The sequence below is a fragment of the Lactuca sativa genome, chromosome 3 (assembly GCF_002870075.4).
Source record: "Lactuca sativa cultivar Salinas chromosome 3, Lsat_Salinas_v11, whole genome shotgun sequence".
NCBI lineage: Eukaryota > Viridiplantae > Streptophyta > Magnoliopsida > Asterales > Asteraceae > Lactuca > Lactuca sativa.
The window spans coordinates 105713140-105785228 of NC_056625.2; the positions used below are offsets into that span (position 1 = coordinate 105713140).

At 36.4% G+C, this 72089-nt stretch overlaps 1 protein-coding gene and 1 non-coding gene across 2 annotated transcripts; both read right to left on the bottom strand.

Annotated features, from left to right (window-relative positions):
• Positions 1-832: 832 nt before the first annotated feature.
• Positions 833-1745, bottom strand: LOC111898064 (uncharacterized). Its single transcript, XR_006189827.2, has 3 exons — positions 1430-1745; positions 1202-1330; positions 833-1036 (listed from the first exon to the last, which is right to left on the bottom strand). It is a non-coding gene; the product is annotated as an uncharacterized LOC111898064 (transcript).
• Positions 1746-20312: 18567 nt separating this feature from the next.
• Positions 20313-25209, bottom strand: LOC111897600 (naringenin,2-oxoglutarate 3-dioxygenase). Its single transcript, XM_023893557.3, has 3 exons — positions 24769-25209; positions 20819-21247; positions 20313-20693 (listed from the first exon to the last, which is right to left on the bottom strand). Exons 1-3 carry the CDS (start codon positions 25144-25146, stop codon positions 20406-20408), a joined length of 1095 nt encoding a protein of 364 aa, XP_023749325.1. The 5' UTR covers positions 25147-25209; the 3' UTR covers positions 20313-20405.
• Positions 25210-72089: the final 46880 nt, after the last annotated feature.

A 72089-nucleotide genomic window follows, 5' to 3' on the forward strand; every position in this document is an offset into this window, starting at 1 on the left:
TATACAAATAATCATTCTAATAGTAGACAAATGTAATACATCAAATGTGAAAAAGATGAAAGTCATCAACTAATAATAGTTGAACTACAAGAACTTGTTGCCCACCTTCACAACATCCGAGCTACTTTGCTTGACATTATGCACATAAACAAGACCTACACATGGCAAATCGGTAACTTAACATGCAATACAATAAATAAATATGTTTAAAAATTTTCTATTGTTTTGAACACCTACATGACCAACAAGCTTTTTTATACTCGGTAACTTAACATGCAATACAATAAAAAAATATGTTTAAAAATTTTCTATTGTTTTGAACACCTACATGATCAGCAAGCTTTTTTATACTCGGTAACTTAACATGCAATACAATAAAGAAATATGTTTAAAAAATGCGTATAAATATCAAAAAACAAGATAGGAGCCAATCATTCTATGACACAAGGAAAAATATCTCTAGAGAACTATGAAAAAATATGAAACAAATGAATAAAAGTGCATTGCTATTTCTTTAATACTTACTGCATAGAGTAAGACTTGGCCATCATCCATAGTTTTGAAGGACATTGATGTCTCGCTATGTTGCACATACTAAAAATAAAAAAGAACAAAACTGAGTGACATATGGACTTTTCTAGCTTGCTGAAATAGACATACAAAAGATTTTGTTGTACTAGCTTGCTGAAATAGACATACAAAAGATATTAGGAAAAGACCAAAATGCCCTTGTGTGAAAGTAGCTGGAAAATAAAATTGGTAATTTTTTTAATCGGCCTAACAAGAATTAAGGCAACTGCTATGCAATATCTAACACGACGGAGAAGTTACTTACCAGAATTTCATGATATACAAATGTACGAAGAGCCTCCCCTGTCACAGCCTTAATCTCAGGCCTGAAGTACTTGACTGAATCCAGATAAGAAAGATAAACACGCCGATGGTTTGGCTGCGGACACTTTGCTCCACATTCTTGAACATACATACCAAAAAGACACACTTCTACACCTTCAATTTTCTGAAACAACAGAACCACCTAAAACAACAAAGCCTAGTTTAGGGATTCACATACCAAAACCACAAGATAGTGCCACCGCATATAACTGGGTAGATTTTTTAGAGTATAATATATTGTATAGGAAGAAATGTAGGGAAAGATGCTATAATAAACAAATCAACGAAAGTAGTACGGTTGTAATACCTTAGACTTATACCCAAACTCCACAGGGTAATTTTCCTATTGAAAGATCTCAAGAAATTGTTGCTTGACTTCCAACTTCTTGTCCACAGAAGAGACCACTCTGACAACAAGTGCTTCTGCTCCAGGAACCTGATAATAAAGAAAATGTAAGATACATACTTTATTGTTCATTCACAATGTATGGTATGGAGTTGTCTTTTCTTTTTTTGGGGGGGATTATAACATCACCTCATCATAAGTTTTCCCATAGAACCTTGTGCGCTCTAGTCTCTCATGCTTCAGTTTTCCAAACAACCTGCTCTCTATGTGATCACTGAGTATGGTTCGAGGTAAATCTTTTGCTCCAAGTACAACACTCTGTGGTAGAGGCATCCGCTCTCCTCTTTCAACTTCTTCCATATAAAAATTTGGACAAGTATAGGCAGGGGTTCAAAACTCAGCTTTTCAACTGCACATAGTTGAAACGAGTTCTCACTCATCGAGTGTTATAGAGCTTGATTCTTTTCTACTTTTGCTTTGCTCTGTATAAAATGAGAGATTCAAAAACAAACACAAAACAAAACACACCTCCATAAAGTAAAATGCAGATTCTGACCTGGCCAACCCACTGCCCGAGACCTGTTATTGTTGGATTAATGTCTAAGTCCATAACTATAATTGGTAAGACTTGACCCGACCCGGCATGGTCCATTTGGGTTGCATACCATCATGCACTTGAATGAGAGAAATAAGACACTTATGGTTATTAATATATTATAAGTTCTAGTATATTAATAATAAGAATAATAAGATTATTTAATTAGTATTGATCAAGAATTAATCTAGGATTAATTAAGTGATCAAAAGAAGACTAATTAAATATATGGGTTGATTGTGTAAATCATCCATACTTGTATAGTGGGCTAATGCTCCATGGATAATCAAGTTGGGCTAAAACCCATAGGATGGTCCATGGATGCTCCATGGTGTATTTGTACCCATGGATCCAAGGAAATGGAAAGCCATGACAATTAAGAGTTTACCCTAATTGTGTAACTATATAAGCATCTTATTATTGAGGAAAAATCGGCCACTAGTGTGTGTGAAGAAAGGGCTAGCCGATTTTGAAGAGTGTAGAATTCTCTCAAATCATTCTAAGTGTTTTGATGATTGTGATTCCATTTGAGGTGTCACACTTGGGGCACTAAGCACTCAAGCTTCATGAAGACTTTCTTCATCAAGAGGTATGTATTCTATCTTGTTACATTCATCGTTTTGTATGCTAGATTAGGATAATACCTTGGAAGTTCTTATTTGCATGTATAATAGAGAAAACATAGATCCAAGGTATTTAGGGTTGCATGTACACTTAGGAAGTGTTAGAATGCTCAAAACCCAACAGTGGTATCAGAGCCACGGATTGTTTTCTGTTATATTGATGCAAATATTTTATTTTCAAAGTTGAAAAAAAAAAAGAAAAAAAACATGAAGTTTGTCAAATTTTAAAATAATTACTTGTTCTTGTGAAAAACTAATTATTTGTAAAATTTGAATAATTTGCTTTATGAGTTGAATTAGGTCAAATTTAATAAAAGATAAAATAATATGATTATTTTATTAGTTTTAAAAGTTTGATCTAAAAAGTTTTATTTTTTTTTGAAACCTCCATTAGTTATGGATTTGAAAAGGTTTTAAAAAAAAATTGATTTAAAGTTTTTTTTTGGAGTTACAAAATTTGGTGTTAATGTTTTAAAGGATTCCATAACTTAAGAATAAGTTATGGATCACCAAAAGTTTTTTGTTATCTTGTTTTATGAGTGAATTTAGATTAATGATGAAAATTATGTGATAGTTGGTTTTAATCCAAATTAATCTAAAAGAAGTTCATAAAATGTGTTTATGTAACTTAAAAGTCACATTTATGAATCTTAAAACTCATAAAGTTGGCAATGGTTACAAAATGAAGAGTCTTGTGTCATTGAATAATTTTTTTTTATGACTCCATAACTTGTCCTCAAGTTATGGAAGTTCAAGAGTCACTTCATTAAAGAAAAATATGTAACCATAATTAAATCCATAAGTTATAAAATAAAGAAAAGTTAATTCTTTTATTAGTTTAAAGTCTTCCATAACTTGTCCTCAAGTTATGGAACTTGAAGAGTTTTTGGATTAAAACTACTTTAAACACATAAGTTATGGAATTAATTAGTTTTGAATAGTTTCAAAACTTGCCCTCAAGTTTTGGAATTTGTAAAGTTTTCTCTAATGAATACTTTAATTCCAAGTTAGCCCTTAGAATTTTAAAAGTTAAAATTCAACCCTTATACTTTATAATATTATAAGTTAATAATATATATATATGTATAAGAGTAAAGTCAGTCTTACCGCTAGTACGCCTCATTCACGAAGCCGGTCTATAAGGTGGGTATAAGGTTGTTGCCTATAAAATGGCAACTTAATGGGTGTCCACTCTCACCCACCGCTTGCTTGACTGGTGGAGGGTCGTTAGCCGAACGGGTTTGACAGGACTAGAATTCTCCCTTCATTAAAAGTATTAATGATAATACTAAGTAACTAAACTCTTAATAATACCCAATCTTAGTTACTTAGGAAAAATGTGAATAAGGTGCTAATCCATGAAATTACACTTTACACTTTGTCTAAGTCGTTAGTGGAGCGTGTGTGGTTAACCGGCACACTAACTTGGACTTAACAAGGTAGGTAAAGGGTGACTTAATATTTATCATAGTATCGATGGAGCGTGTGTGGTTAACCGGCACATCGATTGAGGGGTAATTTATTAAGGGTACCAAGTGATTTGCATGGTTACTTCACACCTTGTTTTGTGATCCTCGGCATCCCAGTCACAAAACCTGAAGGGCACACTCGAGATTGAAACATGCCTTTGAAAAGTTCAATGAATCTCAAAGATCTAGGAGTTTCAAAACCAATTAAAACCTAATAATACATTTCGTTTATCTTGGTGGAAATTGGTGAATCGTCATTCACCTACCTTCAAATATTTTATAGCTTGGATTACGGCATACCTCTTCTAAGTTATAAAATAGTTTGTTGGGTCCTAGCCTTAATATTTCATATTGGGTGTCATATTAAGGACTTAAGATCAACTATCTTGAATATCTCCCAAAAGATGTCTGGTTTAGACACTTATGATCTTCCCAAATCTCTTGAAACAAGGTTTCCTAATGAAGATGATGTCCCATGGATATCATACTTCTTTCTCCTCCTCCAATTATTCTCCCTAACCCACAAGTTCTTGAAAAGTTTAAGGTCACTCAAGCCCTATTGGCAAGGCAAGGTCTAGGTGTGAGCACATCTTGGAGATGTAGTCACATATTGACAAGCCGGGAGAGTTGGGTGTCAAAGTCTTGAGAAAGTTGGTGGTTCAATCACTTTCTAAGTCACATAGTGAGTTCCTTTGGGACACCTATGAAACAGACTATGACAAGACCCTTAATGATCTTATCTATTTGTTAAGATCAACTTCCTTAATACTTGATGGACATTGACAATAGTGACACAGGAAATCCAGTAAAGCATTCTCTTCCCAATGGAAAGGGATCGGCCATAGTCAATTCGGTTGACCAAATGGTAAAGAGAAAAGCTAAGTCTGTGATAGTCCTGTGTGTCTTTATCAAAGGGTCCATATGTTTATATTGCCAAAGAAAGGGGCATTGGTTGCGAAGCTGCCAAAATTTACCTAAGGATGTTAAAGTCAATAAGTTTGACTCTACTTCAGGTAAAGTCCACTATCTAACTCTGTTAAGTTTCTATTCTGAGATTCTTGATACATGATGTGACTGGGTCACATGGTGATGTTTTAAGAATGAAAGAAAAGTGAAGAAACTTAAAGAAAGAATATGCTGAATCTGATGGCGTAGATGGATTTCTATCGCGTAGTTTGAAGATCGGATTCTTGAGCTACTTCTTAGGAGTTATGAGATATTGCTTAAGGAATAGATAACAAGTTTTCATATGGATTGTAAGGATAAGTTTTTCCGCAAAGTTTTAAAATAAAAGAAAATTTTTTATTTTATTTATTTTAAAATATCCTTACAATGGCATTTGAGGAAAAATTGTTGCTTATATGATTCCATTAAGAGCAAGAGTGGAAATATGAAATTGATTCTTTCATTTGTGGTAATGTCTAAATTTACCAAATAAGGAAAGATTCTCATCACCCAAGTTTCAAGTGGACCGGAACTTGGAATCATGCAAGTTGTATAGCATGATGAATGAGAACTTTCAAGTTTTGGAAAAATTAAGATTAATTACTTATTCACATGGATGTGTGAGTCAAGTAATGGACTAAGGGATCGAATACATAGTCTTGTTCACTGATTTAGTCCACCACAAAAGTTTGATAAGACTATTCGTCATAGTTTACTAAAGCTCAGTAAATATGATTATACTTACAAGCTTAAGTGTAACTCTGAGACATTGGAAAAAAGGTTCCAAAGTAAGGCAGAGCGAATAAGAAGAATCAAATTAGGCAGAAGGATAAAAGTTTCTCAAATCTGAAAAGATGGGAGAGTACTTTAGTATCAGTTTTGTGATCATCTTAATGATTAAGAAACCATATCAAAATTAGTTCTCTAAGGAAATCTTAGTGCATTCTTATGACTAAGAAGAGGAACTTGAATTGTTGAAATGGTTAAATCAAGAAGATGAGTCATACTTCGTTCCAATACAAGTCTTAGAGTCATACTCCAAGATTGTAACTTGAGTGACATGTCTCAAAAGAAGGTTTAAAACACTTGTCAAATGTAAGAGTAAAAGTTTTCTACTCTTGTACATTTGAAATTGGTAAGTTGTGATGTTTTGGATAAAACAAAGACCAACTTAGGCCAATTGGGTAAAGTGTTTTTCTTGATTAGAATCCGCACTATCTCTTGGATGTTTGACAAGGGAGTCTTATATGTCAAGAGGACAGTGGGAGTCTTAAAGGTCTTGAAAGTCTCAAGAAATAATCAAGAATAAAACCTCAAGTTCTTCACTAGCACACGACTTGAGGTTTATAACCTATCGTGTTGACATATCTGTGCCCATTCCAGTTAAAGTTGGCTTTGCATATGAGTTCTTAGAGTTCTCAGTTTGCTGCATAACAACTTGGAAGCAATGGCAGGCCCTTGAGCTGCCAGGTGGCAAGAAGTTAAGATTGAGTTCAATCCATATGGTTTTGGATTTGTCATTATCTTTGTCTTGTGATTATGGTTTGACAAATTCATATGGGTAGGAACTCATACACCATATAAATCTAAGTGTCATAAGGTTTCTCTCCGATTCATGAAAATGATGGTGAGGAAACGCTTTCACTAAGTAGATTTTACGAAGATATCAATTGTGTCATTTGCATTTTCAAAAGTCGTTAGTGGAGCGCGTGTGGTTAACCGGCACACTAACATGGACTTGTGAGAAATGGCAAATGCCTAAGCAATTGAGACCATGATTACGGTATCCCTTTTCATGGTTCTTGAAATTGCTTAGACACACAGGTGAGCTATCTACGGAAAGGGTGTATGAATCTAAATTTCAGACTGTCCAGCTGATTTCTGAGTACATGTCAAAGCTAGTGGGAGCATAAGTGTTATGCTAATAATCATCATGTTAGTGGGAGCATGATAATTATGATAAGTATTGCAAGTCAGCAATGTTAATTATAGAAAACAAAAGTTTCAATTGGGAAAAAGTTGTTTTGCTATAATTAAGGGAGAGGAAATTATGCTTCATCTCAAATCTATAAGCTTAGATCGTGAGGTTTTAATCATTTAGTCAAGGATATATATGAATTTCATGTTGGAATGGCTCAACATAAGGAAATTCTGTATACGGGTCCATTATTTGCGTTCTAAAATTCGATTATGATTACGGCATCCCTTTTCATAATCTGAATTATGAGAACTTGGCAAATTGAAATGGAAATATTATAGCAAAAGACTGGTTTAGTCTTTATGTGAGACATCGTGAATCGTGTCCCATATGCTTCGGATATAGGATCGATTACATGTGCTATATTCATCCGTTCTAAAATTTTCCAAATGCCTGGGGCATTAAGAAGGGAAAAAGGTTTAGAACTGGATATGACTAAAAGGATTAAACAATTGTCGAGAACAATCTGGTTTACCAAAGATTGGTTGCTCAAGGACAGTTGGAAGTATAGTGATAATTCTGGAAGGACCATATTGACATAATCTGTAAGGAGGCAACTCTTGTTCAGAAGTGATAGTCAAAATGGAATCTGGAAATGTTTCAAACTTAGAATTTTCAATCTGTGTAAGATTAAGGAAACTTAATGCAAGAAGGATATTTCCAAGGAGTTGATCTCCTTTGGAATACTCTGTAATGATTGTTGCCAAGTCTTTATGACTTTGTGCATAATCATTACGAGAGGATCAATGCATATAAGTTTAGAATCTAACAGATTTCAGTAAATGGCATGAATTTGGAATTCTTGCATTTGCAGTAAGGATTTGGGAGTGTGAAAAGAGAATCATTGAAGTTATGTTCAATTGATCTAGTTCACAAAGTAAAGATCATAGACAAACATAGTATGCATACTTGGTGTGTGGCATGACTAGTGTTTAAGAAAACATAGTGTACATGCTTGGAGCATAGGACAACTATTGTTTTAAATTCAAGAATAAAGTTGATAGCTGAAACAGTATACAATGAATAATGTGTAATCATATGGTGATAAATAAAAGGTGTTTTATTTATGTTCAAAGGGTTGATACCATATTAGATTCAATTATTATTGTGTTTCACTTTGCATGTTTTGACTTCCCGAATAAACTAGGTTATTCTTCCGGAATGACTAAGTTATTCAAACCATCCACAGTCGGTCATATTTTGGAAGTAGATATGAATTAAGACTGTCATGATGGGTTGTAGAGGTCTAAGGTGTTGGACAAGGCTACAACAATCATGAGTGCTCATAAGTTCTGAGTATTGGATTCAACCCGCGCTCATTGGAATCACTTCATGGATTTTATCACGAGTGATCATGAGACGATAATATCTTATATTCTTCAAACCTAGAGATATGAGTTGTTACTATGAGTTGATAGTACATTGATTGCACGAAACCGCATTTGGTAACTCTGTGCTATAAAACGTGCCTTTGTGTATGATTCAACAAGTAGTAGAACAAGCCATATGAGTCGAAGTTTATCCGTTCCTTTTACCTTCGGGATAAAAGCGATATCTGTGGGCCCCTCGATGATTTGATGATGACAAATGGAAGTGCTCGGCCGGGCCAGGACTGATTTGATTTGTTCAATTAGTCAGTCGTCATAAATCGGAAATCGGGAAACAACAAATGGACAGAGAGAATGATTATAATCCATGTCTCAATCCATATGATATCTAGAATGGAGGAATATATGATCCCTTATCTAATGGACAAGTCATTGACAAAGGTCAGAGTTCATCGACAAGGTCAGAGTTCGACAGAAGCTTTTGAGAGCTACGATTGCCGGTTGGTTCCTGAAGTCATACGCAATAATAGTTTTAGACTTATCCAAGTGGGAGACTGTTGGATTAATGTCTAAGTCCATAACTATAATTGGTAAGACTTGACCCGACCCGGCATGGTCCATTTGGGTTGCATACCATCATGCACTTGAATGAGAGAAATAAGACACTTATGGTTATTAATATATTATAAGTTCTAGTATATTAATAATAAGAATAATAAGATTATTTAATTAGTATTGATCAAGAATTAATCTAGGATTAATTAAGTGATCAAAAGAAGACTAATTAAATATATGGGTTGATTGTGTAAATCATCCATACTTGTATAGTGGGCTAATGCTCCATGGATAATCAAGTTGGGCTAAAACCCATAGGATGGTCCATGGATGCTCCATGGTGTATTTGTACCCATGGATCCAAGGAAATGGAAAGCCATGACAATTAAGAGTTTACCCTAATTGTGTAACTATATAAGCATCTTATTATTGAGGAAAAATCGGCCACTAGTGTGTGTGAAGAAAGGGCTAGCCGATTTTGAAGAGTGTAGAATTCTCTCAAATCATTCTAAGTGTTTTGATGATTGTGATTCCATTTGAGGTGTCACACTTGGGGCACTAAGCACTCAAGCTTCATGAAGACTTTCTTCATCAAGAGGTATGTATTCTATCTTGTTACATTCATCGTTTTGTATGCTAGATTAGGATAATACCTTGGAAGTTCTTATTTGCATGTATAATAGAGAAAACATAGATCCAAGGTATTTAGGGTTGCATGTACACTTAGGAAGTGTTAGAATGCTCAAAACCCAACAGTTATATGTTCACGAACCTGCTCTGATGTAAACAACTCTATCATTGATACTCCCTTTACTTTTGGCTTCACGGACTTGATTCCAATAGAAGGTTCTGCAGGAAGTGATGTACTTTAAACATATAATATTATAATACATGTCAAGCTTTATATTCATAATAATTAATTAGTTATAAACATATAATAGATTAAATAAAACACCTGAATATATGTTCTACAGTTTCTTGATTGACTTGAGCAAGTGACTCATATACATGATGCCCACTTGAAATTCCAAGAATACCCTTAATTTCTTCAAACCAAGGGGGTTGATAGGCCTCATCCAAACACAATGTTCATTTAGCTTTCTCTAACAATGGTGGTGCCTCCATAAACAAATGCAAATACAACAGTTTGTTATGTTAATGTCACATTTTGGAAATAAATAATGTTTGAACTAAAAAATGCTGACTATTAGGTGGATATACTCACCATATCAAGATCCAAGCATTGCATAAAGACCAACTATATCCTCATGAACAACAATGTTGATGTTGGGATCCACAGACACAATATTACCTCATTCATAGCAAGCCAATGAGTTCATTCAAGCCAACAGGTTACAAATAAAAAATCATAAGTGCATACGAGAAATGTAAAGCATGCAGTTATATATTGTTGATCTAAAGATGTAAAGTGGAATACTTTCTTTACCTCTCATGAAGAGAAGAGCAGCTGTAATTGCAATTCCAGCAGATAAAGTTGGGTGTTCTCTTACAATTGTGAGTTGATCTGTTAAGACACAAAAGTATGAGAGAAAACTAATCCAAGAAATATCAACTTATCAAGCCTCTAAAATATGGCATCACTGTTGATTTTTTATCATGAAATAAATGTTTGGTAGTTGTAAAAAAGAAAAATTCACCTTTGATCTTACTGAACACCAAATCTTCATAACTCCTATACTGTGCTGTGTATTGAACTACATGATCCTGGAAATGAACATGAAAAGTAAGACTTGCCAATGTCTTATAAGAAATTGAGGTGCGATTTTAACTGATAATCACACAGAACAAACTAGAAGGGTAATAAAGTTAACAATCAGATTGCATAAATGAAGGAGAAATAACTAATTTGGCTCCAACTTATGCTGCATGAAACTTATATTCTTAAGAAGAATTGTCAGTGTCTTATGTTAAATTCATATTCTAGGGGGACAATTATGATAATCTAGTTGAGTATATAAGTAGTATGCTGAAAAGAGCTTCTAATGTGCACCATCTTCTTAACCTACCCGAAATATAAGCATGTATACACAAACTTGCATCACGGTTGATCATTTATGTATCAATCTGTCTCTTGTTTACATATGACGAAGGTATGTGATTACATTAAGCTAAGTTTCATACTAAAAACAATAGATTCTCAATGACAAGCAATCATCCCATAGATAAAAAAAAGCCACCTGAAATAGCATGCAAAGAGATACAGATACGCATTAACGCATACGAACAACTAGACTATATATCAAAATACCAAATTTAAATTATCATACTAGTCCTTAATAAAATCCATCATAGAATGCATGCAGATAAACATTCATTGTATATACGGAAGCCCTATCTATAAGGAAAGATGCACAAGAAATGAAACGCACCCAAACATGAGACATAGATATTGATAGAGTACCTTAAGAGTTCGAATATGAGTGGATGAATTCTGCTGCAGCGACCGGGCGGAGCGAACGGCGGAATCGGCAGATTCCCGAACCATACGAGGTAGATCCTTGTAAATGTAGGAATGCCATGGCTTTTCTTGATGTTGATTCTCCGCTGTCTCATCTGTTGTATTGGACGGTGAATTAGCGGCAACGTCGTCGATCATGTTCTCCTTGCTCCTCCGTTTCTCGATCTCCCAATTTGTTTCAGTTGATTCCTTCTTCCACCTTTTGCCCTTTTCTTCTTAGCCTACCCAATCCCATCTTCTCCCCAAATCACTCCAAACCCTAACCCTTAATTCACTAATTCAACAGTGGGATTAATTTTGTATTTACGGGAAGATAAAGAGGAAGAAGATTCATACGAAAGTAAAATAAGCACACCGTTGGGCCCCATTTCATCTGTTTGTATTTGTGGTTCACCATCTTCAGATATGAATCCCATTTCATTTGTTGTTTTCATAGAAACAAATCATTAAAAACATCAAAAAAGATATATGAAATATTAGAAAACCAATCGGATTCTTCTGGAATTAGGGTTTAATATTCTGATCATAGGAAAACAGTCATCAATTTGACCAGATCAAGGTAGCCTTAATTTCGTGCTTCATATTTCATAAACCATATCAGTAAGAAGAAATTGATAATATTCAATTAAAAAAGAAACAAGAACCAAAAAAGTTAAAAACAAAGAATGAAAGGGAGAAGAAGGAGACGGTCCCAAATCTATTAGGTATAAACAGTTCTTTTTTTGTTGATTGGTTTAATTGAGGCAATCCATCAAACACTTGGTATGCATTTTGAATAAAGATAAACCATGAGACAACTATTATCACTTACATACTTCCAACTTACAAGCCACTCCATAAAAAACAATCATGTTAGAAATTAAAAGAAATAGATTGTATGGTTGTAATCAGATTTAACAAGGCTAATATTATATCAAGAACAAAGTCAAACAATCTTGATGTGAATAAATGGAATAAATGTTACCTATCATAAATAATCCCAATGTGGTTCATAGGTTTGACCATTTTCATAATGAAATATTTGCATAGCTTCTCCATTTTCAATAGGCAGAAATGTCCAAGCAGAAATCCTTGATTCAATTCCAGCAACAACTTTATCCTTCAAATCAAAGATCAAACATTACATATATTGTTCAAAATTCTTCATTGATGTTACATATGTTTAGGTTTGATTATGAACAGAATCACAGATGAATCGGTTTACCTGAGCTTTGCTGAGAAACATGTCGGAGCTTGTTCAAACTTCACTTTATATACTCTTACCAGATTCATTATTGGAAACCATGGATTTCTCGAGCTTATCCTTCGTATGATCATCCAAATTCATGTCAAATTGGTTAAATTCAATCTTTTTATCATTGATGTATGAGTTTAACCACAAAACACCCCATCTTCAAGAGTAATCAAGTGATAAATCAAAATTTATGTTCATGGTGAAAAAATTTCTTACCTGCAACAGTCTCCAATTGGGGACCATTGATGCCTGATCCTTGTTTGTCTTGATCCACATTCTCGCTTCCATGCTATAAATCATCTATCTTCTAGACTATGGTCTCGTCAGATTCATCATTTTCTAGGTAAACGATTCCATCTCCTTCTCCTTGCTTCCCTTTACCAACATCCTCACTTACTAGCGGTAAATCCTCTGTGACCTTATCTCCACCCACATCTGGTTCACCGCCCTCATTTATCGCTTTATTCACATCACCTACTACAGAATTCTCCAAAATGTCTTCCACCTTGATCATCGATTCGGAAGAAACAACAGGAGATGTAGTTGAATCACCGTCAATTTTAGCAGATTTTTTGCACCTTATAGGCATCTTCAGAGGAGGCATGTCTGATTTGTATATGACCCAACTTCAATGACTTGTTTGACGAGACAAAGGTTAGGGTTCTTGTAGCTATTAAAGGCGATGAAAGTACCAATCGATTAACACACACAGAGAGAGAGAGAGAGAGAGAGAAAAAGAGAGAGAGAGAGGGGGGGAGAGAGAGATGAAGGAGGCATGTCTGATTTGGTAACTTTTTTGAAGATGACTATTGTTTAGGGCTATCAGTAGCACTATCGTCTCTGCTACCACACTGTAATAAACAAATCGCCTTTGAAGACCCTTCATCATCTTGCACTGCCCTTACTTCCTCCAGTGACAATTTCGAACTCGACAGGGAGAGGCAATGAGTCGCCAAAGAGATTTTTGTTGAAATCGGACCTAGGGCTTGTAAGTACAATAAACAATCACAAGAAACCTTCATCGTCGGCGAGGTGGGTGATTGAAGAGAGATTGTAGATGGAAGAGAAAGTGGAGATGGAAGTGAACGAGAGATGGAGACGGAACCTGACCTAAATCGACATGGCGGGTTTTCAACTTTTCTAATTTTTGGGGAATTCCTTTTCCCGCTACTAAAAATGAAGATGTGCACGTTTCATTAAAAAAAATATAAAACGACATGATTTCACGACGCCCATTTTGTGATAGGTGCCTTCCGTGTTTTTTTTGTAACACTAATTTTAGGGCACGTAAAAATTCGCGTCTTAAATCTTTCACATTTTGGGAGATCTAACATTATTTTTAGGGCACCCACTTTTGCTTATCGTAAAACAGCGTGTGTCATGGTTTGCGCGTCATTAAAGGGTATTTTTCTAGTAGTGTCAAATTCCTCTCTAAAGGATTCCTGCTGGAGATTCTCTCTCAGCACATACTTGAAAGTACATCATAGATAACAACAACTCCTAGGCTAAGGCATCACAAATCAGGCCACTATAGTCCTAAAATATGAAATACCTAGCTTATCTCTAGCATGCATAATATCTCATAACATAAAAGTAAGAGTATTTTGGGAGATCACCGTGCCGGCGCTGGCTGATTGTACACACTGCTCGTTTCCTCTTTCTCTTAAAATTCTCTTACTCATTTTTAGAAAAATCGTCCTTTTGATAACTTTTCTCAAATCCTCAGTTTGAGTCCAGGTTTACCCGAAGGTGCAGCCGAATCCCTTAAACCAAGGCTCTGATACCAAATTGTAACATCGTAAATTTTCAAACAAAATTTTTGATTTCCAATTACCAACATCACATATAATAATTCTCAAAATCTCAAGTGTTGTTGTCATAACATATTTCAAATTAGTTTTCAAAAGTGATTATCAAAATCCAGGATCCTCATTCATGACTCTTTTCTCTTGTGTGCACAATCGAGCCTCCGCCTTCTCGCGATCCTGATAAGAACCTGAAACACATAACACATAACACGGTAAGCACGAAGCTTAGTGAGTTCCCCAAAATACCACATGCATATAAATTAGCCACTCAAGGCTAAATATCTATGATGCCTTTCAGCCAATGTGTCTTGGTGGACCTTCCGACTCCACAACTTTGGTAGACCTTTCGGCCCTACCATGATGACCTTTCGGTCCTGCTCTGTTGACCTTCCGAACCCACTCTGTTGACCTTCCGGCCCAACCATGATGACTTTCCGATCCAAGCCCTATCAACCTTCCGGTCTGAACCAAGCAACTCATAACATAGCATATCACATATATCACATATCACATATAAGCACATAGGACCTTCCGGTCACATGTAATTACCATTTTAGGTAAGGTATAGTGAGAAGACTCACCTCGTATGATGCACAACCTCTAGCAATGCTGCTGCTATACACTGGCATGTAACTCTGTGCCAAAACCCACAATTATCCCAATTAGGAACTAAGTCAAATTCTCCCTCTTTAGGTCTAGAGGTAGCCCACTAACCAGCCCATTAATGACCTAAAACCTATTGGGCCCACCAACACCCAATTCTCAATCTAAATGGCAAGCCCAACATTAGATAACTCCCCAAGCCCACTAAAAGCCCACTTTACTAAACTGGGCCCACTCCCTCAATGGCCTCACCCCAGGCCCAAATATATCCTTGGCCCATAACTTCAGACTATTGATGGCCCAACAGTCCAAAGCATGGCCCAAAACACAAGGTCCAACACAGACAAGTTACGCGGGGCGTACACTTTTGTACGCTAAGCGTACCGACTCGATGGCAAGTACGTTGGGCGTACCTACACGTACGCTCAGCGTAACCTTCCTATTAAGCCCTTTTCCATTAAGTGCTTATTACTTCATTCCAGAGGCTACAAATTCAGATCCAGGTCCTTATTATCCTCTTAATCCTTAAAGTCATAATCTTGGTGCCTTGCAATCCACCAAATAAGCTCGAACTAAAAAGGAAACAACATACTTCCATAACAAGGGCTAGATATCATACCTGAACTCATTAGGACCATCAAGATTGAAATTTTATTGCTTATGGAAGCCTTTCAGCTCTAAAGGTGGCAACCCTAAGCTCAAAAACGAGATTCCAACATAAAGGTCCAAACTTGGGACCAAAACAACTCCAAAACTTCACTACACAAGATCTATGCATTCTTAGGTAAATTTATGAACTTTATACCTCAGAAGAGCTCCAAATGATGACGATATTCCAGATCTATGAGCTCCAAACTCCCAATTTCTTCATTACCAACTTCTTCTTTTGAAAATCCCAAGCTTACATCACTAAAATAACCCTCTTGAAGGCCAAATCACCCAAGGTTGAAGATATGATACGTTCCAGGGCTTCTTTGAGGTTGGGGAACAAACATGGAGGCTAGAGTTTGAACTATAGTGTTCTATAAATAGTGTCACACCTTAAATTTAGGGTTTCTGGACTCTGGACGTACCTCCTGTACGCTGGGCGTACGACAAGGAGCACCCACGACCATTTCCCTTATACGTTGGGCGTACCCACGCGCTTCCATTTCACATGCATGGCCTTCCACGCCAACTTTCTCCTTAAAGGACCATTTATGCCAAAAACTTCCAAGCGTCATATCTTCCTCACTCAATGTCCATTTTCGACGAACTTTATATCTAGGAGATGGTAACGAGAAGCTCTACCCTTCTATCAATTTTATATCCTAGAGCCCACTCGAGCTCAGATCCAAAAATTCACGAGAAGCCCAATCCAACACCTTTTCCGATAATCTTGGGACCTAAAGTACAACCCGGACCCTTTTCTTACGCACGATCCATCTTATCAATATCCAAGAAGGCCTAAACCTTTCTCCTTCAAAATCTCATAACCTTCTCATACTCAGATTACGACCCCCGAGTCTGGAATTGTAAAGCAAATCTGAAACAGGATGTTACACCTGCACCTGTGTTCACCGAAGGATATCAAGAAAGATCCTTAGGAGAAACCAACTTCCCTGAACTTTGAGTTGTGTTTAAAAGAGCCAACAACAATATCAAATACTTCATCCCTATCACCGCAGTGCATCGTCTAACCCGCAGACAACTTGAAGTCACATTGGCTTCAATTTAGAGAACCAAGCATACAACGGATGAAGTGAAGTTCGAGATCACAAGGAGAATTACCTGGCTAGGAGAAGTAAGGAAGTTTTGGTGGTTGCTTATCAAGTTTTTGAAGCTCAACAACTAGTAAGGAAAAGTTGAAGAGGTCACTTAGGGGGGAAAATGTTAAAGCAAAAAAATAGTGACCCTCTTAAACTTAGTCATCCACAATCATTTCTGTCTACCACAATCTATTCCTTCACTACCCAACTCTTTTCTCTACCACAATTACTCCCCTGCTACCGCAATGTAGAAGTGAACCGCAATGAAGACTTAAATTTTGTACTGACTTAGTGTGATAGCATCTGTTTATCCAATGGACCTTATATGGTCATTTTATTCAGTGGCTTATTAATTGTTTATTTTGAATGTAAGTCTTCGAGGCTCTATAAATAGAGTGCTCATGTCTTGTATCAAACACAACTTCTAATCTCACTTCTGAATTCACTTCTAATTCAAATTCTACTTCTACTTTCTTATCTCTTCTCTACTATGATCTTTTGATCCTTCTCTTAGAAATATAAAGATTATCTTCTCATATCTTGCTTACTGATCATCATCGAAGATCCTCTTCACTTTAAACTGATCTAACTTACCAAATTGTGTTGGAATGAAAACCGTGTTTCGTATCAGTTTGGTGTTTACTTGATATAACTTGTAATTTACATTTCAACAATTTACATTTCCACAACTTGGTACGCCATGCGTACTCCCCAGTGTGCCAAACCACTCCATTAAGCACTTAACCGGCTAAGTCCTTCATCCAAACTCCCAAATCTTGTCCCTTAAGATGACTTATCACGTAAAGTTGGCAGCTTTATTTGCATACATGGCTTAATGGGGCTCAAGAGCTCAAAAAGAGCTTAACAAATGTCTTAACACATGCATGGGTCAAGATACACCATAAAGCTTGCATTTTTATGCATAAGGGGACCCTTAAACGTCCAGATTTAAGTGCTAACCTTCTGAAACAACCTTTACTCACAATGACCAACCAAAAGGGACTAAAATAAGCCATAAACGAACCTAAACTAGATCTACACAAGGAGTTGACAAGCTAAGAACTTTACACCTCAAATGACTCGAAATGAAGACACTAAATTTGGATCTTTAAGCTCCACTCCAAGGAATGAGTCTCCAATCTCCTTCTACCACTTCAAAATGCACAAGAACACACCAAAATTCTTCATAAGAGCTCAAAATCTGATGGGTTTTGAGCATAACAACATTCATATGTGTTCATGCAACCCTAATTGCTTTGGATCTAAGTTTTTCTTTAGTTATACATGCAAATAGAAGTTCTAAAGCAATAACCCTAATACTAGCATACAATTTCCTAAATCAATATGAAAACTAGGGTTAGAATGTTACCTTGCTTGCTATCTCGTAATAACAAGTATTCCACGGATGATCTTGACTCTTGAAAGCTTTAGTGCCTCATGTGTTGCACCTCTAATGGAATCATAAACACCAAAAGCAAAGGATGAGTGAGAGATAGGCAGAAAATCGGCTAGGGTTTCTCCTTGTGAAGCAGTGGCCGATTTTAGGAGGTCTAGGGGCCTTTATATAGCTATGGCTGCTAGGGTTTCCAGGTGAAACCCTAATTCCTTGCTTAGGCTCCAAGGTGCCTATGGACATCACTTCTGGAAGGCCTTGACGATTTCTATAGGGTCTCCCTATAGAAATTCGTCCACCCCATTCCAAGGGAGTCCAGTAGCCCATTTTGCAACTATCAGTGATTTGCACACTAGTCCCCCTTACTTTTAATCAGTTCCTTTAATCCCAAAATTAATACCAAAATAATTTCTGATTAAATACGATTTAAATAATATGATTTCTAATTAATATATTATTCTTATAATATATTAATAAATCATTAAATAACCTCTCTCTCCAAAAGTCATCCTGTCAAGTTGCTATGGTGAAGGCAACCCAAAAGGATCATGCTACTATCAGATTAAGTACATACCAATTATAGTTACGGGCTTAGACACCTAATCCAACAAAAGCACCAAACAAAGGCTAAGGGCGAGATTAGGGTTTAGAAGATATGGAGGCTGGTCTAAAATGGCTAAGAGATGAGTTTAAGATGTTTAAATAGGGCACAAACCCTAAAAAATAGAGGTTGTCCCAGACCTGTATATGCCATGCGTACTCCACGTACATCCAACGTACGTGGGTGGAATTTGCGACCATTAGGAGGCTAGTACGCTAAACATACTCATAGAGTACGCTCCGCGTACTAGCAAAGGACCATATTGAAAACAATTTAACATTAGGGACTAAAAGAGGAACTTACCTAAACTTGAATGTTACATATATTTTCCTAACTAATCAATTAATGTCATCTCTATATTTCTTTCTCTCCAAAATTTCTTAACCTTCACCAAATGCTTATTTCATACCCTTAATTTATAATTGTACTCCTACAAACTCTTAATTACACCCTAATATCAATCAAATCAAAAAGGATTTCGACATTTTTTTTCCTTTTTGTTGTCTTTTCTTTATTATTATTATTATTATTATTATTATTTATTTTTCTAAGATATTTTTTTGTATAAATAGTTATTTAGTTTTATACAGTCGTTCGAATAATTGACAAACATTTAATTTATTATTAATATTAATTTTTATTTCAAAGAATAATGAAAATTAGTTAATAATTTACAGGCGTTCTCACCTTGAGGATCAATTTATGTAAATTTAGATAATAAGTAAGTATCATATATTTTTCGTAATTGTTTTACAACTTTCATAATCAATCGACAATACGAATCATTTAGTAAAGGAAACAAAATTATATGAGAAAACTGTAGAGGAAACCATATATATTACTTACTTAGATATCATAATGTTTTGTTGATAGAGAACCTTATATTGTGATCGACTCGATGTTTATGTTTTGTATAATTATGTATAATACTCAAAGTGTCAATGCTTCCGATGATTAGTGAAAATAAACTTTGCTTTATTATTATTATTATTATTATTATTATTATTATTATTATTATTATAAATGTTATTTATTATAATAATAATAATAATAATAATAATAATAATAATAATAATAAGAATAAATCAAATCAAATTAACAAAAGACAAAATAGACTAAAAACGAACAACAAAAAACATAAAATTAGAAGAGAAAAGTACAATTAGTAACTAGGATGATAAATATAGATTTACTCTAAATCAATTAGTCTAATATGTCTAAATTTCATCAATTAACCCAAATTATTTATTATATAATTTATGCCTTCAACTAACTTTTTCTATAATACTACATCATCCATTTTCAATGGTAATATATATTACCATTTAAAATTATTGTCACTGAATAACCTTTTCCAATAATTTTTTTCTTTAATTTTACATAATCTATCATCATATTTAAATGTTTTTAAAATTATTTTCATTTAGTTAGTTATTTTTAAATGCGTATTATATTTTATAGATGTCAAAGGTAACAAACAAACAAAAATATAAATAAAAATATATCAGGCCTTTATTTTATAAACATACACAAAAAAAATTACAAAATAGTTATAAAAAAGATTAAAAATATTATATAATCGTTATAAATTTTTACTTCATAAATAAACCGTCATTGAATATTTGATTGAAATGAGTAAAAATATTTAAAGTAAAATACAAGGGGTAAAAATATTTAAAGTAAAGTAAAATATGATTAGAAAACAAATACTAATAAGTTTTAAAATAAACTTTTATTGAAGATGCTCTAATACGACATATAAAATTCATTACATATGATTGGTGGTAGATGCATAAATCTTAATTTCTAAACAAGTATATTTTTGTCGGATTTCATTTTTTCCAAGTTTTCTTGCTTTTCCTTGGCTAGCTTCTTGAGCCGAGCCAACTCAAGGTCTCCACTCATTTTCTTCTTGTACATGTCAACAAAAGTTATAGGTTCTTCCATTATCGATTTCTCTCCTTCGTTGATCTTCAACGGATAAACAGTCGCCTCTGGAGCAGGGTTTTGGAATGTCGCTATGGATAGCCGACTGGTTGTTGAATTCACAACGGCCCGATGGTCTGCGTTCTTAAACCTACCGTTGCTCAAATACTGCTCCAAAATGAAAGTTGTGTTATTTTCATGTCATATAACATGTATAACTTCTCAACCAAAAATACACGTAAAGGAAATACGAAAAGGAAATCATCGTATAAATCAATACTATCAACACTTACATGTCCATGATCACCAAGATTGACCACGAATGCACCTTCAACAGGTTGGACCGTTATCCAACTCTTGCCACCATCGCGGGTGGCTTGGAGCCCTCCAACTTGATCTTGAAGCAACAATGTGATCGTTCCTGGATCGGTATGTCGCTTAAGGCCCAATGTGAGATCGGGTTGAGGACACTTCGGATAGTAATTCACTACCACTTTTTGGTCCATATCAACACATGCTTTAGTTAGGGCTTCTTTCTCAAGGCCCATTGCCTCTGATAAGATCTCTAATAGTTTGCACGCCAAACCCATTAACACCTCGCTGTATTCCTTAGTGACTGGCCTCCACTCTTCGGGCTTATCGGGCCACCTTGAGTAGTCTCTTGCTTTTATTGGATATGAGAAGTATGTTACAATCTCTCTCCAATCTCGTACCGTTTCTCCCTACATATACATCAAAAGCCCCATATATGTAATATAATTTATGTATCATATATTCGACTATATTTGAAATCTAAAAGATATAAATATAATATCAAGTTATATAAATGTGTGAAGGTCACATTATATATGAGGTGGTGATAGAAATTAAGTAACGATGGTATCTACCATATTAAAATTAAAATCCCAACTAGCTAAAATGAAAAAAGAAATAAAATAAAATAAACATGTTTAAAAGTCCATATATAGATTCAACTCGTTACAATATCCTATATTATAGGATTCAAGACAAAGAGAATCAATTTATTGTTTTAATAAGAGCTTATTATTTGTATCTATGCTTTTTGATACATTCTAAAATAAAAATAATATTAACATGCCGGAAAAATAACTTCCCATGGTATATTGGTATATTGTTGATTTTGTTCGATTCTAGTACTTTTCATTTTATCTATACTAGATGTCATCCAACTTGTTGAACATGTTCACATTTTACCATTGCAACCTGATATTGTAGGTAATAGATAATATATAAACAGTTTCAACAATTTGTATGATATATAGTGTACAAAAAGAATATGATTAAATATGAAAAAAAAAACCTCCTCTAGTACATCTAACTACCTCCTCCATCATCACAACCATTACCGCCGTTGCCACCACCTCCACCTCTACCACACCTTCCCCATCACCACCAACTCTAGCTCCGCCTTTGCCACCGCTACCACCTCTGCCACCATCATCTCCCCCTCCACCTCCGTCGACCGCCACCATCATCGCCACCACCTATGCCACCAATGTTGGTGTTGGTTGCGATAAAGGATGAGGTGGTGGCAGTGGCGGCGGTGGAAGCAGGGGCATATCTAAGCTTGTAGAAGGTAGGTCCTAGGACCTACCTTTTTTTTAATGCAAGAAATATATATAGAAAATATGTAGGAACTATCTCATTTTTGTTAAAAGACCTATCTATTTTTGCTAAAAGACCAACCTATTTCAGTTTTATATACATAAGGAACTATGTGGTTTTTGGATCTCGATTCGCCACTTGGATGGAAGTGGTGGTAGTGATGGGGACAGTGGTGGTGGCCGTGGTGAACGTGATCGTGGCAAAGTTGAGGTGGTAGAGTTGGTCGCAGAGACTGTGTGGTAGAGGTGGTGGCGTCGACGAAGGTGGAGGTGGAGATGGTGGTGACAGAAGTGGTTGGAGGTGGCGAGGGAGGTTTAGTTTTTTGTTCACATTTAGTTATTTTTTTAAGTATATTATATATCATCCAACTTGCAGCAATTATATTGTTGTTCGATTGTATATGATGTCTCAAAAAAAATTAAATTTATACAAAATCAACATTTAATTCTTATAACTCATTTTCACTTAAAAGGGAATAGTGAATCTAAAAACATGTTTATTGGATGATAGTAACTAACTCCCACTTATCAGGAACAAATATCATTATCAACATATGTACTGAATGACGTTAACAAGTCGCTAATGGTATACGAATTTTATAACCAATGGCAAGTGTATTGAATAACATCGTAATCACAATAAGTTTAATACCTAAATCAAAATTATGAAATAAAATTTTAAATTTTATTTGCATATTCGTTAAAAGTATTATTACAACCATCCAATAACTTGAGTTAATAATAATGATAATTTCATAAGATATAACAATTTGATTAATTTTTTAGAATAAGACCTAAAAGAGCTTACAGTTTAAACCATAAGGTTGTGTTTTCTTTTAATTTTACCAATTTTATAAAAATACTCCGTATTTATATATATTGATACAAGATCAATACATAATCAAATCCGGAAGCAAACTAAAGAACTTTTTTCTCAATGTAAATTTTCAACCAAAATTTACTTGTCCATTATATACACATTGATACAAAAGACTGATTAAAAAAATTCCTAAAAATAAGCATATGCACCTATATATTCATAGCATAATTAAAATCAAAATGCGCATATAGACGGTTTAGATGAAAATCAGTTTTTTCTAAGTGCACATTTTGTGCATATGAGTTGCTATCATTATTATTGTTATTTTTATTATTCCAAAGACACTTCAAATATATAATCTTAGTAAAATATAATTCTTTTTTATTAACTATTAAGCAGATCAAAACATTAATTATAACTATAATAATTATATAGCGTATTTGGTGGAATGTAGGTATTCCAACTAACAATATGTAGTTACCCATCTAACAATATGTGGTTACCCATCTAACAGAGCGTAATAATAACAATAATGACATGATTTGGGACATTTTGTAGATCAAGACTTACCATGAAATATGTCGTTGAATATTGTTTAATTAGATAATAAACCATTGCACCAAACATATTTTTTGCAATGAAAATAAAAAGCAGTGGGTGATATAATAAGCAGCCAATGTTCAATTGTCACGAAATCCGACTCAAAGTAAGTCAACAAAGGAGTTAATTATGTTGTTAAAATAGTGTTCATAAATAAATAAATAAATGTGTATTTTTCAGGATATTTAATTTATTTTTACCGCTGATTTTTAAAGATTCCTACCCAAATATTTAAATTTATTTATTGTGGTAGGATTAAACAATAAGCAATAAATAATAACCATATATTTTATATTTAGCTAGAGTGGTTTTTAATTTCAGTAAATACATTTCGGTCTTTGTAGTTTATATTTTACATTAATTACAGTTTTAGCCTCTGTAGTTGTTAATTTAAGCTTTTTATTTCTTAGTCATTGTAGTTTTGAATTTGCAGATTTGGTTCTCTCGTTTTTAATTTCAATAATTATAGTTTCATTAGTAGATTTGGTCCCCTAGTTTTTAATTTCAATAATTATAGTTTCATTAGTAGATTTGGTCCTCTAGTTTTTAATTTCAATAATAATTATGGTTTCATTTGTAGATTTGGTCCCCTAGTTTTTAATTTCAATAATTATAGTTTTAGTCAATATAGTTTATAGTTCTTAATAGTTACAATTTGAGTAAATTACACGAATGGTCCCTATGGTTTAGATAAATTACACGAAAAAATAGCCTTTTTAGATAAAACAGGGACCAAGTGCGTAACAAAAACAAATAGTAAAGATATTTCGAGTTAAAAGAATATGTCAGGTATCCCATTTTACCATATAGACAGCCTAATTAATTTTTAAAATATTTTTATTAATTGAAATTTTATTTTATTTTTTGAAAAAATTGATTATAGATTGACTTTTTATAAAAATAATAATAAAGTTTCTTATTAGAAACACCATGTTGATGTATTTATCTAAACCATAAGTAACATATGAAAGAATGTTAAAGTTTGCATACCACGTGCTTCTCAGTGAGAAATTCTGAAACGATATCTTACCTTATTTTTAACATAAAATTAAACTAAAAGAATTAATTGAATATTAAAAACGTTTAAAAGTTTTAATAAAAATAATAAATCTAGATATTGTTTTGACAAAAAAAAAAGTTCCATATCAACCATGATATAATCTGTAAACATAAAAACATAAGTACGAGTAATTATTACCTGAAGATGGCTAGAAACAATGAACCCACCTTTCTTCCCACCGGTCATATCAAACCGGAGCTTCTCCTCCGCCGGCAACTGGAAAAACTCTCTAGCAAGCCTTGTCATCTCCGACAACAGTTTCGCGTCTATGCCATGATCCACCACCTGAAAGATCCCCCAATCCTCACAGGCTTTCACAATCTTCTCACAAATCTCCGCCCTACGAGATTTAACACCACCATCACTACCTTCCAAATCATCGATACCTTCAAGTGAGATCACCGGAATCTCGTCGCTGAACTTATTATGAGGCACCTTCGGCCGTTCATCTTCGTCACGAATGAAGCCTTTTTCATGCAACGAGTTTTCGTTCCATTCCATTGATGCGGGTGCCATTTCAGGGTTTTCACAGAGTTTTTGTGTTTATCAAGGGAGGAAGAAGACGTGTTGCAGGTTTCATGGGTTTGTATGGCTTCTATTTGTAGGGATGAATTATGAATAGGAATTCTAAGAATAAATCGGGTTCGGTCGGGTCGGGTCGGGTCGGGTCGGGTACAAACGTAGCAGCTACAACTACCCCACGTGATAATGAGTGGGCCCATGCATGCTTTGAATGGGGGTTGTATCACGTATTCATGTTCTGAATTTTACATGGAAATATTATGGACCCAAAACATTCTTGCTACATACCTTGTTATTTATTTTTTTTCTTTTTAGTTATATTAGTAACATATTATCTTGAAAATGACCACATTTTCTAATATTATTTAACGTTTTGATAACCTGTTAGATAAATAGTCAAAGATATTGTTTAATTGCAAAATATATTAATTAATTGAATTGTTATTTTGGATACAAATCGCAACATGAGAAATCAAATATCCTCCTATATTTTTTTTCAATTTATCCAATTATCCTTCTATTCATTAGATTAAAATAAGTGTCAAAATAAAGAAAGAAATTAAAGAAATAATTAATGAATTTCGTATGTTATTAGTTTATACAAATAGAAAGATAGGTAAGAATAAAATATTTGAAAATATTAGTTTTTTCTTTCGGAACTTGAATTTAAAATGATTAGTCCTAGGAATTTGGAAAATCATCTTTTTTAAACAACAAATATTCATTATAAGGGCACCATTAGCAAGTAACTGTTGGATCTATATACCCAAGAATCATTATGAAGTGATATTGCTAATAATATATGATCATATAGAGTCACATCTTTATCAAGTTTGCACATTTTGTATATTTATTATTAATGTGATTATTAATAAATAATAACAATTATTGTATTTTAAATAGGGAATAATTATTGTTTTATGAAAATAATAATTATAAGAGAGTATTATTTGTTATTACTTCATATGATATGAATTAATAAGACATGCACAACATTTTGGACTAGTTGGATTCTTTTGTCTTTTACATAAAGACAATTTATATTTTATAAACTTAGAGTTTATAAAAAATAAAAAATCTTTCTTATTTAAGGAAGCATGGCCGAAAGTATGATGATGGTGTGGGAGGTTGTTTGTCAACCTTCCACCTTTTGTCTCCCATGCTTCTAAAGTAAATGCTACAATTACTTTAGATTATTTTAATGGTTAAACCTTACTTTTCATGGACAATATAAGAATGTCTTATGCATGAAAAATGTTCAAGTTGTTGGTCTTATTTCTTCTCTTGAAGCACACGGCTGAAACTCTCTCTTCACTTCCTCTCTCTCTCTCTCTCTCTCTCTCTCTCTCTCTTTCTGTATCTTTAGAAGTTAGTTTGGTGGTTTAGAAGACCTCCTGAGTTGTTCCCTTTAGTGCTTACTTTGAGTTAAGAACTTAAAGGTTTAAGACAAATACAAGAAGAAACTAGCATTCTAAGTGTCTTACTCTTGATGGTGGATATTTGTAGAGAAGATCATACACTTTGATCTTTTGCTATAAGACTCCAAAACCAAGTCGGTTCAAAGGCTTCAAAGGGTATCTCTAAAACATCCTATGGTTGGTTTTATTTCATTCTAACCTTTATAAATGGAACCATGATGATTTGATTTTGTTATGAACTAAATAAATTTTTTATTTTTAAAGTCTTCCATTGCCGGTTTTTGTGAAAAACAAAATTTTATTTTGTATCAAAACCCATCAGTAACTAAGCGAGCAAAGAATAATACAAATAAAAGAGAGAAATGAACCAAAATTATAGTAGAAAATAAGAGAAGGGTGAGATATGCCAGTTGACCTAATCTCCACAACCAAGGTTACCACGATATTTACACCAAATATATGATAAAGAAATGATGTTGTCATTAATTTCCGTCGGGGGCACACCAATTTTTTTTGAAGGTCCTTCTCATTCCTTGTCGTCCAAATGTTCCAAATAAGATAGTAAAACACCATATTTATGATCGATTTCTTTCTAGGATAGTTTCCCCAAGTAGCTGCATAATCAATGAAGTCTCTAACGTTTGCAAAGATTCTATTTTGGATGCAACACCATTTAAATACATGATTAATAACTTCCCATTCATACTCACATGTAATGAGTAGATGATCAGTTGCTTAATTAACCTTATTGCATAGAGGACAGAGAGGATTGGGGATGTTAATACCCCTATACATTAAGGCATCAGCCACAAGTAATCTGCACAATGAGGCTATCCAAATCAAGCATTGTACTTTTAGAGGTATCATCTTTGACTAGCAAATTGGCCGCCCGCTATATAAAATAAGCCTTGACTCAATTAACTTTCTCATGGATTTGACAGTGTATTCCCTATTAAAGTTTAGATTAAATCTAAATCCAAACTTGGAAGTGCTCACATTTTCCAATTCACGAATATCAATATATAATTACAAAAGGTCATTTAATTCTATTGCACATGTAGGTTCGAACTTCCACATCCACGAGAAACCATTAATGGATAATCGATCCACCAATAAGCAAAGTTCGACTGAATCAATTAAATACAAGTGTGGGAATTTAATTTGAAATGAAGTAATAACACACCAAGCATCTTTCCAAAATAGAATTTTGACTCCCGATCCAGGAATGAGAGTGAAGATCTCATTTTTATCAATATTAAAATTATTGATAGAATTCACCCCCTTAGGAAATGTTGCACCATATATCATTTGCAGTTTTTTTAGCTATGTAGAGTGTCGGTTTGTTGTTCAAATTGTGAATGCTCGTAATGGCAGATTTCGACAAACTTTCTATCTCATTCATCAACCGCCGTCTCCATTAAACTAGGAGAGATGTGTTTCGAGCTAGGAGAGTTCCAACTTTGAGACCACGAGTAGATTTTGGAGTAATTACTTTCGACCAATCCACCCAATGATTTTTCTTTTTAAGTTCTTCCCCCTACCCCCTCCCCAAAGAAACCTACTTTGGATCTTTTCTAAGTTGTCAATAATGCCCAGTGGTGCTTTAAATAGGGACATATAGTAGGCCGGGAGGCTGCCAAGAATGGATTTGATGAGTATGAGACGTCCACCAAATGATAATGATTTGGCTTTCCAAATAGATAATTTGGAGTAAAAGCGATCGAGGATCGACTTCCAATTCTTTTTAGCGACACTTCGGCTCTAATCGGACCCCTTGATATGTGAATAAGAAGGCACCCTCTAAACATATAACACTATGAATCTAGAAGGTTAATTATGGAGTCATACAAATTTCTAGTTAAACTCGGTGAGTTGGAGGAGCCAACTCGGCGAGTTGAAGATGAAGAATCGTGGATTTAATTGGTCTACTCGACGAGCTGAGGAGCCTCAACTTGGCGAGTAGAATTTGGCTTGACTGCGAAGTTTAATGAGGCAACTCGACGAGTTGAGGAGCCTCAACTCGGCGAGTTGGCCAATCAGAAGGAAACCCTAATTTTTAGAGTTTTGCACCCTATTTAAAAACCTTAAACTTCCTTGACCAACCTCCTTATCAACCTCCTTGTACTCCGGAAACCCTAAAATCGATTTGTAAGCCTCTTGTTGAGAATCTTGTGGTTTTAAGTGGATTTTGTGTGCTTTTGGTGCTTGGTGAAGGTTTGGAAGAGCTTGAAGTTGTTTAGCTTGGAGGGAAGCTTTGGGATTCATAATCTATCACACTTTTAGCAACCATTTGAGGTAAACAGTATTGAACTTAGTGATGAATAACTTAAATCTTCTCATTTGGGTTTTATTGTGATTTTGGCCTTCTTTTTGAGTTTATGGATATGATAGGTGGTGTAAAGGTTCATCCTTTCAGATCTGAGTTTATCGATATGATAGGTGGTGTAAAGGATCTTGAGGTCATGCATGCGTTAATTCGAGTGTTAAGTTCATTTGAAGCTTAAGAGCTTCATCTAGACATGCATGGACGTAAAGTTAGCAACTTTACGTGGTTTCCCAGCTCAAGGAAGTCAGATCTATGCTTTGTGGTCATGCCTTTATGGATTAGGTGCTTAATGAATTAAGCTTCTGTACTTTGAGCGAACTCGACGAGTTGGCTCGATTTCCCTCGATATTTTCAGATGATTAGAGGAACTCGACGAGTTGGTGGGTAAACTCGCCGAATTGGCTTGGGTTTTCTCGATCTTTACAGTTTGATGGAGGAACTCGACGAGTTAAAGGACAACTCGGCGAGTTGGGTCAACTTGGACCGTTGACTTTGACCTTTGATGTATGTATTTGACCAAGTTTCTCCCTAGAGGTGTTTATGATAACTAGATTTGGATTGACAGAAAGTATGGGCTTAGGATAAGACCCATATGGGGTTGGGCCCAATTTGGAAAATTGGGCCATTAGTGGGTCATTGTGGCTCTTTTGGATTTAGACCTCAGTTTTGGTGCATGTTGGGTCAGGAGTAAAACGATCATTTTACCCCAAGTATGGATTATGGATTATGAATTATGGAATGGATCCAATTGCTAATTGGGTGTGTTGTTGGTATTGATAGCTTAGAAGTCAGCAGGACAGCAACTTGGGATTTCTTTCAAGGAGCTTCTGCATTCGAGGTGAATTTTTCCTCACTGTACTTACGGGTCGAAGGCACCAATACCGGCCCTTTTGGATGGTTATCATGGTTTATCGTATGCTTGTATGCTGTAGTGATCTGTTAGATCGGTATCCTGTTAAATAGGATGTTACTATGTTGTGGTGACCTGTTAGATCAGTATCCTGGTAGGTAGGATGTTACTATGCTGTTACGATCTGTTAGATCTATATCCTAGTGGATAGGATGATGCTTTGCTTAGTGATCTGTAAGATGTGTTTGTTTTTCTGTTGACTGGTTATATGTTTAATTGTTATGTATATGTCGACATGTGTGTGTGTGGTTGGGTTGAGGCGGTCCTGCTTTGTGCGGAAGGCCAACAGACCCAGGGTAGCCCAGATAGACTAAAGGCCTGCGAGGCAGTCCAGTCAGGACGAAGGCCCGGAGAGTGGTCCAGATAGGCTATAGGCCCTGTGAGGCAGTCCAATCATGATGAAGGCTCAAGAGTGGTCTGAATAGGCTGTAGGCCCGGTGAGGCAGTCCAGTCATGCCAAAGGCTCGGGAGCGGTCCAGATAGGCTGAAGGCCCTGTGAGGCTGTCCAGTCAGGTTGAAGGCTCATTTATGCACACTATTATTTGTATATGTTACCTGTTTGGGTGTTGGTACTTTGGGGGAACTCATTAAGCTTCATGCTTACAATTTTGGTTTGTGTTTTCAGGTACTCCAGTTGATCGTGGGAAACTCTGATAATGTGAACTTTTTGGAAACTATTTTTTAAAGAGATTCAGATTTTTAAATAATGTTTTGGGAACAACAGTTTTTGTAAATACTTCTATAGAAAAAGGGTTGTTTTGAAAAGTTTAAATTTTATGAAAATTTTAGGATGTTACAAGTTGGTATCGGAGCCTTGGTTTGAGGAAGGATTAGCCTCTCCTGAGAGAGTGAAGGTAGGGTGAAGATCCGCACGAGATGGTGGGAGTCATAGATAGGGGATTTTATAGGAGAATCTGTCTGATCTTATTGCATTCTAGTGTCAATCGGCTCCTCTACACGAATGTTGCTTGCTTTGTGCTTTGTGGAACTCATGAGTGATGTGAGTTAGCCATTAAGTGTATATGTCAAGTCACATGTGGAAAAGGTTGGATAATCTCAAAGTGACAGATTTGACCCTGCAGCGCAACTCTTGTCAGAGTCCAACTGTTACAGGGACGAGTCTGTTACTCGAAGGATTATATAATCTTTATCGCATGTGATTGTATTCATGGAATGCTAATTGAAATTGTGAGGAATTCTTTAGCAGCTGATGACAGAGAAGTGTGGAATCCTAAGATAGCCTAAGGAGCCCTTTAGTGTGGTTGTTTCGTTGTTGAGCAGGTTCCAATAACATTTTGTGGCTAGGTCTTAGAGGACCCGAGATGACTCTTGAGGAAAGTATGGATAGGTGTGGAAGGTAGTATTGGGCCTGTACTACTGGAAGCATAGGATCCATACTCAAATCAAGGAGCATTTTGAAGACTCTAAGGACTAGCCAGGGTAGATAGCATGGTTGGTACCATGGTTCGAGGCAGTGGTTCCATATATGTTGATCGTTTGTATTGCGCCGCTCATGAGAGGATGGGTTTAGTATTATTCATGCCCCTGTGGCGATATTGATGTAGGTTGAATGGTTCAGATCCAGATGAGTATGTTGACAGGAAGTATCGAGGGTTTTGGTTAAAGGTCGTGCCTCGATCCTCGAGACATGGGGAGAAAGCGGTTGTCATGATCGGTTAGAATTCCATATGGGATTAAGTGGTGGATTGTCACTTTGGGTTGTCGTTATTTTTGTGGTAGGGATTTTTCCTTTAGTTTTTCTAAGTTGGAGGGAGTAGGCAGGCTTTGACCTCCCAAGTTAGGTTGGATTCTCAGCTCGAGGTCTGTTGGTCGCGATGGTTAGCGACGACATGTCAGCGCTGGTGTGTGCATGTCGTTTGATGTGGCACGAGTATCATAGCAGTGTGAGAAAGGGTCGTATCCTTGGGAGATGGAAAGGCCAAGTGCAAGATTGTCGTGTGGGTTGGATGCAGAGGAATATGTTTGGATCGTAAATTAGTAGGTTCATATGCTTTTTAGGTGGTTATTATCGGAAGATTCAAGGTCTTCAGTTGTAATTCAGGTTTCTTGTGGGGTTCGTTTGATCCGTACCTGAAGGACCGTTCTTTGGGTGATATTCGTTTCATGTTCAGGTATGGTTGTACCTGGATGGGATGTTTGGGTTATGTTTTGGTTCACCACCAGTGAGTGGTAGTTCGAGTTCTTAGTGGGGGAGAATTGGGAGTTCTCAGGTTGAGTGTCAGTCCTTGATGGTCTTGAAAGTTTGTGGTTTTGGATCATTGTCTTAGGATTAGTTAGGTAGTTGTTGATCGATAGATCCTTTCTAGAAGCAGGTGTGTTCAGTTCCATGAGGGTCTTGATTTCTGGTTTTGAGTATTAGTGTATCCTTGACCATTGGTCGTGGGGGTTCATCAATCATCGAATTTTCCGTGGAAGGTTTAGAGGTGTCAGTCGAGGTTTAGTGATCAGGCCAATTTGTCGTCAAGTTCAATATATTTTATGATTCCTTCGGTCTTCATGTATGTTTACCCTCAATGGTGGAGTGGAAGCTCAGTTCATAGTAGACTTAGGTTTTGGGTAGCCTTCGGGATCATTTTGAAGGTTTTCTCGAGCTAGTGGGGTAGTGTTGGAATTCGTTCAGTCTCACAAGTATGGTGTCTTGTTTCGACCGACCGTGAAGATGTTTTCTGTTTTGATTAAGGTGGCATGTCAATTATCCCTGGTGTTTCTTTTCTCTTCGGATAATATTTTGGGTCTCTTAAGTATGTGTATGGGGGTGTTCCGTGTGACTTGGGCAAGATGGTTTTAGGACTCTTGGTTCGAGTTATGTGCATGGTTCTCCTGGGTTTCAGATTCCCATTTGGATCAAGAGTCCGAGCATTATCCTTTCTACGGATCGTGTGCGACTTTGTTTTCATAAGAATTGCTTGGGCAGCAACTATGTGGTGCTCAGTGGTGCTATGAGAATGTCATCAAGGTCTATGTGTTATCAGAAGCATTCCAGTCATAGGATGTGGGCCTAGTGATCATAAAGATTCATTTCTTCTGCTTGTGGTGCGTTCGGGATTGATGCTTTGCTAGGGGTCTGGCAAGTCGTAAATATGTTGGTTGGATAAAGGAAGTAGTAAGGATTGAGGGAAGTATCAGTCAGGTATCAGAAGGTCTCAAAAGATTGTATGCAACATTTCCAGTTGTTCGCAAGCGCTTGTTAGATTTGTGATTCTCAAGTTGGAAATTCCTTATGTAGTCGTAAATCGTAAGTCTTGGGGATTGTATTAAGTGGGTGCCTAGGCGAAAGTGCCCTAGAATCGGTAAGGGTTGAATGTATCGCAAAATTTCATGGTTTGATCGTCGTTGCTAGTCAAGCAGTGGGCGGTGATGGCATATCATAGAGTTAAAAGGTGTTAAGGTTTGGGTCTTCTTATGGCTTGATTTTGGGATAAGAATCGCGGTCAATATGTTTCGAGGATTATTCGTCATGGTTCTGGTAATGCCCCAGTTAGGGACTGGGGGTAGATTCAGATGGATGGTTCTACCATTGTGAAGGTTGGACTAGTGAGGAGGTTTCAGGCTCATAGTTTCAACATTTCAGGCAATATTAGTATTGCGGGTAGTTTCAGTGTTTTGGGCAGTATCAGTATTGCGGGCAGTTTCAGCGTTACGGGCAGTATCAATATTGCGGGCAGTTTCAGCATTTCAGGCAACATAAGTGTTTCAGGCAGTATTAGTGATTGGGTCTCTTGTGTGTGTGAAGTAATTGATTGATTGGGAAATGTTGTGGTGTTTAAGTAATCTCAAAGTAATTGGTTTAGGCCTGTTGCACGGCTATCGCCTAATTCAAACCGTTACAGGGATGAATCTTCTAGTCAACGGATTATCTGAGCCTTCTGTCGGGAAAAAGTGTTATGTAGTTGTATATCGTCAGTGAATTTGTTTCCCTTTGAATCTGCGATGTGTTAAGGGATTTGAAGCATTTTGTTTGGTATGAGACTCTATGAGGTTGGCTCAGCGGCAGTTCAGCGTGGGAGATCTGACAGAGAGTCGGACTATTGAGACTAAAGGTATTAGATCTTAGGGGAGGTAAAATTGGTCTTTATTCAAAAGTGTAGGGATTTGTTCCTCTTCGAGCTTGAAGAAATATTTTAGGGATGGTTTCCGTAGATCTGGATAGACCTTTAATGATCAGATTTCGAAGTGTTATGGTTGGTCTGTTGTTCGTGAGAGCTTGGCATGGAGTTGCTTCAGTATGGGTGGTCAGTCTGGAAGACAGACCATTATAGATTTCAGGTCTCAATAGGATAGAAGTGGTTTGCATGGGTTGACGTTTTGATTGTTGTCTTCGGGATGGAAGCTTCGGTTCGGGTTCCAGTTGCTAGGGGAAGACTGTCTTAGGCACATAATTTCCGATTGTGATCATCAGGTTGGTCGCTTTGTTATGAGTATTAAGAAGGAGTGATTTCGAGGACAAAATCTAATTTAAGTGGGGGAGAGTTGTAACACCTGGAATCTAGAAAGTTAGTTGTGGAATTATGCCAATTTCTAGTTGAACTCGGCGAGTTGAAGATGAAGAATCGTGGATTTAATGGGTCTACTCGACGAGTTGAGGAGCCTCAACTCGGCGAGTTGGCCACTCAGAAGGAAACCCTAATTTTCAGAGTTTTACACCCTATTTAAAGACCTTAGACTTCCTTGACCATCCTCCTTATCAACCTCCTTATCCTCCTGAAACCCTTAAATCGATTTGTGAGCCTCTTGTTGGGAATCTTGCGGTTTTAAGTGGATTGTGTGTGCTTTTGGTGCTTGGTGAAGGTTTGGAAGAGCTTGAAGTTGTTTAGCTTGGAGGGAAGTTTTGGGATTCAGAATCTATCACACTTTTGGCAATAATTTGAGGTAAAAAGTATGGAATGGTAATTAATATCTTAAATCTTCTCATTTAAGTTTTATTGTGATTTGGCCTCCTTTTTTTATGGATATGATAGGTGGTGTAAAGGTTCATCCTTTCAGATCTGAGTTTGTTTTGCTACCCTTGAGCTTAAAGGTGCAAACTTTAGGAGGATCTTGAGGTCATGCATGCATTAAGTCGAGTGTTAAGTTCATATGAAGCTTAAGAGCTTCATATGGACATGCATGGACATAAAGTTAGCAACTTTGTGTGGTTTCCTAACTCAAGGAAGTCATATCTATGCTTTGTGGCCAAGCCTTTTATGGATTAGGTGATTAATGAATTAAGTTGTTGGACTTTGAGCGAACTCAATGAGTTGGTGGGTAAACTCGACAATTTGGCTCGATTTTCCCCGATATTTTCAGATGATTAAAGGAACTCGACGTGATGGTGGGTAAACTCGGCGAGTTGGCTTGGGTTTTCTTGATCTGTGCAGATTGATGGAGGAACTCGACGAGTTGGGTCAACTTGGACCGTTGACTTTGACCTTTGATGTATGTCTTTGACCAAGTTTGTCCCGAGAGGTATTTGTGATAACTTGATTTGGATTTAGGGAAAGTATAGGCTTAGGATAAGACCTATACGGATTTGGGCCCAATTTGGAAAATTAGGCCATTAGTGGGCCATTATTGATCTTTTGGTTTTAGCCTTAGTTTTGGTGCTTATTAGGTCAAGTATAAAACGGTCATTTTACCCCAAGTATGGATTATGGATTATGGAATGGAGCCTAATTGCTAATTGGGTGTGTTGTTGGTATTGATAGCTATGATGCCGGCAGGGCAACAACTTGGGATTTCTTTCGGGGAGCTTCTACATTCGAGGGATGTCCTTAGAGAATTAATTGTGATATGGTTTCATAATCACTAAGATAACCGTAAAACAAGATACTCAAGTACTCTCCCAACTTTTTAGATTGGAGAAACTTTTATCTTTCTGCCCAATTTGATTCTTCTCATTCGTTCTGCCATATATTGAAACGTTTCCAACGTTTCAGAATATAATCATATTTACTAAACTTTAGTAAATCATGATGAATAGTCTTATCGATCTATGTGGTGGACTTGACTAGTGCACAAGAATGTGTACTCGATCCCTTAGTCCTTCACCAGACTCACATATACATGTGAACAAGGAATTAGTCTTAATTTTCCAAAGATGAAAATTCTCATTCATCATACAATACAACTTGCATGATTCTAAGTTTTTGTCCAATTAAAACTTGGGTGATGAGAATCTTTTCTTATTTGGTAAATTTAGACACTACCACAAACGAAAGAATCAAATTAATATTTCCAATATTGCTAGAAACATACAAACATCATTTTTTCATAAATGTCATTGCAAGGAGATAAAATAAAACAAAATTTTATTTATTTATAAAATGCGGAAAAAACTTTTTCCTTACAATGCAACTTTAAATCAAAACTATGTTATTACATATTTCCTAGCAACCTATCATAACTCCTAAGGAGCAGTTCAAAAATATGATCTTCGAACCATACAATTGAAATTTCATCTTTGCGATCAGATTCAACATACTCTTCCTTTATGTTTCCTTCCCTTTGCTTGATCCTTCCAAACATCAAAATGAAACCTAGTTACATCATGTATTAAGAATCAACAATTATAAACGTAACATAGTTAGATAGTGTACTTACCTAAAGCATAGTCAAACTTTTTGATTCTTCCTTCTCTCAGATCTTTCAGGTAGTTAGGGTAGCTTCGCAACCAATGCCCCTTCTCTTGACAAGAAAAACATATAGACTCTTTGGGAATGGTACACGAGACTATCACAGACTTAGCCTTTCCATTTACCTTTTGGTCAACCAAGTTGACTAAGGTCGATCCCTTTCTATAGGGAAGAGAAAGCTTTTCCGTACTTCCAATGTTACCATTGTCAATGCCCATGGAATTTTAAGAAGTAGATCTTCTACCCAAATTTACTTTTCCAAGAAATTTATTAAGTTTTAAGGATATTCGGTCTAACGGATATCATGTTGAAACAACTAATGATGGCAATAAAGAGTATCTTAATATTACAAAAATGATATTGGGTAAGAAAAGTCTTTTGGAAAAATTACTCATATTGTCCTTTGTATTGTATTATATAAATATTAGAATGACTGAATCTCATGTTATTGAAAATAAAAGGTATGATAACACCTTCAAAATTTGGCATGACCGGTTTGGCCATCTCGGATTAATTATGATGTGTAGAATAATTGAAACTTAAAGTGGTCATTCCTTGAAAAACCTAAAGATTTTTCAATCTAATGAATTGTCTTGTGTTGCATGCTCTCAAAGAAAAATTAATTTTATGTCCATCATTGTAAAAAGTTGGTTATGAAAGTCCTAGTTTCTTAGAAAGAATTCAAGGGGATATATGTGGACCAATTCATCCACCATGTTGACCATTTATATATTTTATGGTTTTAATTGACGCATCAACTAAATGGTCAAATGTGTGCTTGTTTTGTAGTCGTAATTTGGCTTTTGCAAGATTACTTGAATAAATAATCTGCTTAAGGGAACATTTTCCCGATTACCCAATTAAGAAAATTTGACTTGACAATGTTGGAGAATTTACATTATAAGCTTTTAATGATTATTGCATGTTGATTGAGATAACTATTGAACATCCTGTTGCATATGTTAATACACAAAATGGTTTAGCTAAGTCGTTAATCAAACGCCTTTAATTAATTGCAAGACCATTACTAATATATTCTAAACATCCTTTATCGACATGGGGACATGCAATTTTACATGCATCATCACTTATACACATAAGGTCAACTAGTTATCATAAGTTCTCCCTTATTCAACTGGTTTGTGGTCAGGAACCAAATATTTCCCATTTATGGACATTTGGATGTGTAATTTATGTATCCATTTCTCCACCTCACGACAGAAAAATGGCTCCAAGAAGATGAATGTGAATTTATGTTGGATATTAATCTTCATCTATAGTAAAATATTTAGAACAATCAACTAGAGATTAATTTACTACTAGATTTGATGATTATCAGCTTGATGAATCTTATTTTCCAGCATTATGGGGAGAAATAAAGAAGCTAGAAAATAAAATATCTTACAATGAATTATTACTCTCATTTTAGATCCTCCTTCAAGTCAATGTGAACTTGAAAAAGATAATTCATTTACAAAATGTAGCAAATCAACTACCAGAAGCATTTACTGACCCTAAGAGTGTAACAAAGTCTCATGTACCAGCTGTAAATGCTCCAGTTAGAATTGATATCCTAGAAGGAAGAATACAACTACAAATGAATATAAGGCACGCTTGAAGCGTGGAAGACTAATCGGTTCCAAAGATAAAAATCTTCAAAAACGAAAAGGAGCAAATATAATTGATGGTCCAAAATAGAAAACAAAATCTGTTGAAAAGATTAATGAAGCTCTAGAAGAGCCCAATGACACAACAAAAGAAAATAAGGTACCTGAAAATTATGAAAATGAAGAGATCTCAATAAATTATGTCATGACTGGAATAAGATGGAACCAAAATAAGACAGACTTCAACGATAATTTTTCATATCATGTTTCGCGCACGATTATAAAGAAAATGAGAATCTTGAACCTAAATATATTGAGAAATGTAGGAATAGAAAATATTGCCCAGAATAGAAAGATGGAATAAATAAAGAGGTTAATTCTTTTACTCAACGAAAAGTTTTTGGACCTGTAGTCCGTATACCAAACGGGGTAAAACCAATGAGACACAAATGGGTATTTATGCTTAAAAGAAACGATAGAAATAAGTTGTGAGATATAAAGCAATACTTGTTGCACAAGTTTTTACCCAAAGGCCCAAAATTAATTATGAAGAAATGTACGCTCCTTTGGTTGATGCAATTACATTCTGTTATCTAGTAAGTTTAGCAACACATAAAAAACTGGATGTGTTTGATGGATGTAGTTACCGCCTATTTATACGGTTCACTTGACAATGATATTTATATAAAAATCCCATAAGGGTTTAAGGTGCCAAAAGCTCAAACTCCTAATTCTCGAGAAGTATATTTGGTAAAATTAAATAAATCTATGTATGGATTAAAACAATCCAGCCGTATGTGGTTCAATTGTTTAAGTACATTTTTGTTGAAAAAGGGCTACAAAATGATCCAATAAGCTCATGTGTATTCATAAAAAGTTCCGTATTAGAATTTGTCATAACTGATGTTATTGTAGATGCTTTGAACATAATTGGAACTCCTAGAGAATTGGAAAATGCCACTTCTTGTTTGAAAGAAAATTTTGAAATGAATGATCCTTGTAAAACGAAATTTTGTTTTTTGTACATCAATCTGGTTATCTAGAAAATGTGTTTAAAAGGTTTTATAGGAATAACTCACATCCATGAGTAACCCGATGGTGGTAAGGCACTTAGATGCCAAAAATGACCAATTTCAGCATCATAAAAAACATGAAAATCTTCTTGTTCCTAAGGAACCATATCTTATTGCTATTGTTTCACTAATTATCTTACTATTAATACAAGAAATGATATATCTTTTGTCGTAAACTTATTAGCAAGATATAGTTATTGTCCAACAAGAAGACACTGGAATGGAGTCAAACACATTCTTTGGTATCTTCAAGGTAAAATGTTTATACTAATCAATTTCATCAAAGGTGAAGTTAATTGGTTATGCAGATGTTGTATACTTATCTGATCTACACAAAGCTCGAACTCAAATAGAGATTATAGCAAATCATAGGGAAAGTCATGAATGTATTTGGTTAAGAAAGTTAACTCAACATATTCACAAGAATTTTGGTCTAACTTCTAACAGGGGTGTTCCAACCGTACTATATGAAGATAATATTGCATAGCTCCATTCAAGGAAGAATTTATCAAAGGAGACAGAACCAAGCATATATCACCCAAGTTCTTTTTCACTTATGATCTTCAAAAAGAGTATGACATCAACATCCAAAAAATTCAATCAAGTAACAACATTCCCGATTTGTTTACTAAAGCACTTCCTACATCCAAATTTGAAAATATGGTACGAAACGTTGCTATTCGGCACTTCAGGGAAATCAAGCGATGTGCTGATCAGGGCGAGTTAGAAACATACTGTATTCTTTTCCTTAGCTATGTTTTTCTCTCTAGGTTTTCTTAGCAAGGTTTTTAACGAGACAATTGTTTTCAATATCTATTATTAATCATATAGTTTTTTTCCTTTATAAAAAGTTTTTCCCATGAGGTTTTACCTATTAAGGTTTTAACGAGGCATAGTACAATCGTCGTTCAAGGAAGAGTGTTATGAAATATTAGTTTGTGAATGACCATTGGATTCTCCATTTCTCTCATAACTCTCTATCATTATTTAGCATTATTAACAACCATTTCAATATGTTTTATGAATGTAATAATGCATCATCATAATGTGCATCTTTCATCTTATTTTGATAGTATAAATAGTGAGTCATATGTATCAGAAACTTGATGATTTTATCACAAATATTGGAATAAAAGTTCTCTCCATTCTCATATCTTTTTTTTTACTTTATAATTTATCTTGTAATTTGATCGTATTTTATAACATCAACATCTTTTTAAAACAACCTATTTTTTTCATCTTTCATTTACATACATATAAACGTCACATCACTTCTCATTTTCCATCTTTTATCGTGTATTAGAACAACTAGAAGTTATATGACGACTACTTTTAAAATATTGGTCTTATTTACGAATTAACTAACATATTAGGCCGGACGGAGTGGTGAGCGGGGAGAGGTGCGGGACGTTTCCCGCACAGGGGGGACACCGCACCGTGGGTGCAGGAAGGCTAGCGCGGGAAGAGGGTGGGGGATGGGGATCCCGCATTCTCACTCATCACATGATTGGTCGGTTTATTTTTTTTTCTTTTCTTTTATCTTTTTTAATATTTATAAAATTATATACCTATTAAAAAAATATAAAAAAATATATTAAAATTTATGGTTTTTAATTCCCTATGAAATGAGTATAATATATGTATGAAATATATATTTTAAAAAAAATAAAAAAAATAGTAAGGGGAGCTTCCCACCCATTCCTTGGGTTTTATGTGAGGAAGAAAAAAGTGACGGAAAGAGGGGTATAGCCCACAAAAAGTGAGGGAAACTTCCCTCTCACTCCCTCCGGTCTTATAAAGATAGAAAATATGAAAATCTTAAATTTTGGTGTTACAAATAATGTTTATAAACTTTGTTATCCATAGATCTTTTTTCTTCAAAATTGTTGAAAGCCTGTATCTGATGTTAGAGCATTTAAAATGAAGGTGCATAGTCTAATTGACCTTTGTTTATTCTTATGTTTTTCTAACGTTTTTTATTTATTTAGAACTTTTAAATTATAATCTCTTTAAGTATATTATATAATAATTGCTACACTACAAACAAATAAATCTGACTCGAACCATCTTATGTATGGAAAGTACTGCCAAACAAATATAACAAGTCAAAAGTTTCATAGCCAAACAAATAAACATGCAAATGATGGATGCAACCTAAATCTCCACCACTGGATAAAACAACCACCATCAGTGATCGGACGACGATGGTGAAAACACGTATCATCTATTTACTTTGGTGTATGAAGAGGACGTACTATACCTATCTATCACATAACATGTCGGGTTTTTAACGGGTCCTCCTAAAATGGAGATTTTTGAGCTTTTTTTTAATGGGTCAGAGCATCTTCTTTAGAGATCTTTTTATTTATTTATTTATTTATTTATTATTATTATTATTATTATTATTACTATTATTATTATTATTTTAAAATAAGCACTCATCTTTTAATCCTATTGGAATATAAAATTTTAGTTTTTTCGTTAACCATTTAATAAGTGGTGGTTAGTATATTATTTTTTTTTGACTTTTTAACCATAATTCAATTTACTTTTTAATTATATTTCAATTTTTAAATATTTATTTATTTATTTACTAGTTATTATTTTTATCAAATATTTAATGACATTTTATTTATGAAATGAAAATTTATAATGATTATATAAAAGTTTTAATCTTTTTATAACTATGATGTATTAGTTTTTTATATTTTAGTTTGTTTGTGACATTCAACGTCTATAAAATATGATTTGTGTTTAAAAAATAATTAATTGAATAAGAAAGTCTGATAGAACATTTTAAATAGATAAAGATATATTAGACCGAATTAAAAAATATAAAGATTAACTGTTAAAAATATTATTTAATTAAATATTAAAGCTAATAGAGTTATTAGATAATAATAATTTTAATTTATCATATACCTTTGCCATTGTCCAAATATCTATGAGATGTTCCATAAACCTATTTTTTCAATTTTGTGTATTATATTATTTTTAATATAAAAATAAACAAAGCTATATATTTTCTATATCGCAATCATCAACTTTTATTTCTGCGGAATAATCTTTTGTTTTTTAAGAGGACATTGAAATATATATATATATATATATATATATATATATATATATATATATATATATATATATATATATATATATATATATATATATATATATATATATATATATTAGCTGTATTTTGATAAGTTTTAACAATTCATTAATATTTGTCAAAATTTTGAAGACTTGATTAAGGAAAGTAATTAAGAAATTCAATTTGGAACAAAATAAATTTTTTTCAAATTCTTTCTAATAAATAAAGGTTTTTTTTTTTTTTTTTTTGTCATTTGTTACATTCTCATTCTATTTCTCAAATGTAGTTTTATGGTTATTTTCAATTAAAATTTTTTTCATACGTCATTTTATGAGTTTTTCTATTTTATTAAATCCAAATAATATTTTAATGTAATAACTGAATATCAATTTCATTAATGAGCTTAGCTTTTAATTTGAAAATTCATAAAATTAAAGCTCATTGGTTTCTTTTATTTGTTTAAATTATTTTTTTTAATTTAAAAGATAAAAAAAAATTTCATTATAATAATTCATTATTTTTCTTATTTTCTTATAAATTTAAATTTCTCTAATATTTAGATTTTTATACCTAACTTTTTTTTAAATTAACCCATTTAATAAATATGTCTCACAACTAGTTGAATTCATATCTATAATAGTGACCTTCTAAAAAGAGTTTTTTCAAAATAAGTTTTTGAGGTGTTTATTTTTTTAATTTTAATAAATATTTTTTTATTAAATAAAGTGATTTTTTTTCAAATTAAAAAAAATGATAGAGTTCTTGGAATACTATTTTAGTGAGTTTGTAAAACACTATTTTAAAATATATTATTAAGGATACCAACATTTTGTTTAAATTATTTTAAATTTTTATAAAAATATGACGTGAAAATTACCATTCTCCGAATTAAAAATCATTTTAAAGGTTCATAATTTATCATATATTATGAAAATTTAGAAAAGAAATTTTTATAAAGTAGTTTGTGTATATACGAAATTTATTTTAAAAGATTATAAGTTTTTTTTTAAAATAAAAAAACCGAACGTAATATGAACGAAAATGAGATGAATCTAAATATTCATGATTAAAAAAGTTATAATTCAACATGTTTCCGATCCCTAATTTGTTATGATGTAAAATTAAATAATTCTAAATAAATAATGATCAAAAGTTTGTTTTTTGAACAAATACTTTATTTAATTGAATATATTATTGATCCAAAATCATATGATTCAAAAATAATATGATCCAAAATACTATAATTCAAAATAATATGATTCAAAAATAGTATGAACAAAAATTATTATAATCCTTATTATTTTTCTTATTTAAAACTTTTATAATTGTTAGACATTAAAAACTCGAACCGATATTTAGTTTTAAAATAAAAAATAAAAACAAAAAGTCAAAAAAAAACACTAGTATCTTCAACTATATAGTAGATATTAAAAAAAATAAAAAAAAAATTTTGAAAAAAAATAAAAAAAATAAATAAAAAATTACAAAGTTAAAAACACGAAAAAGAAAACTTGAAAACTAAGTATATAATGTTTGATCTTTAAAATTATCTTTAGAAAAAAAAAATAAAGAAAATGAAAATAAATAATAAAACTCATTTAAATGACGTTCCATGGACGTTCGTTGCATGTGATTAAATTATCGAGACTATATTAATTACCATTAATGTGGATCACTTGCGAACTCATCAAGTACAAGTATTGAGTTTGATATATGTATATGTACGCGCGCGCGCGTGTGTGTGTGTGTGTGTATATATATATATATATATATATATATATATATAGGGTTAGATTATTTTGTTTTTACTATCTATTGTGTGCATGTATGATTGATTCTGGACCAATCATTTTAGTTATTTTAAAAAAGTAATTAATGCATATTACATGTTGAATATATAATGGATATTAATTACATCTTCAGCATTTAATATGCATTAATTACTTTCTTAAAATAACTAAAATGATTGGTCTAGAATCAATTATACATGCCCACAATAGATAGTGAAAACATTTGAACCTAACTATATATATATATATATATATATATATATATATATATATATATATATATATATATATATTGTATCGAGTGAAGATTAAAAAATAAGTAAGGGCTGCCAAAACAAATATTTGTTGCATGATTGAAAAAATTAAAGGTAGGTATTTGATTTTATTTATCGTCTACATGTCGCGAGATGATATGACATTTTAGTTATTATATACGAGATATTGATAATTTCCGGTAATGGTTAAAAGGTTTGAGGTTTAAAATGGAAAAAAGAAAGCAAAAAACACAAATTCCGACCATCAAGACCCCTTCATGCTTCACTCCTTTACTCTCCTCCACTCTCAGCCACATGTCACATTCTTATTGGCTGGTGAGTTTTTTTCCACAAATTTCGTTTTTTGCTAATAACTTTTTTTTTTGAAAAAAAAATCAAAAATTTTAAAATTTAATTCTCTATAAAATGAGCATAATCAAGAAAATTTGAAAAAAAAAATTAATTTTTATATTCTATAAGAAAATCACAAAAAAATATCCAAAATTTATGAAAATTTAAAGAATACTTGTACTCATTATACTAGTAACTTTCTAAGAAGAATTTTTATATGATAAGGATTTGCGGTGTTTATTTTATAATTTTAAGAAATATCATTTTTATAAAATATAACATAATATTTTTTATCTAAATTCAAAAAAGAAAATGATACAGTTCTTCGTAATACTATTTAGAACACAAGTTAAGAAAAAACATTTTTTTCTAAAGTATATTGTTTAAAATCAGAGTAATATAGTTAATGAGAAATCTTTATTGTTGCTGATGAATGTGTAGTATCACGTCATCGCCTTCCCATAATAACCAATGATAGCTGAAAAACAATAACAGTTGGGTAAGTACGAAGCTTAGTGAGTTCCCCCAAAATACCTCACACAACATACATACAAGCATATATATTGGGTCCACAGTCATCATACTAGATTACCCCGACCCACAATCATCGGAGTGGATTGCCCCAGGTATATTGGCATGTTGCCTCAGCCCAACCGCTCCTCCCGTGCCTTTGTGCCTACGACTTGCAACCGACTTGCACTTTCTTGGCCTACAACACCAAGCAGGACCGCCTCAACCTAACCAACCATAATATGTCAACATATAAACAAACAAGAAATCAAGTAGGCACATAAGCACAAACAATTATGAATCTACCTGTCGAACAGTTCACAACTACCTACTAGGTCCCTCACAACGTACTACTCCTTTACCGGCGAATCTCCGAGGAATACAAAGCTATATGTAACCAGAGGTGGGATAGACACCCGAGCATATGATCCTAATCTAGAGCCACAACCAAACAAGGAACAAGCTAAAAATCCTATATCAAGAGTTCTCAGGATATCCTACATGGCTACATACAACCCTTAGGACACTCCACAAGATGATAACCAGTCTACTGCTACTCTAACCAGCATACTGCTACTCCTACATCCTAACACACTAGGATATATATATATATATATATATATATATATATATAGCAGATCACTGCAACACAACAACATTTGATACCCAAGGATACATACTAGATTCTAGTGGGTCGGTATTGGTGCCTTCGAACCACAGGTACCACGAGGAAAAACTCACTTGAATCGGAGAACCAGAAACACATCGACACACTCCCTTTTTGCACTGATTGCTCCCACGAACCTACTAGCACCAAGACATGGTAGAACCTTAATCAACAAACCAAAATTTTCAAGTTTGACCCTAAGTCAAATTGGTCAAAAAGTCAATGGTCAACTCAATGTCATGGGCCCTCCATGGCCACCTCATGGGAATGAAAATTCAAACGGTCAACTTTCAAGACATTGCCACGACGTGGCAATGCCATAACAAGACAGTCGAGATTGTAAACTTTGCCATGTCGTGCCTACCGATTGCTACATTGTGCCCACTTTCATAATGTTATTTCTCTTATTAAGAGCTTAATCCTTTTAGATAAAAGCTCATACTTCTAGATCTACTCTTCCACGCTGACTTAATAGATAAAGTTTCCAATTTTATAGATAAAGTTTCCAACTTTATGGATAAAGTTTCCAACTTTATCCATTAGGACTCCATACCAAGGTTAGATCTAGCATTCTAAGTCCATTAAGTCCTTAATGAGGCTATAACCTAAGCTTGGACACAAAATAAAACAACATGGTCTTTTTACTAAACCAACAGAAGTCCAAGAAAGGAACCAAAACCACCTAAATATGACCTAAAACTTGAATCAAGAAGAAAAGGTGTCAATGTATAAGCTTTATGCCTTCAATAACTCAGAAAAGTGAAAAGAATGTTGGGTCCAAACTTGCTTCTTCTTTCCTTGCTTCCTTGTGAACTTTCATCTTCCAAAGATCCACCAAAAAACCCATTAACAAGGCTCAAAATCAAGGAAATGGACTCTCAAGCATGCATGGAGGCTAGGGTTTCGAGATGGGGAGGTGGAGGCTGAAGAAGATGACCTAGAATGAGAGTTAAGGTGTTTATATATGAGGGAAACCCTAAAAATCTCAGATTTGAGCTGCAGTGGCTGCCACAAAATGACCATCTTTATGCCACATTGTGGCATCTCCAAAACATGTGTTTCATTAATTCTCACGCCACATCATGGACATCCATGCCCTATGTCGTGGCAGAGGGTTTTCTCCAAAATGTTGGCCAATTTTCTTCGAGAAACGGATGTTACAATATATATATATATATATATATATATATATATATATATATATATATATATATATATATATATATATATATATATATATATATATATATATATATATATATATATATATATATAAAAGTTACAACATTAGACTTGAACTATTGACCAATCGACACATTCGGATTTCGAAGGCATATTTTCATCTATATTTTTCAAAAACATTTGACCTTTTGGTTTATCTATTATTATCATAAATATGGTGCGTGTCATCTCACTACCATTTTATCACCCTATTTAAATCATTATAAATTATTTACCATTCCATATAACTACATTGTTTTTACATTTTAGTTATTTAATAAAAAATATTAAATTATTGAAGACATTTGGATTTGGAAGGCATATTTTCATCTATATTTTTCAAAAACATTTGACCTTTTGCTTTATCTATTATTATCATAGATATGGTGGGGTGTCATGTCTCTACCATTTTATCACCCTATTTAAATCATTATAAATTATTTACCATTCCATATAACTATATTGTTTTTACATTTTAATTATTTAATAAAAAATATTAAATTAAAAAGAAAAAGTTAGAGAGATATATAGAGAGAAAGAAAAGAACTAGACATACTCAATTATGGTGATGATCACATTCCACTACACTAAAATCTGCCGCAACTATAAAAGGGCGTCAGGTATATTTACAATGACTGCATTCGTGGTCTACGTGGTCACTAACCACTATAGTGCACACCATCCCACTTGTAATATCCAAAAATACGGTCCAAAAAATTCGTTTTAAATAATTTAAGAAAACCATAATTCATCAAACATCATAATAATAAAATCACAAGTCGTGTATCTAAAAAAATTGTATAAAAAATATTGTATCAATCACGTATCAAAATATCAGAGTCTAAACATCCCAGGCTAAAAAAGTTGTGGTGTGTGCCATGCAGTCATCCCGAGCTCTTCACCTTGCTAGCGGAAGTACCTGAAATCAAAACTAAAAACTATAAGCATGAAACTTAATAAGTCTCCCCAAACTAGCACATACCATACACATAATCACATAATACTATACATTGGGCCTTGACCACTACATTGGGCCCCACCGCGCATCGGACGAATCTGGCATCGGGCCCCACCCAGCATAGTACCGAAGTCCGGCATCAAGCCCTGCTCGACATCGGACCGAAGTCTGGTATACATATTACATATGAACAAACATATAACATAAAATTATAAGCTAAATCCTTCCTCGGGCTTGCCCCGACGTCGGAACAAAGTCCGGAACATATAACACATAGCATATAACGAAACATTCGTCGGGCTTGCCTCGGCATCGGACCAATGTCCGGAACATATAAACAAACATATGCAAGAATCACAAAGACATCAAGCATACAAACGTTCCTCGGGCTTGCCCTGACATCAAACCCAAGTCCGAAAACATATAATCTACATCGTGCAAGCCCCGACATCAGACCTAAGTCTAGCATACGCTAACATACATAAACGGGCCGACATTGGTGCCTTCGACCCGTTCCTACTAGAGGAAGACTCACCTCTCAAGCTGGCTGCTAAAATCTCGAGTGAGGAATCTCTGATGGCTACTCCAACGATTCCCCGACTATCATTATCACAATAATCACTTAGGCACCAACTGAGAATTCTTCTAAGGGTAAAATGACCATTTTACCCCTAGTTAAGGTCAACATTCTGGTCAAAGTCAATATTTTGGGTTGACCCTACTCGCCTTGTTGTTCCATTAACTCGCCAAGTCCTAGAACCCTGAAATCTCGATTTAACTCGTCGAGTCACCCCCCGACTCGTCAAGTTCCATGGCTACTCTTAGTCACAATTTGGTGAATCAACTCGTCGAGTCCCTTCACAGACTCGTCGAGTTCTACCTTAAACTGAATCAGGACAACACGACACAACTCGTCGAGTTCCTCTATGGACTCGACGAGTTCCTCTGTCTATTTGGGCTATCTTAACGGATTAAGCCTCTACTCTCTAGATCCAAAGTCCATACTTCTTCTACATGCTGAAAGTGCCCTCTTAAGGGTAAATTTTCCAACTTTACTCGTTAATAGTCCTTCTTAATGGGTTTAGCTCAAACCCTAGTTCTTTAGGACATAGATCTTGGTCCAAAGCCATACTACTCCAAAATAAAGCATACTAACATAGATCTAGGCCTAAAATATCATTTGAACATGTAAAGTATCAGACTTTACATCCATGCATGCCCTTTTGGGGCTTAAAAGGCCATAATAATGTCTTTAAGCTTGAATGGGGATTCCATGGTCATAAAGTTTTCACCTTTATGCCATGAAACCCCTTCTAGATCTCAGATCGGAATGGTAAGCCACTTTGGATGTCCATGTCTCAAAGATCAAGATTCTTGAACCAAAACCCTCATAAAATGAAACTAAGGAGATCTAATGAACTAATAGGCAAGTTAGAGTCTTGATTACCATAAAATGATGAGGATGGAAGGAAGTCTTTGGATCTACTATCTTCTCATTGAACCTTCTAGATCCTTCTTCTTCTTCAAGCTTCAAGAACACACAAAGATTACTCAAGAATGGCTCCCACACTCACAAAATGCTCTAGGGTTTCGTGGATTAGGGTTTGGGACTTGGAGGCTGGAAATGAGGCCATAAGGTAGGGATTAAGATGCTTAAATAGGGTGAAAAACCCTTAAATTAGGGTTTCACTCTGGCAGACCTACTCGTCGAGTTGAAGGCTCTCAACTCGTCGAGTAGATTGCTTAAAAACCCGCGTCCAATCGTGTTTCTACTCGACGAGTCTGGGGATCCCAACTCATCGAGTAGCTATACAAAATGAATAAATTATAAATAAATGCATACCAAGAATCAAGTGTTACAATTCTCCCCCACTTGACTTAGACTTCGTCCACTCTAAACCCCTGCGAGTAGTGCTCCCTCATCTCCTCCTTGGGCTCCCATGTTCACTCTGAAAACCTGCGGTGCTGCTACTACACCTTCATCAGCTCAACCCTCTTGTTCCTTAGCTCCTTCGTCTTTTTATCAAGAATAGCTATTGGTCTCTCGATGTAATTTAGGTTGTCATCAACCTGAATGACCTCTAGAGGCACAACCGTTGAGTCATCCACTAAGCACTTCCGTAGCAGGGAAACTTGGAAAGTGTTGTGGATCTGGCTAAGCTCCGGTGCATGATCCAATCAGTACGCCACCTTGCCCACCTGGGCTATAACCCTGAAAGGGTTGATATACTTGGGGCCCAGCTTGCCCTGCTTCCGGAACTGGATGACACCTTTCCAAGGTGACACCTTCAGGAGGACCATATCGCCCACCTGAAACTCTAAGTCTGAACGCCGCTTGTCGGTGTAGCTCTTCTGTAAACTCTAAGCAGTCTAGAGCCTACTATAAACCAGCTGGATCCGCTTTGTAGTCTTGAGTACTACCTTAATACTCCCCATGAATCTCTGACTGACCTCGTCGCAATAAATTGGGGCATACACTTCCTCTCGTAGAGCATCTCGAAGGGAGTTCTTTCGATGCTGGCATGGTAGCTGTTGTTATACAAAAATTCCACTAACGGAAGATACGTATCCCAACTGCCACCGAAATTCAAAACACATGTACGTAGCATGTCCTCGAGATTCTAAATCATCCTCTCGCTCTGTCCGTCCGTCGGGGGGGGGGGGGGGTGAAAAGCGGTGTTGAAGTGGAGACGAGTACCCATCTCGTCGTGAGTCTGCTTCCAAAATCTGGAAGTGAAACGGACATCTCCGTCTGACACCACCAAGACAGGCACTCCATGTCGTGCCACTATCTCATGCATGTAAATCTCGTCCAGCTTCTCGGCCGATATGCTCTCCTAGATCAGAATAAAATGAGCACTCTTGGTCAATCGATACATGATGACCCATATCGAATCAACTCCACGTGCGGTCTTGGGAAGCTTAGTGATGAAGTCCATATTGATATCTTCCCACTTCCACACATGAATGTCTAATGGTTGCATCTTGTCGTGGGGCCTCTGGCGCTCTACCTTGACCTTCCTGCAGGTCAAGCATCTCTCAACGTACCAGGCTACATCCCGCTTCACGCAGGGCCACCAGTAATCAGGACGAAGATCTATGTACATCTTCATCGCCCCTGGATGGATGGAAAATATGGACTTGTGGGCCTCATCCATTAGAATCTGTCGTACTCCACCCCAATACGGAACCCGGAACCTCCTATGCAGGGTCAGCAACCCATAGCTGTCGTAATCAAAGGAGGCCACCTAGCCTATGGTCCGCTCTCACTTCCGGCGCTCCTCCTTCAGGCCTTCAACCTGTGCCTCTCTGATCTGCTCCAACAATGGAGTAATCCCTGTCATCCTTAGACAGATGTCTCGAATCGGGTCCGCTACCACCTTGCGACTTAGGATGTCAGCCACCACATTAGCCTTGCCCGGGTGGTAAAGGATCTCACAGTCGTAATCCATCACCACATCTAACCACTAATGTTGCCTCATATTCAGGTTTGGCTGATCCATGAGGCTCCTCAAACTCTCGTGGTCTGTGTAAATGGTACAACGGACCCCATGGAGGAAATGCCACCAAATCTCGAGAGCAAAAACCATAGCCCCCGGCTCTAAATCATGCCTCGGATAGTTAGCCTTGTGAGACTTCAACTTCCTCGAAGCGTAAACTATCACGTGGCCTCGCTGCATCAATACCACACCCATGCCCGTAATTGAAGCGTCACAGTAAACCACAAAGTTGTCAACTCCCTCCAGCAAAGTCAGGATCGGTGCCTCACATAACTGCTGTCTAAGAGTCTCGAAGGTTGCCTGATGCTCAGGCCCCCAACGGAAGGTCACTGACTTCTTGGTCAATCGGGTCAAAGGTACAACGATCTTGGAGAAGTCCTCTATAAATCTCCAAAAATAACTCGCTAGACCCAGGAAACTCCAAATCTCATTTGGAGATCTCGGAATCTCCTACTACATCACAACCTCAATCTTGGTCGGATCGACCATAATACCCTTCTGGTTGACAAGGTGCCCAAGAAATTGCACCTCACGCAACTAGAACTCACACTTAGAGAACTTTGCGAAAAGTCTCTCCCTCCTCAGTGTCTCCAGCACCTCCCTCTAGTGCTCCTCATGCTGCTCATGAGTCTTGGAATAGACCAATATATCATCGATAAAGACTATCACATACCGATCTAGCATCGGTATGCACATGAGGTTCATGAGATCCATGAACGCAGCTAGAGCATTTGTGAGCCCAAAAGGCATCATCACAAACTCATAGTGACCATACCAAGTCCTAAAAGTTGTCTTCTACACATCCTCATCCCTGACTCGCATCTGGTGATAACCCGATTGTAGATCAATCTAGGAGAACCAAGATGTGCCATGTAGTTGGTCAAACAAATCATCGATCCTCAGGAGGGGATAACGGTTCTTCACCATTACCTTATTCAGCTCCCGGTAGTCTATACACATGCGATGTGACTCATCCTTCTTCTTCACAAACATGATCGGGGCTCCCCATCGCGAATCGCTTGACTTGATAAATCGCTTGTCAAGCAGCTCTTGCAGCTGTGCAGACAACTCCTGCATCTTGGGAGGAGCCAACTGATATGGTGCCTTGGCTATTGGAGCCGCACCAGGGACTAGGTCAATCCTAAACTCAACCTGTCTCTCCGGAGGTACCCCAGGTAAATCCTCCGAGAATACATCCGGGTACTCTCACACTACCGGTACATCATCGAATGTTGCCTTACCCTTGTCACGGGTATCCATGACATAAGCGTCGTAACCCGCGCAACCTTGCTGAAGATAGTGCCTTGCTCTCGATGCTGAACATAAAGTCAGTCCACCCTGCGTCCTCTTGCCTTGAATCACTAACCCTCCCCCACTAGGAGTCCGAATCCTCACTATTTGTTGTTCACAGTCGATCACTGTCCCATTAGGGCTCAACTATTCCATACCAACTATAACCGTATTCCCTCGCAGGGGAATAGGGACTAGATCCACAGAAAACTGCTCATTGAACAACTGTAGTGTACATCCTGCTATCTCTACATCAAGTGGGCAATCCAACTCTCCAGGAGCCCCTGAGAATTGCTTGCTGAGCATGAGCGACACAAAATATCGGGTGGCACCCGAATCAAACAGTACCAAAGCTGATACACCGTTCAATAAGAACGATCCTATAATAAAACACATCAACATAAGCAATACTCAGTATAATTAAAGAGATAAGGAGAAGATACATACCTGTCACCACGTCGGGAGCTGTTCATGCCTCCTCTGCTGTCAACTAAAGGGCCCTGCTCCTCGCCACAGACGCCTCACCCTGGCCCTGATGGACGTTTGTAATCCTCAACGTAGTAGGGGCGGGTGTTGCCACCCGCCATGCTGCTACTAAACTCGGGCACTGGGACCGCTTGTGTCCCCTCTGATTGCACTAAAAGCAAATCAGGTCTGATACTGTGGTGGTGGTGGTAGTAGTTGTGCAATCTTTGCTCATACGTAGTAGGGGCGGGTGCTACCACCCGCCCTGCTACTACTAAACTTCGCAAGCCAGGACCTCACCTCCTGCAAGGTTGGGATGTCGTTTCCTATGAGCAGTATCTCATCTACATACAATACCAGAAAGCTAACTATACTCCCACTAGCTTTGACATATACATATGACTCATCCTCGCTTATCGAAAATCCAAACCCTTTGACTTTCTCATCAAAACAAAGATTCCATCTGTGAGATGCTTGTTTTAATCCATAAATGGATTTCTCAAGCTTACACACTCTATTAGGGTACTTTGCATTGACAAAACCCTCTGGTTGACACATGTAAACATCTTCAACCAACTTTCCATTAAGGAAAGCATTTTTTACATCCATTTGCCATATTTCATAATCATGAAATGCAGTTATGGCTAACATAATCCTTATAGATTTAATCTTCGCTACTGGTGAGAAGGTCTCATCATAGTCAACTCCATGAGTTTGAGTAAAGCCCTTCGCAACCAGTCGCACCTTATATGTGTGTACTTTCCCATCCAAGTCGGTCTTCTTCTTGAAGATCCATTTGCACCCAACTGTCTTGCGACCTGGTACATTGTTAACCAAGTTCCATACTTGATTGTCATACATGGACTTAATCTTGCCGTCCATCGCCTCTTTCCATTTTGCAGACTCAGGGCCTGCCATGGCTTCCTTGTAGTAATTAGGTTCATCCAAATTTATCAATGTACTATCACTGATAAACATATCACCTTTGTTATATGAAAACCATATAACACAGGTGGAACACTAACTCTACTGGAACGTCTCAGAGGTATAGACTTGTCAATCGGTTCAATAGGAGTTTCCTCCTCGGGCTGAGTGCTAGTGGTTAAGGTTCCTTCATCACTTCACTCTTAAAGCTTTTCAAGGTCAATTTGCCTCCCACTATCCTCTTGGCATATGAGTTCTCTCTCTCTCTCTCACTCTCACTCTCTCTCTCTCTCTCTCTCTCTCTCGGAAAACCACTCTCCTCTCAACGAAGACAACATTGTCACTCAGTATGTAGAAGATATACCCAAAGGACTTCTGTGGGTAGCCGATAAGAATACATCACTCACTATGAGGTTCAAGCTTGTCGTGAGTCTCTCATCTTACGAAAGCCTCGCAACCCCAAACTTTGATATGTGCTAACGAGGGAACCTTCCCTGTCCACATCTCGTGAGGTGTTTTGGCAACCTTCTTAGTTGGGACTATATTAAGGATATGGGCAGCAGCCTCTAAGGCATACCCCCCCCAGAATGAGATAGGTAACGAAGCTCAAATCATCATGGAACAAACCATGTCCAACAAGGTTCGATTGCGCCTCTCAGCCACACCATTCAACTGCGGTGTCCTAGGTGGCGTCAACTGTGAAACAATTCCACATTCCTTAAGACAGTCATGAAACTCGATACTAAGATACTCACCACCTCGATCGGAATCAGAGCATCTTTATCTTCCTACCTAATTGATTCTCCACTTCTTGCTTAAAATCTTTGAACTTTTCAAAGGTTTCTGACTTATGCTTGATCAAGTAAATGTAGTTATATCTGCTGTAATCATTAGTAAAAGTCACATAGAAGCGGCCAGCATCGCTTGTGATGGATCTGAAGGGTCCACACACATCAGTGTGTGCATGATCCAACAGACCTTCACCCCTTTCACAAGTACAATTGAAGAATGACGTGGTCATCTTTCCAAGAAAACAAGATTCGGAAATGTCATCCGACTTCAAGTCGAATGACTCCAAAACTTCATCCTTTTGGAGTTGGGTTATGAGCTTCTTGTTGACATGTCCAAGACGACAATGCCACAAGCATGCCTTGTCTAAACCATTGGACGAATCAATATTTAACACATTATTTCCTAAGTTATCTACAACCATCACAATTTCATATATACCATTACAAGGCAATGCTTTAAATTAAAATACACCATTATAGAAAGCATTAATAGAACCAATTTCATTATCAAATGAAAATCTAAAACCTTGTTTATACAAACCATGAAAAGAAATAATATTTCTCGCCATATCCAACGAGTAGCAACAATTATTCAACTCTAAATTTAACCCACTACTAAGCAATAAAGAATAAACTCCAATCTTGGTTACAAGCGACACTTTCCTATTCCCCATGGTTAAGTTTATCTTCCCGTGCTCCACATCCCTACTTTTTTTTAGTCCCTGCAAATAAGAACAAATATGAAATCCACAACCTGTATCAAGGACCCAAGAATTAACATGTGATGAGTTATTAGATACAATAGTGTAAATACCTACAAAGGTGGGCTTTATCTTCCCATCCTTAATATCCTGCAAGTATTTGGGGCAGCTTCCTTTCCAGTGCCCTTTTTCGTGACAATGGAAGCACTTTGCTTCCTTTGGATTGGTAGAGGGTTTAGCAGGACCACCTTTGGTTCCACTAGAAGGATCCTTCCTCTTCCTTCCCTTCCCATGTCCAATTGCCAAGATATGGGCAACAATAGTAGGAGCAGGTACAACAACCTTGCCTTTCAAATCACTTTCTGCAGTTCTTAGTAGGCCCTGAAGCTTTCTTAGAGTGACCTCCTACTTGTCCATATGATAAGTCAATGACACTGATCATAACAGGAGGCAAAGAATGTAGGATAATATCAATGGCCAACTCTTCATCGGAGTTCACATTCAACTTCAGCAAGCGATCCACAAACCTTTTCATCTTTTGAAAGTGGGCCGTGATGGACTCTTCATCGTTCATTTTGGTTATAATCATGGAGGAAATGATCTCATACCTTTCATGACGAGCACTTTGATGGTACCTTTCCATCAAATCTTGGTGCATCTCGAAGGTCCAGAAGTCCTCATAGGACTTTTGAAGCTCAGCAGTCATGGTAGCAATCATAATGCACGACACTTTTGTTGCGTCCCTCTCATTAACCCTATATTCCTCGATTTGTTCGGGAGTAGTAGTTTGTTCACCAATCTCCTTCAGATCTTTATCGAGGACATATTCTTTGTCCTCGTATCGAAGGGCCATACAAATGTTTCGAATCCAATTGATAAAGTTTGACCAATCGAAGATAATTCTCCCAACCAAGCTCATGAGGGAGAATGAGCTAGAAGGAAAAAGAACAAGTTTAGATTAGATAAGAATCCTTAATATGACACCCAAATGAAATATTACAGCTAGGACCCAACACAATATTCTACAATTCAGAAGAGGGATGTCGTAATCCAATTGCAAAATATTTGAAGGTAGGTAAACGACGATTTACCAATTTCCACCATGAAAAACAAAATTGATTATTAATTTTTAAATGAGTTGAAATTCCTAGATTTTTTGAGATTCATTGAGGTTTTCAATGGCATGTTTAAATCTCGATTATGCCCTTCAAGTTTGTGACTGGGATACCGAGGATCACAAACTAGGTGTGAATAACCATGCAAATTGCTTGGTACTCTTGATGTCACTTATCACCTAATCAATGTGTCGGTTAACAACACACGCTCTATTGATCTATAAAAAACATCAAGCTACCCTTTGCCACCTTTGTTAGTCCCAAATTAGTGTGCCGGTTAACCACACACGCTCCACTAACGACTTGGCAAGGTGCAAAGTGCAATTTCATTGAATAGCCCCATTTTCAGATTTTTTTTCTAAAGTCACAAAGATTGGGAATTTATAAAAGTTTAGTTACTTTATAACTTCATTATACTTATTAATGAGAATTTATGTCCTCTCCTACCCGTTCAACCGCTACAAGATCAACAATTCCATAAGCTTGGGCCTCTGTTGCTGACATAAAAACATCTCTTTCCATGTCTTCGGAGACAACCCATAGGGGTTTGCCCGTTCTTTGTACATAAACCCTTGTCAGGGTTTCACGTAGTTTCAGCAGTTCTCCCACTTCCAGGATGAATTCTCCCGTTGCTACTTCAGAAAAAGAACCAGCAGGTTGATGGATCATTACCCTGATGATATAAGAAAATAAAAGGTTTCTTTATTTCACATGATAAAGGGAAGAGAAAACAAAGATCGGCTAACGACCCTCCACCAGTCAAGGAAGCGGTGGGTGAGAGTGGACACTCATTAAACCACCATTTTATAGGCAGTATCCTTATACCCCCTTGTAGACCGGCTTCGTGAATGAGGTCTATTAATGGTAAGACCGACTTGTCTTATATATATATATATATATATATATATATATATATATATATATATATATATATATATATATATATATATAAGTATTACATTTAATAGTATAATAATATAAGGGTTGAATTTTAAACTTTTAAAATTCTAAGGTTTGGAATTAAATATTTCATAAGTGAGACTTTACAAATTCAAAAACTTGAGGGCAAGTTTTGTAACTCTTCAAAACTTTTGGTTTCCATAACTTATGAGTTTTAATGTTCATGAATGAGACTTTTCATATTTCTAACTTGAGGACAAATTATGAAACTCTCTTCAAGAACAATTTAGATCAATTATAACTTATTCAATTATCATATAATTTGTCATTCATCATGTTTATCTAATCTAACTCATATAGCAAGACAATTCACATCAAATAATACAAATAATCAACTTATTATCTTAAAATTTGATAATTGTCCTTTAATTGGATAAGGATAATCACTACCATATCAGAAAAAAAAACATTTTAATGTGTGACAACCCAAAATTTATTCCATCGTTATAACCCGTTTCCGTTAATAGAATATTCTATTTTATAAAGGTTTCGTTAATTTGGGGTAGTCAAATCAATAAATGTTTTATTTTATTTCATTTTATGTTATTAACATCATAATGAAATAAATAAAAACACGCGAATTACCCTTCCGTTTAGTTGGAAAAAGTTTTTTATTTACGACCATTTAATCGGGTAAAAATTTAAGTCCCGTTTAACGTTGGTATCGGGTAAAATTCCACCTGGCCACAAACTCAAACCCTATATAAGGGTTGAGTAGTCACCAAGTTAGAACTTTCACCACTATAGTCTCTCTCTCTCTCTCTCTCTCTGTACTCTCTCTCCTCAAGGCCCGATTCTCCCGAGACCCGCTAGTTTCTGCTCCAAACTATAAGTACACTTACCGTAACTTGTTCTACAACCCATTGCATGACATTATAGCACAAAAATCGACCAAGAAGGCAAGGAGTAAGGAGTTTACGGCCCAAGAACACTCTAGGGCCGTAAACCCCTAAAAATGTGCCAAAATGGTCCCAAATCCCTTCCTTAGGCTTAGAGGCTAAGTTAGAACATACCCTGGAAGTGTTTTAACCATTAAATCTTGTGTTTAGAGGCTTAAAAGAGAGTTTACGGCCCAAGAATATCCTTAGGCTGTGAACTCCCTTAAATAATGCAAAATGAGCCTTTAAACCCCTAAATAGCCTTATACCTTCACTAGAAATGGTTAGGAATGATTAAATGACCTCAAAATCAAAGAATGGAGGGTGTGCAAGAGTTCACGGCCTAAGCCATGGGGCTTACGGCCGTAAACTCCCAAGGAGTGGTCCTAGGACCGTAAACTCCAAGGGAGTGCTCATTTGGAACCTTAAACACCCCTCTAGCCTTGTATATTGCCTTGAAATCCCTTCTAGAGCCACAAGAGTCTTGAAAACACACAATTACACTCCTCCCATGAGTTTACGGCCGTAAACTCTTTGGGGAGGTGGTCTCCCAGCCGTAAACTCACCTAAGGTGAGTTTGTGAGGAGTAAACTCCATAGTGAGGCCTAAAACTCCTTCCTTGCAACCCATTAGCCTTCTAGCACTCAACCATAGAGTTTTTATTCAAATTAGGATTTCTATATGTGTTTAATTGGAGTTTAAATCACTAATTACTTCTAAACATATGTCTTCATATGTTACTAGGTTCATAAAGGGTGTACAAGTCTTTACTTGACACCAAACGCTCATCCGATACTTCCACCCGATCTACTCATTTGCAGGTGAGTTCATACCCCTTAATGAACCTTTTCAAATGTTTTTACATGTTTTAGGGGGGGGGGGGGATACAAGTATAATGCAACAAGTTTTATTATCAAATCATATGTGATTCATAACTTACCATCAAAAAGGGATTTTTCTATACTTTTAGCTACTTATCAATAAAACTGTTTTAAATAATTATCAAATGCATTTTTAAGGTTAAATTGTTGTTAAACTATTTTCAAACTGTGTTTAAACTACTTTTCTTTTAAAATATATCTACACTAATATATTTACATAAGTAATACTTGAAGGACTTAGGACTGATAGCTCGCCTTATTTCCTGTTCTTGTTTGATGTGGTCTTAAGGTATCTGTTATCCGTCCGACTGTCGCTGATTTCTTAGTTATATATCATATATATTTGTGTTAGATATGAAAGTCTTCATCATATTCAATATCTTTGTTAATCAAAGGCATGAAATCATACACCCTAGTTAACTATAATAGGTATAGTTAAGACTACTGCTCGTTACCTCTATTACTACTATACTCACTATAACTGCTACTATTACAAGTTAATGCACTTATAAGAGAACACTCTATGTAATATACTAAAATTCTACTATACTATAACACAAGAGAATACATTAATCCAGAGTATAACACACTATCCCTCTATAAGGCACTCTACCGCGCTTACACCATGTGACCAGGGCTTCCCGGAAGGAAAGGAACACTACATGTATAGATCTATACAGGACGGATGCTATTACATCCCGATTGTTAACTACAGTCCGTGCTGTCTAGGCCCAGGGGTGGCACTACGTCACTACACTACGTATGACCGGGAAGGTCATCGGGCTCTCTATTATCGTTTAGTTGGTTACACGAGGGGTTACATCCATATCCAAATTAATACACTAAGACTTAAATTATAAGCTAATATACCGAAGTAAATAAATATCTATCACTAATTGAAGTTTGTAACACTACTACAGTCACCAGGCATAACTTTTCCTCATCCATGTTACTTAAATGAGATTTATTACTTTATTTTTTTGTAACTGAAGGTTTCAATGATAATACTTTTACACACTCAAAGGATTTAACTTACAAATGTACATTTCTAGAAAATATAGGATTTTCTAGGGATTTCCACTACTCACAAACATAAATTTCAGTTTTTATATTACATGTTTGTAAACACTTTTACACAAACAACGACACTAAATTCTTATGAACTCACCAGCTTTATGCTGATACTCGTTTTCAAAATAACTTGTGTCCTCAGGTCAAAGATAGACAGGTACTGGTGCAACTTTTGAGAAGATGGAGCATATACAAGACCCATCTTTTATTTCTGTTATACTTTTGGTGTCTATTAATTATACAGAACACGCTTGTAATTAAACTTACTATATTAATGCAATGGTTGTTGTCGCTTGTTTTTACTATTATGTAATTGTTATGATACTATACATGACGTCCTCCACCCCATAACGTATTCCGCCGTTCTCGGTTTTGGGGTGTGACATAATGATACAAAACAGTTTGTGGTAATGAACCTAATCCAATTCTGGCCAAAAACTCAAGAATATTGCCATTTGATGATCCAACTCGTCGAGACTGGCATTGGAATAGTCGAGTTCATCATGTAATTATCCAACTTGTCGAGTCCAATCATAGGACTCGTTGAGTCCAACAGTCAGAGTCCAGAATTATAATTTTTCAGCTTTAAAAATAACACATTAGCATCATTATAATAGAAAACAATCCTAGGCTCTGATACCACTATTGGGTTTTGAGCACTATAACACTCCTATGGTGCACATGCAACCTTAGATGCTTTACATCTAAGTTTTCTCTAATTATACATGCAATTCCAAATTTCCAAAGCATACATCCTAACTAGCATGCAATTGAAGATATACATCATAAAACCAAGTAAGATGAATACCTCTTGATGTAGTTTGTAGTTCTTGGCCTTTAAAAGCTTTAGCACCCCAAATGTGATGCCTCTAATGTGTCACAAACACCAAATGCAAGAGGAGGCTTATGAGGAGAGGCTAGATAGCACTAAAATCGATTATGATTCTTCCCAAGAATACATGGGCCGATTTTAGACGTTAAGGGGATGTTTTTATAGTGTGGGAAAGACTAGGTTTACATCCATGTAAACCCCAACTCACCATGACCCTTCATATTTCTTAGGCCCTTTGGGTTTAAACCTTCATGGACTATCATATCGGTTTAGCCCATCCTAATCAACCATGGATCATTAGCCTAAACTATAACTATTACTGATTTACTTAATCAGTCCCCGTATATTTAATCAGTCTCTTTTGATCACTAAATTAATTTCAAATCAATTCTTGATCAACACTAATTAAATATGATTTCTCAATTAATATATTAAACTTATAATATATTAATAAATCACAAATAACCTCTTCCTTAATAGTCCATCCTATCAAATTGCTTTGGTGAATGCAACCTAAAAGGACCATGCTACTATCGGGTTAAGTACATACCAATTATAGTTATGGGCATAGACACCTAATCCATCAAAAGCAACCTGAACTCCCAGCTTTGCACGTCCCCTCGTGCAATTTGCCGCATTTGCCACAATGGTTGCGACCTAGCTGGCTCCGAGGTTTGTGATCTGACACCTTAGGCTTCTTGCCCGCACTTCTTGTCTGAACCCCCTTGGTTTTCCTCTTCCTCCCTATCTCCAAATCCATCTCCCACTCTCGAGACCTAGCAATCATATCCTCCAGCGTCTTGCAGCTGGAGCGGTTCATAAATTGGCGGATATCACTCCGCAACATCTCATGATATCGGGCCTTTTTCATTTCCTCGTTTGCCACATACTACGGAACGAGAAGGGCCCTCTCCCTGAACATAGCAGTCATCTCCGTCACCGTCTCAGTCATCTGGTGGATATCTTGGAACTCTCTAGCAAGCTGTTGCACCTCTATCACAGGTGCAAACTCAGCCCTGAACCTGGCCGAAAAGTCACTCCAAGTTATTGTATCAAGAGCCGCATCATCACCAATGACATGTACGACCTCCTCCCACTAATCACGTGCACTGTCCTTCATAAGACAGGATGCAAGTCGAACCTTGTCCCCCTCAGGACATCTGTTGGTGCAGAATGTGTTGGCAACATCCGCCAACCATCTGCTGCTCGCAATGGGGTCCTGAGCCCATGTTAATGGGGAGCTCCACAAACTCTAAACTCCCTGAATGTCAGTGTGGATGACCCCATCGTGACTGTCACCTCGATGCGAAAGGCACTCAATCTCTCATCCAAAAGCTCTAAAATACCCTCCTTGATCATGCCGAAAATCACAGGAGTCTAATCCAGAATATTGCGCGTCATTTCAGAGGAGATGAACTCCCTCATCTAGTCGCCTAGCTGTCGGGCTCCAGAGACCGAGCCTGATCCCTCACCAGTGCCTGAACTGTCAACTGGTCTAGTACGTAATACCACCATTCTATAAACACATCATAACAAACATCAAAATACTAATCATATCTCGAGGGATCACATATACTACAAGTTCTCTAGATTCATCTCAACCTTCCTTGATTTGAGTATGGATCCTCTGCTTTCAGTAGCACGAGCCCATACTACCTTCCACATTTATCCGTACTTTCCTCAAGAACTGACTTGACTTCACTAAGTCCCTTCATCTACTACTGCTTCACGCGCTACTCTCATCCTAGGATTTCCTTAGGGTAATCAACATCCCCCTCTTCACCATCAGCTGCATAAGAAGTCCATGCTACCTCCCCTTAACTAGCTCGTGAATACCATTACATATCACTAAGACTAGATAATTCTTCGAATGAGAGATCCTACCCTACAACGGTTGGACTGAAACAAGAGCTAGACACAACCTTCTAAAATTATTTAGTCCTCGTAATATGTAACTTAACATATTTGTTTACTAGTTAGTAAAAGATAACTAAGACTCCTAAAAGCACAAAGCAAGCAACATTCAAGCATTGAGTAAACATAAGCAAGTATATCCTAATCAGGCCATCATATCACTGACTAATTTGTACTAGCATGCAGTTCATAAAGTTGATACACATATAACAGGCACATAAGGCATCCTTCCTAGATCATAATCTAGCATGCATTTCTCATAAGCATATCATAATATAAACTTTTATGGGTAATTTGGGAGTACTTACTTGAGCTCGGCTGATTGCATGCACCACACCCTTTTTTCTTTTTCAAAGTACTTTCTGTTTTCCAAAATTCTTTTCTTTTTCTCAAAATCCTTTTTATAAAAATGATTTTCCTTTGAAAATTTTCATACCAACTCCTTAGTTTGAGTTCAGACACAACCGAGGGTGTGCCCGAATCCTTCAAACGAAGGCTCTGATACCAACTTGTAACATCCCAAAAATACGGTCCAAAATTTTCATTTTAAATCATTTAAGAAAACCATAATTCATCAAACATCTTAATAATAAAATCACAAGTCATATATCTCAAAAAATCGTATCAAAAATATTGTATCAATCACATATCAAAATATAAGAGTAAAGTTGTGGTGTGTGACATGCAGTCATCCCGAGCTCTTCCCCTTGCTAACGGAAGCACCTAAAACCCAAACTGAAAAACTCTAAGCACGAAGCTTAGTGAGTCTCCCCAAAATACCACATACCATACACATAACTGAAGATGCTTTTGGATCAATCGAAATATCAAACAATGACTATGAATAAGAACAAGAGAGATTCACGAAGAAAAACTTTCACTAAGAGAGATAATCTCACAAAGAGATTATCGTGTGCACAAAGCGATGATTGTGGTTTGTGAAAGGCGTGTCCATTCACAAACCTATACAAGATAATATATACTGCTATTCTAGACAATCCCTACAATTCAGGGATACGCTAGCTAATAAATCACGATAACTAAAGAAACAGGATAAATACAAGATTTGTTACAACGTACTGAATACACTAAACTATTACAAACTGAACTGCTGATTCGCTGGTGCTGACGTTGAGACATACGCTGACGCTGAGTCTGTTTTAAACATTATCATATTTCAAGGCTTGACCTTTCAATCTCCCCCAATATGATGATGTTCAAAACAAACTAAATTAAGACACCTCTGGAAAGGAATTCTTCATACTCAGCTTCAGCTTCAATTTTAACTGGCCAGTAAGGACTGTCCAGCAGCTCCTGTCTTCTGTTCAGCAGCTCCATTGCGATAAGAATGTGAAATTCTCCTGATAGATCTTGATGACTCATGCACATTTGCCTTAAGCTAACAAGGTGAGTGGTGGGAGCTTTTGGGATCTCAAAAGTGCGCTGAAAGCACATCCTCCTGTTTTTATCGAGGTAGAACATTCCGTGTTCAGGAGCTGAGATGAATTGATGCTGAACCGGATCAACACCGAGAGGAAGAGAATTATTAATCACATCAGCACCGAAGTCTAAAACAAGTACTTCTTCACCATCAACATGAAACTTGGTCCTTCGAGATCTAGGAACTGACGACCTTTGGCCTTGATGCTGAGGTCGTTCTTTAGGAACAAGATCTAAACACTGAACCTTCTTGATTAGTAGATGAAGAGCACAAATCAGTTCGGAAGAGTGAGCTGAGGTTTGCTTGGATGCTAGATCGAGCAGTTCCATCCATTCCGAATACCCATATCTGATCAGTTCATCTCTTTTGACAACTTCAGAATATGAATGCTGAGGACCTTGACGAGTAATCAGCAACGTAAGGATTTTCTCGTTTCGAGGTTTGGAAGCTTTGACCTTGATGATCTTGTCACCACACATTCGCCGATCGAAAACATCTTCAAATCTCTTTCGATCAATCCGGTCAAGAACACTGTCAGCCTTAGGCTTACTAGGGCCAGTAGGAGGTTGAGAAGACTGAGCCTTGGACTGAAATTCTAGGAACTTCTGCATCTGAGCTTCAAACGATCCATTGGCCTGAAGTTTGTGCTGAATAAGGGATTCATCAGCTTGAGCAATGTTCTTTAGAAGCTGAGCTCGATTGGCTTCATCAAGAATTTGTTTGACTTGGTCAGGGGACATGTTCCATTCAGTGGCAAGGTTTGAAATACTGACAATGGACTTGGGTTTCTTCATAGTTGAAGAAGTATCAGTTTGAGAATGGTCCAAGTCAGTATCTGCTACCTTCTGCTTTCGAGACAACGGATGAGATTCTTCACTGGCAACGTCCGAATCCTCTCCTTGGACCGGAATGATGGGATCAGCAATATCATCAGCTAGTATCGGATGAGATTCTTCAAGGTCATCTGAGCTTTCTTGTTGAACTGGAATGAGAGGATCAATGAAGTTCATGTCAAGAATTTGACATTCGTCATCAGGTTCATCAGGCTCTTCATCATGCTCACTATCTTCAAACAACTTTTCAGTAGCTGTTGGACTATTATGCCCCACAGAATCAGATTCACGAATGGGAACGGGGTTGGGAGATTCATGCTGAATGATAGTGTTGTCAGCAGCAGGTTCAGTGTCTTTCTCATTTGGTTCACCATCAGCATGAGTGTTTGGTTCACCATCAGCATGATCATCAGCGTCAACATCATCATCAGTATCTCCCCCTTTTTGAACATCATCAGAGTTGGGACTAGCGGGAGGAGTAAGTAAGAGAACCTCCTTGATTTGTTGAACATCAGCCTCAATTCGAAGCAGACGCTGACTCATGTCCCGAGTCAGTGACATCAGTTCAGAAAATGCTGAAGCGGGAGTTTGAACCATTGAGGTACTTGGTGCAACGGGAGAGCTAGGAGGCATCCTTGGAGAGAAATGGTGAGTGGCCGGTGATTGATGCCCCCCTTGAGACTGATGCTCCCCCTGTGAGGGATGCTCCCCCTGAGATGGATGCTCCCCCTGAGGCATCGAGTCTTGTGGTGCTGAGGAGGCTTTGCCAGAGTCCGAGATGATGTGATGAGACAGTTGAGGGGAGAAATGATCCCCATCATGATGCTCCACCTCTTGATCAACATGATCCGTATGAGTACCATCAGCACCTCCTTCATCAGTGTCAGCGGTGAGAGAAGGCACAATGTATGGATTGGCAATCCATTCTCTCATCCGATCGGAGATTCCAATGTCGGTATCTAAAGGATCATCCTAATACATACGAACTGACATTCGAGGACATTGGATTGGATTCCCAGAGTGAGAAAAGTAGTCAGCAGCGAAAAACTTGTCGAATACCAGGGCAATCCAGCGTGGAAAGGGAACATGATCAGCACGTACATTTGCACGTAGAAGCTGAACAAGCTGATCAAAGAATAGTGCCCCATAATCCAGCCTTTTGTTGAGAAGAAGAGACAGACAACTTGTTGCTCATAATTGCTCTGTTGATCACCACTGCGAGACTTGTGACCCACACACTTGCATAAGGCACCAGTGAAAAACTTCCAGCCTGGGGTCATGCACTGACGCAAAATAAGAGTTGAGCGAGTTCCAGCCTTTGAATGATCATAGCCCCGTTGATCAAACATGCGTTTACATCTTTCAATGGTAGGAGGTTCAGAAAAGGGTTCGAAAATCGGTAACCTTAACGCAGCACTGAGTAATTCTGGGGTGATGAAGACAGAGTGTCTGCCATGGCCAATGGTTCCGGTGATGGCATTGTTTTCTTCATTAACTCTTGCAGTATAGTAGAACTCACACACTTGTTCTGGGAAGAACTCGGATGGTACATCACTGATTGCGTATCGAAGGCAGCAAGAGGCCAAGAAATTGACGAAATCATCGAGTCCAAGACCTCGATGAACCTCTGGAATGTCAGGGTTGAAGACGACATTGGTTGCCTTGATGTGAATTGGAAGTGGGGGAGAGTTTGGGGCAGGAATGACTCTTCGAGATGTTGAGGAGTATGTGAACAGAGATGCCGCCATTGGAGAGTATTTGAGAATTCTAGGGTTTTTGAGAGAAGTTCAAGGTTTTGGAAGGAAAAATTAAACCAAAGGAGAAATAGATTTAAATATGGAATGAAAAAGGGGGTTTTTAAAAGGTAATGATTATCTTCATTAAAAGGTGATGATTATCTTCTGACCTGCTTGATTATCGTCATTAAGGATAACGGCGCATTGTGACAACCTGTCAGAGTAGAATATAGCCGTTGGATAAAAGAGCCGTTGACTGAAGGTGAAACATCAATCAGTGTTTGCGGAAGCGCTGAGCTCAGTGTCACAAAAGTTACATGCTGAAGATATTTCTCCGTCAATTCAAGGTACAACTTGCTTATTCAGGGCTAGCAAGGAGAGTGGTGCGTGTGATAGATACTAGTTACATTATCTAACCATCGACACTGAGTTTTGTGACTTCATCAGTGAGTGGTTTAACTTACTGAATCATTAGACACTGAATAAGAGGAGGGTAAAGAATGGATTGTTGTGTGTGATAAACCTTGGTGTTTTGGTCTAACCATCGGCAAAGATTTTTAGATTCTCATCAGCGTGTGTTTGTTGCACACTGAATTACAGAATCAGTGTAAGATTGGTAAGAAGGGATAGTTGCGTGTGATAGATCTTGGTGTTTTGATCTAACCATCGGCAAAGATTTTTAGATTCTCATCAGTGTGTGTTTTGGCATACTGAATCACAGAGTCAGTGTAAGATTGGTAAGAAGGGGTAGTTGCGTGTGATAGATCTTGGTGTTTTGATCTAACCATCGGCAAAGAGATTCAAGTTGTTATCAGTGTATGGTTTAATACAGTGAATCATGCAACTTTTATTTAGAAGATTTGAGGAAGAGATATGGATAAAAAAATCAAACCAAGGTGCGCAGTAGCAAATATCATCAGTATGTCATCATCAGCACAATGTACATCAGCTTATAAGACAAAATCAAACATTAGTACAATTAAACATCAAAATTAATTACAAGGAAATCATTCCCAGCTCTCCAATAATGTAAGCAGTTGATTGAGAATCCAGTGCCTTTGTGAAGATATCAGCAAGTTGCTCCGAAGTCTTGACATGTTCAAGAACAACTTTTCCTTTTTCAACGTTATCTCTGATGAAGTGATGTCTGATCTCGATATGCTTTGTCTTTGAGTGCTGAACAGGATTTTGTGTGATCTGAATGGCACTGGTGTTGTCACAATAAATGGGAGTCTTTGAGAACTTGAACCCATAGTCAAGAAGCTGATTTTGAATCCATAAGAGCTGAGCACAACATCTCCAGCGGCAACATACTCAGCTTCTGCAGTTGAGATAGCAACTGATGTTTTCTTCTTGCTAGACCAGCTTATGAGACGGTTGCCAAGGAAGTGACATCCACCAGATGTACTCTTTTTGTCTAAATTGCATCCTGCATAATCTGAGTCAGTGTATCCATAAAGTTCAAATGCTGAGTCGCGAGGATACCACAGTGCAAGGTTTTGAGTTCCCTTTAAGTATCGAAAAATACGTTTGACAGCAATGAGGTGAGATTCCTTGGGATTAGCTTGGAATCGAGCACAGAGAATGGTTCCAAACATGATATCAGGACGACTTGCTGTGAGATATAAGAGAGATCCAATCATTCCTCGATACAGAGAGTGATTGACATCAGTTCCAATTGGATCAGCGTGTAGCTTATCAGTCTTAGATACTGGGGTAGAGGCTGGTTTGCAGTCACTGAGAGAATACTTAACAAGCAGGTCAGAAATATATTTACTTTAACAAATGGAAATACCTGTCTTTTGTTGCTGAACCTCAAGACCTAAGAAAAAGGTCATCTTTCCCATCATGCTCATTTCGAACCTTTGAGACATGATCTCTGCAAATTCCTTGCTCAGTGTCTCATTTGGAGAGCCAAAAATAATGTCATTGACATAAATTTGAACAAGAACCATATTTGAGTCTTTGTTTTTGATGAAGAGAGTGTTGTCGATTGCTCCTCGTCTGTATCCATTTTCAAGCAGATACGATGTCAGCGTCTCATACCAAGCCCTGGGAGCTTGCTTCAGTCCATAAACAGCTTTATCTAACCGGTACACGTAATCAGGATGATCTTTGTCCACAAAGCCTGGGGGCTGATTTAGGAACACTTCTTCCTCTAACACACCATGAAGGAATGCTGTTTTCACATCCATCTGATAGACAATGAAGTTCATGTAGGATGCGTATGTGAGAAACAACCTGATAGCTTCAATGCGAGCAACTGGGGCAAAAGTTTCCCCGTAGTCGATGGATTCAATTTGAGTAAACCCTTGGGCTACAAGCCTTGCCTTGTTGCGAGTGATGATTCCATCTTTATCAACCTTGTTACGATAGACCCAGCGAGTTCCAGTGATAGTCTTTCCGGATGGTCTTGGGACAAGAGTCCAAACTTTGTGCCTTTCAAACTCATTCAGTTCTTCTTGCATGGCTTTGATCCAATCAGCATCTTGAAGAGCTGTGTGTACCTTATCAGGTAAGATCATTGAAACAAAGTTAACATACATGCAAAAGTTATTAAGTACACTAGATATGGTTCGAACACCATCATGAATATTCCTTATAATTCGATTAACAGGATGATCTCGATGTTCAATGACTTATGCTGATTCCGGAGAGATAGACACTGACACATTATCAGTTTCAGGAAAGTTTTCAGCTTCAAGGGTTTCATCAGTATCTAATGAGTTATCTGCTGATGTGGCTGCAGTATCTTGATTCAAGGGACAAGGAACTGGAATGATAGGGTCAGAAGAATCGGACTTCTCCTCAGCACAAGGTGATTCATCGAATGGACAAGAGAGAAGCTCTTGAAAGATAGAAGGAGAATGAGTGACTTTTTCATCAGTGTATGATTCCTCATCAAACTTCACATGAATGGATTCTTCAACACATTGCCTGTTTACATGAAAAACACGAAAAGCCTTTGAAATAGATGAGTACCCAACAAAAATACCTTTATCAGCCTTAGGTTCAAACTTGGATCTTGGGTCACGCTGATTTAGAATATAGCAAACACATCCGAACACATGAAAAAAAGATACGTCTGGTTTTCGATCTTTCAGCATTTCATAGGGAGTCTTCTTGTGAATCCTGTGAATTAGAGATCGATTCTGAGTAAAACATGCTGTATTGACAGCTTCAGCCCAAAACGTTATAGGAAGACCAGCATGGATCATCAAGGTCCTTCCTGCCTCAATCAGTGTTCTATTTCTTCGTTCAGCAACACCATTTTGCTGAGGAGTACGTGGAGCTGAGAAGTTTTGTCCAATTCCTTTATGATCACAAAATTCTTCAAGAGTTGAGTTTCGGAACTCAGTGCCATGATCACTTCTTAGTTGCTTAACTTTAAGACCTGTCAGTGTCTCATTTTTACGAATTAATGAGATGATTTCCTGTGCAGCATGACTTTTCTTCTTCAAGAAAACTACCCATGTAAATCGAGTGAACTCATCAACGACTACTAGAGTATACTTATTTCCACCTAGAGAACGAACAGGAATAGGTCCAAACAAGTCCATGTGGAGTAGATGAAGAGGGACTGATATACTGGAACATGACTTGGGTTTGAAGGAGGACTTGGTTTGTTTTCCTTGTTCACACGCTGAACACATCTTGTCTTTCACAACGCTGAATTTTGGGAGCCCTCTAACAAGGTCTTGATTGGATATCTTGGATAGATTCTTGAAGTTCAGATGAGAAAACCTTTTGTTCCAAATCCAGCTAAGATTCGTCTGAGACTTTGTAAAGAAACACTGCATCAGTGCCTTGTCACTTGAGAACATGTCAAGAACATATATATCATCTTTTCTACTTGCTGAGAGTACGATGTTCTTGTCAGTGTTTACAACTCTGCCTTCTTTCTTTGTAAAGTGAACTTCATAGTCAGCATCACACAATTGACTGATGGAAATAAGGTTGTGTTTGAGACCCTTAACATATGAAACGTTTTGGAAAACCACGTTATTGCATTTGATGTTTCCATATCCCTTAGTGAACCCCTTTCCATTGTCTCCATAAGTAACTGCAGGACGAGTTTTCTTAACATAATCTTCCAGGAGAGACTTTGATCCTGTCATATGCCTTGAGCAACCACTGTCTAAGTACCAAAGATGCTCCTGACCCTGTAGTGCTGAGAAACTAGTTAGAACACACTGACCCATTCGAAGATGGGTCATTCACAAAGTTATTTGATAATAAATTATAACACTCCTTAGGAAGACAGTTTAAAGAGTTTAACTTAAGAGTCCATTTTTCATTCCTAACTTTAATATTTTCAGCTCTTGAGGATGATTTATCAAAAGAACATTCACTGATCTTGTGAGAGGAGTCACCACATCTGTAACATACTCTAGTTCCAAAGTTCTTCTTGGTGAGGAAATTTTTTGATTTAACACATTTTGATACGTAAGATTCACCAATAGAGCCTTGTGTCCTTTTGTTCATCACTGAGTCACTACTGAGTTCAGTGTCAGAAGGAAATTGATCAGTGTTAGGAGATGAACTATCAGTATCTGATTTTGACTCATTCACAGATGGGTTGCAGTCAGGGAAGTGCTTGAGTTGTTCATGAACAGGATGAAACACTCCATTAGAGATAGGAAAAGCAATAATATTCTCAGTTAGAGGGGTTGGTCTAACAAGATGCGCAGGATAAGAGGTAGGATCAATTCCGGTAATTTTAACATTACACTCAGTGATACCATCAGAATTAATAGTACAATATTCATCAATTAAACTTTGATTAATAAAAGA

Excerpts from the sequence above, each read along its gene's own strand:
- LOC111897600 (XM_023893557.3), bottom strand. The coding sequence starts at position 25,146 with ATGGCACCCGCATCAATGGAATGGAACGAAAACTCGTTGCATGAAAAA. Across the intron at positions 21,248-24,768 it reads TTGTTTCTAGCCATCTTCAG|GGAGAAACGGTACGAGATTG; the intron begins GTAATAATTACT and ends ATGTATATGTAG. Across the intron at positions 20,694-20,818 it reads ATCTTGGTGATCATGGACAT|TATTTGAGCAACGGTAGGTT; the intron begins GTAAGTGTTGAT and ends ATTTTGGAGCAG.